A 72089-nucleotide genomic window follows, 5' to 3' on the forward strand; every position below is an offset into this window, starting at 1 on the left:
TTTCTTATGTAAAACTTCCTAACAAAACATAACTTGCAATTGCTAACTCTTTTTTCTTCACAGGGAATATATTCTTCCGCAAGTAGAAACCCTTTTCACTACCCTTACCAATTGTGTATGTTTTTACTTCCCACTCCAAACCTCAAACTAAATGTACTTTTCTCTTTAGCTGAGAAAATATTTGTAAAACCCACATGCTCATACATGTGTTTAGGCACAAGGGGCCTCATTATGACCCTGGTGGCCAGCAGTAAGCTGGCGGTAACACCGCCAATAGACTGGTGGTGTTCCGCCAGCTATTATGACCCTGGCGCAATAGCCACGGCCATACCGCCGGCCCCTCCACTTTACTGCCAGGCTTTCACCTGGCCACAGTGGTAAACACCGCCATGGAAAGGCTGGCGGTAAGGGGGACGTGGGTTGCCCCTGGGGTCCCCTGCACTGCCCATGCACTTGGCATGGGCAGTGCAGGGGCCCCCAGGCATAGCCCTGTCACGCATTTCACTGCCCGAATTTCGGGCAGTGAAATGCGCGACGGGTGCTACTGCACCCGCTGCACATCAGCATTGCCACCGGCTCTATTACGAGCTGCAGCAATGTTGATGTGACTTTTCCGCTTGGCCAGCGCACGGTAACACTGTTACCGTCCGCTGGCCCAGCGGAAAAGTTGTGATAGGGAGCCAGAAATACCACCAACACTGGCGGTATTCTGGCACCCGCAGCCTCGGCGGTCTTTGGAAAAGACCGTCGATGTTGTAATGAGGGCCAAACTTTTTAGGACATATCTGCTCTAGATTTCTCCTTCCCCACCAACTCCTTACCCCAGGTAACAAATTTATTGATACATATAATTAAATCATGATGGTGTAATATTATGTGCAAGTAACACAAATATGAGCCCAAATTGCCATTTTTAAAAATGCAAAAGTGAACCTGTACTAAAAAACATAAAGCTATTTGTATATCTAAGTTGAACTAACAAGATAAAAAAAAATTAAACAGGCCCTTTATATTTACTCTTAAGTAGTTAACGAGACCTTGTCTTACAATTTTCAGGGTGCACTCAAAATATCTACGTAAAGTTGATTAATACTGCAAAAAAACAAATAAAAAATTGTTAAAACTTTAACTTTAAAATGTGGACCAAAAAGCAAGTGCTCACAAAAACATTGTTTAAAACATAGAACAGTTTAAAATTATATTAGATGAGTGCCCTTATTTTGACTGTGCAAGAGCATGGAACTGGAGTAGCAAAAAGTAGGTAGCAGTACAAGAGTGCTGTACGAAGCGATGTTTACATGAACACACTTAGTTGGGAGAAAAGTAGCAAACCAGCACAAGTTGAAGGGGTAATATTTGCAAAGTTGGAAAGGCAGACTCAAAATCAGTTCAATGCTCTGTATGTTGATGGTACCTGTCTTTCAATGCTGTACAACCTCTACTGAGCAGATGATGAATTGTGTGCATGCCGACTAAGAAGCTCTTCTTTTTGTTATAGTTCTGGGCAAACAAGGGGCATGACTGTAAGCAGGAAGCTAATTCATTTTTCGTTGCACCTCAGATAGCATTTATGCATTCATATGTAATACAAAAAAAGTATTTTATATTGGAACCTGCAATGGATTTTATCAGGGACAAAAAACCCACACTATTATGAATTACTTGTAAAGCTGTATAGTTCCATTATCTTAATAATGTCAGCATCAATATCATATTTTAGTTGATTATTGCTTCAGCTGTAACAACTGACCATCGTAGTCTAAAGTTAGTGTCTGTCTTCAAAAGATTAAACGTTCAATCAAACAGTGTTTGTTTATTATATTTACGACAACAGAGAGATCAATCTTTTTTTTAATAAAACTAGAGCATACATCATGAAACATTGTTTATATTGTTGACACATAAACCATCATTTCAGCATAATGTAATCCAATAAATATCTACAGGCAATAATCAAAAACATGTTTGCCATGTATCAGCATACACATAATTCATGCTTCTACTTACACTGACCAATCTAAATATCATTTAGACTTCCTGGAAGCTCAGAATTATTGCTATGTTTTCACCATAATTTTATGCTTTACTTTATGAATGGCACACCAATTCTGATCATTCTTGTGTGGTTGTAGTGAGATCTGTCACTCTTATGGTGGTCTTCCCCTAAACATTTTCCCTTTGCCCTCCACTTTTTGCTGAAATACATTTTTGTTCACTCTACGACTCTGTGCACTATACCTCTGCTAACCAGTGGTAAAGTGCTTGCACAGTGGTTAAGATACCCCTCCCACTGTTGCTGTGCCTACCCAACACATCACATGCCATGGGCGCTGCACCAGGAAAGCAGCATAGGAGGACAGCTGCTGCTCATCAAATGGGTCTGAGTGGGCTGTTCAAGCATTTCTAGGACCACTCTGACCTTGGATTGTGGATCTCATATTGTGGCCGACTCTGCCGAAGCTCATGTTCCCATTGTGGCGACTGCTGCAGATGCCAGTGCCATCTCTGTCTGGCTCCTCTGTACCTGGCTCGCTCATGGATATGTGCGGTGGTACAGCAGATTGGCAGGTGTGTTGTGCTGTTGTGCTGCTGTTGCAGTCATGGGGCCTCCCACAGCAGATGTGAATGAACGGGGGTCATGGCTATTGACTCAGCCGACTGGGCGTTTGGACCCTGGGCGAGATCAGAAGCAGGTTCTCAGGGAGCTGAGACAGACGCTCCTTTGGTACCATTGACCTCTTGAACTATTGTCCATCGTGGTGTGGCACGGCTGTGGGTGGAGACGGCAGCTCTCAGCAAGATCAGGGGAGGAGGAAAGTGACTGCTGCTGTTTGGCCAGATCTTATCTGAATATTACTCCAGGCTGCTATATTATTAAATTCCCACATTGTCATAATAGCATCCCCCTTACTCTATACCAGCCCCTACTTCCCACACTTGATTTCTTCTGTGAATGCCAGGAGTGACTTTAACAGGCCAAACCAGACTTAGAAGGCTATAATTTGTTAATAACTGGGCAATGGGTCATGGAGCTGCTGCCTAGCTTTCGGTCTTTCTGCCTAATTGCCCGACTTAACCACATGGTCCAGAGTTTCCTCCCCCAAGGTAAAGGCGGGGGCAAGAAGAGTTTGAGCGTCCCTGGGAGCCTTCTTGTCCATCTATCTACTTAGTCTGCAACTGGACATTACAGGGCCTGGTCTGACCTGGGCTCCTGAACCGTTGCCTGGGCACTTGCTCATGACTTGCTCAATACTGTTTACTTCTGCTCACTACTGTTGCTGCTGTTGCTCCCCTTGTCACTGCCTCTGCCATTGTCTCACCTACTCAAACTAGGGGGATCCCGTCCAAGGTATATTTGCTGGGTGAGACTGCCTGGTGTCTCCCTTTTAGCCCTGAAGCTAGGACTACAGTGCACATGAGGTGCTGCTACAAGCATGGAGGTGGGGGCGGGCTGAGACAAGTCACTTTAAGCGTTTTTCAAGTCAGGCCTTACTTTGTCCCAAGTCCCCCTGTCCTTTGAATGGAGTAATTAGAATTGCATCCAAGATCTTCATTGAGAGTCGCCAGCACAAATGGGAAAGAGAAAAGTGGAGGGAGGCATCGGCACTTCTACACCCCCAGTCACAACCACCTCAATTGATCAGATGATCCACAAGTTGTGAGTGTCATCAGTAATGATATTTACCTAACCGAAAGGAGGCTTTCCCTCAGCTCAGTCAACTCGACCGGCTGAACCAGTAATATATCTGCCCTCCCTTCCACAACTTTTGTTCTGCCTGACACTCCTGGTCACCTAGAATTACTTTCACCTGAACCAAGCTCTAGCCTTATTTTGCATGCTCAGGCGGTACATCTGCTCTTTAACCCACAACCACACATCACAGTTAAGGGCCCAAAGTGGGCACCTAAGAGTCAAACAGCAGAAGCAGCCATGCAGACAGATTGTATCCTTCCGCTTCTGGCCCCTGCACGCCAGCTAAGCAAACCAATGATGGAGGGCAAGGACGGAGACCCCATCCCTGATTGTGCCTGGGCAAAGAGACTGATAGAGGGCTGCTCCAAGAAAATGAAAATGATTGCCTACTGGTGGGTGTTGCATGCTTGAAGGGTATTGAGTGCTTGTTAGCAGACATCAAACAATCTCTGCTCCCAACTCTTGTCAGAGAGCTAGCAAGAGCAAGTTACAAAGTAATCCTTCCAAGGGTAACACAAGCCAGAGTCTTGCTTCAGGCTCCCTCCACTCGGATAACAACATTTCATACCCCAAGCAAAACATCTGTTCGCCATCTCCGCAGCCCAAATGTCAAGCTCAACCAGAGACACATTCTTTCCGAACTGATCATATTGCTCAGGAACCAGGGAGAATGGGCAATCGGAATAGTGTCCAAATGCCCCACAGCCAGTGATAAACCTGCCCCCCTGCATCCTGCCCCTACGTGGTTGTTTTATCAGGAGTTCCAAATCTGCGACTGGCCAAAAGGAATCCCAGGAGAAACTATACAACAAAAACTTGAACTGGCTGGGACAGCACAGAAACTTCCCACTTTCAATGGGCAATAATATTTTGTTGACAAGAAGGTTGGGAGGGATCGGCACAGGGCCAACAGGTCAGCAGGGTGATTGTGAATTTTAGGTCTCCCCTTCTAGTGCAGAGTTTACTCTTCTGTCATCTAAGCCACCAAAAAGTCAAGAGCAACATCACACTGCTACTTTATTTCTACAAACAAGTTCCACGTGACTGACAATATGGCAACTGGATTCAGCTAGGGGTGCCTAAGATATCAGCCTATACCCCTCACAGTGCCACTATCACAGATGCTGTTGGCCTACCTGGGATCTCGACATCTAATCACTTTGAAGCCCTGGCTGATATAGATTGACGTGATGATCAGGCCTGTGGGTCTCATTCCTAGACAATGAAAGCTCTTCCACCCTCTACAAGCTGATCTCCTGGATGTGGCAGGGCTACAGTCAAAGTTGGCCTGTCCAGAGTGGTGCTCATTCATTGATACCTATGATGTGTGAAACCTGGTTGCTCACACCTTAGCACAATGTAGGATACACCATAGATTCCCGGGAAGCTGTCACCTTCGGGAAAGGCAGACCATTGGGTGGCATCACAATTTGGATCAAAACTACCATATTATGCAAGGTAAAGGAAATCAAGTGTGCCTCAACTGATTTGTTGGATGTTAGTATGGTTCTTCCACATAATTCTGTTTGTAATTTCTATAATGTTTTTTTTTAGGTCAGTAAGTAACAAATCAGATGCAGAGGTAATTGAAGTACTGTCCTCGCACTTAGCAGCACTTCCAATTGAGGGTCTACAAATTGTGGGAGGCTGCCTCACATGTCAATATGAACCTCTTGATGCTAGTATGGACCAGTGCATAACTGAGCAATATCTTTTGTGGTCTATCCCAGAGCTAGCATCTCCTCCTGTAGAAAAATGGTCCCCATTGGCAATACAACTCAATGCATTCATGCTGAACCAAGACCCAAGAGCCTGTAATGGCAGATCAAATACTGACAGTGAGGGTAGCCATATGCCTAATCACCCGGAGAGTACAAGCCTCATAGATTACTTCCTGCTTGAAGTTTGGCTCCAGCAAAAATTATTTACATGGTTGTCATACCCCTGCAAGATAGTGACCATAATGCTCTGGTTCTAGATTTAAGTTCACTGGTTCCAGTTGCTCCAGCTAAGCACGAAGAGCCCTTTGATAGAATGCTAACCATGGCCACCTATAGGCATAGGGTTTAATGGAGCAGTTTGTCACAATCCAAGGAATCAGTTGAAGAACTAAAGAAATTACTTGCTGAGGGCAGGGGGGGCTGATGACACTACTAGAACTGCTGTTAGAGATGGGGGAGGTCCTGACCTCATTCCTTGATCCACTCTTTGGCACATTTTGGTCAACATTGGGGTCTCTCAGTACCTATTGCACATGATCAAGTTACTCCACAATAACAACTATGCACAAGTAAGATGTAGGCCAGCAGGCAAATGACAGATACATTCTGAGTTAACAGAGAGGCCAGGCAGGGCTGCTTACTTGCACCCACCTTATACATGCTGTTTATCAACTACCTGGTTAAGTTTGTGGACCACTGCAAATCAGGCGCCCCACGTCTTGCATATATCAGGGTTCCTACCCTGATGTTTGCGGATGGCACACTATTATTCTCTAAATCACCTATGGGGTTATAGAGAATCATTGACCACTTCAACCTCTTTTGTAAGTTAAGGGGCTTAGACATTAATATTGAGAAAACTAACTATAAGGTCTTTAACCCATGTCACCCTACTCTGCCCAATCCCCTGGAGCATGTACACTTGTTTATTTGGGTGTTCCCTATCAGAACATTTTGACTGGGAAACTCACATTGCAAAATGCAAACTTAAGCTAGAACAAACATCTGGAGCTATAGTGAAGATGCAAAGAGGCTCACAATTTCTCCCAATTACTCCGGCACTCCAAATTTATAATAGCCAGGCTCTGGGAACTGAATTGTATGGCGCAGAGCTATGGGGACATTGGAAGGATCCTTTTATGGTTGCAGTTGAAAGCTGCTTCATGCTCCAGTTGACTGGCCTTCCCATCAGCACACCACTGCTGCCCCTGAGGTTGGATCTGGAGCTAAGAAACCTTTCAGACAGGGCTAGTATAGGGTGAGTCTTGCATTGGAAAAGGCTCTGGCCATGCCAGAACGTTATGCTTATCAGTCAGGCTTAGCCGAGGTATTATGCATACCGGGAGCAGGTATTATAGCCTGGCTTAGGCACATAAAAACAACTCTTGCTTGGATTGGGCTGGAGAGAATGTGGGGAATGCCTGCAGAGGCCAGTTCTACCCCTTGGAAGACAATTAAGAGGTCCTATTGCAGAGCACAATGCAAGCCAGCCTGGTTTATGCCCCTTGACATTCAACTTTCTACTTATGAAAGATGGTTTTGAAGTGGAGAGGTTCCTGGAGGATATAGAACCAGTAAGTGCAAGGAGGTTCTATCTGCAATTCAGGTATGGAACGCTGCTGTTTCTTTCTTTAACATCGAGTTCTGGGCATGAACCCAGAGCAAGTAACACACAGTGCCCTTCTTGCACCAACTTGAAAGAGTCAGTGGAGCTCTTTTGCCCCCCTTACCAGAATATTAGGAAAAAATGATTCTACCACTCTGTCGTAATATAGGGGCTAGGGGCTACATGGAGGCCTAATGAATTTTTAAAAACCAGGACAAGCCAGTGTGTAGTATTTGTGGTCTCTCAATTCTTACTGGCGTGAGACAGTAAAGGGCTTTTTTTTATGTTCATAAAATTTAGAATTTATTTTGAAGCCTTTTATCTCTCAATGTAGTATTTTAGAACACAACTGATATTTTTGCCAATATATTCAATATGGTATCAAAATGTATGTATATTGACACTTATTGTAGTCATACCTTGGTTTTAGTAATTTTATATTCATTTTTTGTATGCACTTTGATGGCAATTTGCAGAATAAAGTCTTTGAAATCTGAATCTGCTTGTGCTGTCTCCTTCAAACATGGCAAAAGTAGCATACAGTTGATTGGCATATTTAATTTATGTATAGGTCGCTTGTAGAGTGGTATATCATACACCCTGGGCCTATAAATAAATTGTACTAGTTGGCCTGCAGTACTTATTGTGCCACCCACTTAGGTAGCCCTTTAAAACATGTGCCAGGTCTGCCATTGCAGCCTGAATGCAGTTTTAATTGCCAATTCGACTTGGTAATAAAACCCCCTTTCCAAGCGTTAAATTTCCCTTTCATTACATATTGGACAACCTTAAAGTAGGCCCTGAGTAGCCCATAGGGCAGGGTGCATCGTAATGAAAAGGCTGGAGATGTACTTTTAACATCTACATGTCCTGGTAGCGAAAAGCTCCTAAATAAATTTTTCACTACGGTAAGGCATACCTCTCCCATAGGATATCCTTGGGTTTTCTTATAAAATGTAATAAGTGCTAACGTTTGATTAGGAACAGGTGAACGTTTCATGTTTGGTGTCTGAAAAATTGTAATTAAAATCATCTTTAATCGTAAAATCTAATTTTAAGTTACTATTTTGAAAATGGCACTTTTAGAAAGTTAACAAACACAAATGATGGACCAAGCTACCCTGGCTTATGAAAGGAGATACCCTGAAATTGGTCCCAAGATGGTTGTTTCTGGTCCAGGAAAGACCTGGCTTGGTAGTTTGGGGTGGACTGTTCCCATGGGGAACAGGGCCAAGACTGATTTTCATATGGCTGGGTCCAAACTGGAAGGCATGGCAAGCAAAAAAACTGATGGATTATACCCAGATCTGTGACTTGGGGAGAATGTTTGATTTGTTCTGCATTCCGTCCATCATCTGTTGTTTTTGCATTTGTCACCCTAAGTGGGAAGGGTATGCCCAGACATAGGTCCCATGCTTGCTATGCCACAAGATTCAAGCTACCCTGGCTAATGAAGGGTGATACCCTGAAACCGGTCCCAGGATACCTCTTTCTGGTCCAGGGAGGACCTGGCCTGGCAGCTCATGCTAGACTGTTCCCACTGTGAACAGGGTCAAGACTGATTTGCATATGGCTGGATTCAAACTAAAATGGCATGGCAAGCAAAAAAAATGATGGATTAAACCCAGATCTGTGACTTGGGGTGAATGTTTGATTTGTTATGCATTCCGTCCATCATCTGTTGTTTTTGCCCTTGTATAAAGTCAGCATTTTCCTGACCTACCCATTTGGTGCCTGCAGCCTGTTCCTGGGTCACATGACCCATGTGTTTTCACTTTTTTGCTTTTCCTTTGTGTCAGAGTGGGCTGTTTGTCACAATGGGCATGCTGGGATGCACGGTTCATGATATCACTAAAGTATTCATAAGAGAATGCATGAAACTGAAGATGCAATTGTCAAGACTGTTCTTGTAGTAGAGGTTGCATTTGCCAAGACTGCTTCTTGTAAAGAGTCTGTCAGTAATCTTAGACCTTTTCAGTTTCCAGTATGCTTATGCTCATGAGGCCTTGTGGGGCTTATTTGAGAGACCCAGTACAACCGGCATGTGCTGATTATTGCAGCCGGAGAGCAGGGATCCGAGTTTCCGCTCACTGCAATGTAACAGAGCGAAACTACGTTGGAGTTGTCCACCTTTGACGAAATCGGTAGACCGCTTCAAATACTGATCGCATTAGACAGGTAAAAGAACAGACTTTGAATCCTTATAACGAAAGGCTTTTAGTGATTATGCTATGCTACAAAATTGAAACTTCTTGGACACGTTAGAAGCTTTCAGTTTGTGTCGAAGTTTTTACGCGCCTTCAATAACTGTTAATGTAATAAATGTTCAAAGGAATCCAAGACGATAGTAGCAGAAAAGAAGTGATAACAATACGTGCAAGAGAAGAAAACATTCATTTAGAATCTAGGATTATATATATATATGATTCACAGAGGTGGCTCAATTAGAAGTGGAGCAAACTATAGCAAGGAAACATTAGACAGTTTGATACATGTTTTAAAGAAGACTATTACTTAAAGCTATTTTTTCTGAGAAATCTATCAGAAGTTCTGAGAGATCGTGAATCCATATGATGCAGTTTTACTTGTTGTAAAGCATCTTATGAACATTAAGCATATTAACGCTGAAAGGTACAAGGATATTAGGAATATAGTAAATCACCTGAAGTTCATGATATAGAAGCTATCCAATCATATTTCTTGAGGATAAGTCTCCTTCTTACAGGTTGAGTATTTCAAAAGCATATTGATAGAGTTAGAGTAAGATTTCAACACAACTGTTTAATAATCTGTTTCCAGACCTCCCTCCCTGCAGTACCCTCCCTAAATCCTTCCCCCCCTGTCTGGCCATTCTAATCCTCTGAAGTAAAGAAACAGAGTTGGAATTGCCGAAATGTGGGTTCTTGGAGATACTGCTCCTGAGGAACAAAACAACTTACTTAATATCTGACAATTAATTCTTCACAGACCGCCAAACAGTAGAGGGATTAGGTGTGTCTGTAAGGGCCATCACTGACAGGATGGCAAGGCAGAGCTGGACACAGCTCACATGCAAATGAATAGGCTGTGTTGTGCCTTCACCCAAAGGACTTGTCACCACTGCATTTTTCAATCAGCTAGTTTGGATCCAGGGGAGGGAAAGCAAGAAACTTCAAGCACTTCAAAGGGAATTCTCTGTGAACTTATCCAACTTCAAAGAAGGCACCAGGTATAACAATAGGCCCCTCAGACCCACTCTTTTTGGTCCTGCAGAAGGACTCTCTGAGGACTTCTTGCTGCTCTGGCAGGCTGTGTACTCAATAAGACTGCTATGCTGCGCCTGGAAGAATTAAGTTGGCTGGCCTCCTGATTAGAACCTCAGGGACAGGAAAGGCTCCAACCATCTTGAACTCAGACCTGACCCCGGCCTGAGTGATTGCTACCCCCAAGTGGTTTATCTGCACTCCTGGGCACTTGTGGTGGTGTTAAATGTGCACAGATAGCCAAAGTGCAAAACTTGGGACCTAAAACATTTTGGCTAAAAACTGTTCTTGGAACCAAGAAGAAACCAGGAACAACTTGCTTGTCTATCCACCCAAGGTGCATTGCGGTCAACCTTACATTGTGACAGCTGTGGCTACGTTCTTCTCTGCAGCAGCAAATCTTGTTCAACAGTCCTTCACCAAAGGGGTATCTGTCCTCGTGGAACTCTTGTCGACTACAGCCTCAAGGTTCGTCTTGCTGGAGATTTTTGAATTCCAAAAATATGATTAAGTCTGAAAAGAGAAATTTTCACCCTGACTTCGTCCAGTGGCTCCCCAACAACAACTAATCCTCCTCGGATTTCGCCTGCACCCCTGCCTTGTTGAACTTATACATTCTCAGAAATTTTTTACTGACATTTCTTCCAAGTTCAAAGATAAGCGTGAACCGGACGCAATCCACTTATTGTTTCTGATTCGCGTTTTAGCATTTTAATACGTTACCCAGACTCGCATGACTAGATGTTAGCGGTTGTCGCAATTATATTTAAGGCACTAATTTTTGTGGTAAACTTTAAAAATTCTTAACTCTTTTGTCATATTGGTGTCAAATAATTTACTACAATGTAGTCTGTGTTTCTAAATTGGCGTGGGGTTTTTCTTGTGTTGTGTTTTCACTTTATTACTGTTTGTATGCTGTCTAAATACTTTACACATTGCCTTTAAGTTAAGCCTGACCGCTTTTGTGCCAAGCTCTCAGAGGGTTAAGCACAGGTTAATTTAGTGACTTCTGTGGTTCACCCTGACAGGGATTGTGACTGTTGCTTGAGCAAGGTGAACATCTCACTCAACCAACAACCCAATTTCTCACAGTAGTTGTCTATTAAATGGCTCACCACACAATGGGGGTTTGGTACAAAGTACAGATGAGTAAGAAGCTCTCTACTCGCATCTTCCCCCTCACTTTGATCATGACTAAACCAGACTTTCCCCCCGCTTATCAGGGTCCCAGTTATATGGTATGGTAGCAGGCAAACTGTAAAAGGATTGGTGACCTGTTTGATGAGTCTAGTCTTCTGACTTTTATCCAAATCCAACAACACTATGGTATCCCTGGAAATGCCTGTTGGTAGCATCTAACCATGGGTCACTGGCTTCCTAAACCTTCTACTAAGCTTCACGCGAGCAGTCCCCTGCTCCCATTTGAGAAATGGCTACTAACTAGAGGCTCCGACAAACACATCCTCTTGGACATATATGCTTTTCTTAACAATATACAAACCTCAACTGTATCTTTAGCACAGTGCCTGTGGGAGAGGGAATGTGAGCGCTCCTTTACACCTAAGGAGTGGTCAGATGTTCTCAAACGGGCTACCTCATTGGCTCAAAGCACTGCCACTACAGAGACACTACTGAAGGTAGTGCATTATTGGCACTACACTCTGGTAAGGGTGGCCCAGTGAAAGAGGGATGGAGATGTGTGCTGTTGGCGGGGATGCACTCAGGAGGGGACCCTGACACATCTCCTTTGGAGATGCCTGAAACTTCACCGCTACTGGTCTGATGTTTTAGACCCCATTGACAAAATGTACAACATAATGATCCCTAGGTTCCCGAGCTATATTCTCCTGGGCCTCCTGGATGTTTTAAACTACCCTTTGAAATCACCAAAGGGGCGGGTTATTATACTGACTATATGTGCAGCTAAGCAGGTTTTGTTTACACAGTGGGCACTGACACCATACCCACACACTTAGATTGGCTACATAGACTCTGGGACCTAATAGGCATGGAGAACTGATGGCCACAGCTCAACAAAGGCTGCCCCAATTTGATAAAACCTGGGATCCTTGTTTGTCCCACCTCTCACAAGATTTTGTGGAACTTACCTATTTATGGCCACTCCGTCTTACACTCACAGAGTCAGTGCCAGCTTGACTTTACATATTCCAGAAGAGTACTCCGACTAGACCAGCATTGCGCTTTACATAATAGCCACTGTAGAAACCTACTCAGCAAAATAGGTATTTATCCTTCACCTCTGTGTCTCTAACTTATGCTTTATATCCTCTCTATTGTCCCTCCCAGCCCAGAGGTTGTAGGTGAGAGTTTTGTACTGTGTTACAAATTCTGGTAAAATTAATAAAAATATTTCAACCTAAAATGGCTCACCATGTGCCATATAAATAGGCTGTAGCCCTATTATATGGACCGAAGTGTACATCTGTTGACCCATTCTTTTTGAAATTGGATCTGTTGAGACTATTATAATACATCATGTTCTGTTTGTTTATGTATTATTGAATTTATTGTCTATGTGTACATATTTATGTTTTTGGATATTGAGTTTTGTATCTAAGAGTTGGGATTTATGTTTTAGATAGAAGAGAGAACAACTTTATCATTCATGTTGAACTGTCCCAGCAAATAGGAGATATATCAGTTTTTCCATATAGATTTGATCATCTCTGATTACCTGAGTTGAATGTGCTCTAAGATGTGCTCTCCTTCATGTTAAACTGTCCCAACAAATAAAGGATTTATCAGTTTTCCCATAAAGATTTGATCATCTCTGATTGCATGAGTTGGTTTATGTTATGAATACATAGATGTTACAGGATTGAAATTCTGTGTATAATCATAGTTCAAAGTTCTTGCCATCTCTTGATTCTGAGGTCATAGTTTACTCTTGTTCCATGTTTAAAAAAAGGGGCTTTGCCCTCATTTCAAAAGAGGTCTCCACCTGATATCTCGGAGCCACATTTAGTCAAGAGTCTATTGATGAGTTACATTTCTATGAATGAGTAAATGCATAGTTTGTTCTAACCTTTACTTTTCAGGTCTCTCTCCCTGCTGTTCCCTACCCTAATTCCCTTCCCCCGACTGGCTTTTTCATAACACTGTGCTATAATGGCTTTCTGAGTTGGTGACGCCGGAAGGTGGGCCTTTTGTTCAGTGACATGCAGATACCGAGGAAAGGACACTGTGACAACAGGTGATTAAGCCAACTGAGACCCGTACCTAGCACTCTTGCTGTTAAAAATTGATTTAAGTCTTGGTTTTTCTGCTCTACAACTGTGTTTCCCTCAGGATGGCAGGGACACAGGGAATGGAACTAGACACCCATTGTTGCCATGGTGTTCCTGAATGTCCTGGAGGGAAAAGCAGGGCTCTGGTCTGAGTGGAATGCCACAACTGCATATGTCCTGATGAAGGCTTGCAAACCTTTAATAATAGTTAGAGCGTCTGCTGATCATTCTGGCCATAATCTGGGGTGGAGGGCACTTCATGGTAGACTCTTTTATTTGTTGATTGATGTCACAACAAGGGAAATACTGCTTGATCTGTTTGTTTGGACCTGGCCACCAGTAGAGTTTTTTCAATAAGGAAATAGAAGCCGCCACACCTGCACGGGCAGAAACAACCCCCTCATGCGTTGCTTTTATGAGATCTGACCTTTGTTCTTGATTGGGATCACATGATCACCCACTCCTGGTATGGTTGCAAATGCAACATTTGGGGCTCTTAGGTGGTAGGAATATTCTGCGGGGCATGCCTTTGTCTGGGGCTTGCCGTTAGCCAAAGCTTTCATAGCAGCCAGTGTTTCATCATCCAACCTCATACAAGAATGAGTAATCGCAGCAACAGAAGCCGTAGCTACTGTTGCCTTGGCTGCTTCATCAGCCATAGTGTTTCCTACAGCAAGTACTACTACATGTTGATGGCCCAGAGTATGCACTGCATGAGCATTTGGTAGTGTTTCCTTCAGGTCTGCTACCTTCCCCCACAGGAATCTGTGTTTCATGGTGTTCCCTTTTGAATCTCTGAACCCATTTTAGCACCAGTATTACATATATTACTAAAGGACTGGACACAAAATTACGAATCACACACAATCAGGGTTAGAAGTTCAGGATCCGTATGTTCCAGTGCCAATATTAGAGCCTTAAGCTCGCCCAGCTGTGCATTGCAATCCCCTAGTGTCTGCATGTATGGGTTTTGAGGGCAGAGTTTACCATCCCTCATGAATTGGATCACAGTCGCGCAAGCACCGGAGTATTGATGTTTAGTGCCTACTGATGGTTGCGCTGAACCATTTGTGTAGATGATCATTTGGTATTGATCAAGAGGCAAAATGTTTGCAGGTATTGGGTATTCACGTTCATATTGAAATAATTTTTGGGTTTGAAATTTTGGATCAAAAACATAATCAACATCAGTGCCAGTCAGAGAGGGGGCCCATTGAATGTATTGCTTTTGTGTTTGGAACATTTACTTTTGTAACAGCCTTTATGGTTGGTTTTGGGGACACAACAATAATGCATTTTCCTTGGGCCAGTGGTCTCTCTTTCATAACAGCCATCTGAACAGCAGTCAGAATTTTTTCAGTGGGCACAAAGTGTTGTTCAGCAGTGGATAACAAATGTGATTTGTATGCTATTTGAACGGTGTTACCTTCATTGAATGTTACATAGGCGAATACAGTGGCACCAGCAATTACTCTGATGACAAAGTTTATTTTGTAATCAAGTGTGTATAAGTGTTTTGCTTCAAGCATGTCTTGCGGCAATGCTCTAAGAATGTGTGTGTGTTTGAATGACCAGTATTTACCTGAAATGTCTGGACCTATCAAATCATAGAATATTTTAATGCTTTAGACATAACCTGGAATGTATGTTCTGTCAAAATTGAAAAAGCCGAACAATGATTGTAGCTTTTTAATTGTATTTGGTGGTTGTAACTGGGCGCACATTTCTAGGAAGCGGGGTGCCAGGCTACTTCCTTCACCTGATAATTCTATCCTAGAAACAGGACACTGAGAAAAGCAATTTTTGTTTTCTTGAAATTAAATATGTAGCCTAATTCGGCAAATCCTACAACCGTGCGGTCCACCCATCTTAGATGTTTGACCATCTGTTAGGTAGCTATTATCTACATAGGACAATGCCTCTGGGTTAATCTAGTGTAATATGGATGTTGCACATGCTGAGAACAGTCCATATACCCTTGTGGGAGTCAGCAACATTTTCTGTGAGAAACAAGTGCGCTAAAGGTGCTTAGATCCCTACTTTCAGGTGCAAAATTTTGGCAGAAACATCTGTTGGAAATATCTAAGGTTGCTTTGTATTTTTTGTGCACTATGGCCCTCATTAAGACCCTGGCGATCAGTGATAAAGTGAACAGGCTGGCGGTAACTACAGCCAAATTCTGACCATGGTGGAAAGATCTCCGAAAGACAGCCAATGTACCACACTGACCGCCAGGGCAGAAACAACAGGCACCACGGCGGTAGCTGCCTACAGCCAGGCAAAAGTTCCGCCCACTATTTTATGACAAGACAATCTGCCATCTTTTCCGGGGCAGTACCAACGGCATCAAAAGCCTGGTGGAAACACTGCACAGAAGTGAAAGGACTCACCATTGGAGACACAGTGAAGATCCACGCCACCATGGAACCAGAACTGCAAGTCTTCCCGATCATATTCTACGTCCTGCTCCACCACGAACACCAATGCCGGCGACGACAAAAAAAGAACACTGCCCAGTCCTCAGTTCGCCTGGGCCACATGGCGACAGGGCACAGTCCCATGCCCCACTTGCTACCTGCATCAATACCAAGAGAAAACTGCAGGGACATCAGTTGGCAAATAGGCAGGCACCTCGGTGGGGACACCTCAGCCGGAGGCGGAAACAAGACCACTGGTTCTGGAGGAGGAAACATGCCCTGTGCTTGGTCCTGGGGAGTGCAAGGCCACAGTCTCTGGAGTGGGTGAATACCCCACTGGTTCTGTGATGGCTGCACTGTGGTGGTGGTGGGAGGCTCCTGCTCAGCCCCTACACCCTGCGATGCCTGTTCTGTGATGGTGGTGGAGGTAGTGGGAGGCTCCCGCTCAGCCCCTGTACCCTGCGATGGCTGCACTGTGGTGGTGGAGGTGGTGGGAGGCTCCTGCTCAGCCCCTACACACTGCGATGCCTGCACTGTGATGGTGGTGGAGGTAGTGGGAGGCTCCCGCTCAGCCCCTGCACCCTGTGATGGCTGCACTGTGGTGGTAGTGGAGGTGGTGGGAGGCTCCCGCTCAGTCCTTTCACCCTGCGATGCCTGCACTGTGGTGGTGGTGGAGATAGTGGGAGGCTCCTGCTCAGCCCCTGCACCCTGCGATGCCTGCACTGCGGTTGTGGTGGAGGTAGTGGGAGGCTCCTGCTCAGCCCCTGCACTCACTGATGGCTGCACAAGCAAGGTTGGTGGTGGGGGCTCTGTGACAGCTGCTGGTGCAGGCTCCTTCCCTTTCCTGCTTTCTGGTGCAGGCTCCTTTCCCTTCTTGCTTGCTAGTGCAGGCTCCTTCCCCTTTCTGCTGGCTGGTGCAGGCTCCTTGCCCTTTCTGCTGGCTAGTGTAGGCTCCTTCCCCTTTATGCTGACTGGTGCAGGCTCCTTCCCCTTTCTGCTGGCTGGTGCAAGCTCCTTTCCCTTCAGGATTTGTGGCCTGGAATCCTTTCCACCACAAGTAGGTACAGATGGAAGTGGGCCCGTGGACTGTGTGGCTGAGGTGCTTGGCTGGGTTCTTGATTCCCTGGCCATACGTGCAGGATGGGGGAGGGGTAGGGAAGAGGTCAAGTGTGAAAAGGAAAAGCTTTACAGGCACATTGGGGCAGGAAGAGTGAGAAGTAATGGGAGTGGAGGATGAGGGAGTGGTTGTTGGAGGTGTTTGCTGGATTTGGGTGAGGGTCATGGGCTGTATGCTGTTTTGAGGTGGATGGCTGTTGGGTGTCTGAGTGCTTGTGTTTGTGTACCTTGGGGGGGGGACAGACAGAGTGGGAGAGGACACAGAGGACATGTGCATGGATGTTGTGGAGGTGTCTGCCAGTGAGGTGTGTGTTCTGCTTGGTGTGCTGATGATGTAGTGCATGCAGTTGTGAGTGTGGACGTAACTGGGTGGGAGGTGGAGGAGGAAGGGGGGGAGACAGTGGAAATAGTAGATGTTGGTGTGTCTGCAACTAGATGGTGTTTGTGTGATTGCCTGCAGGATTAAGTATGGTGCTTGTGTTTGCCTGTGACACTCTTGGGTGTTGTCATGTGTGCATGCTTGTCTGGCTGTGTGCTTGGGTTGGCTTGGGGTTGAGGAGAATGGGATTGGGAAGTGGAAGTTGGAGGGGGCACGGTTGAAACAAGTACAATGGCTGCCATCAGAGAGGAGGCCAGAGCCTGAATTGATCTCTGTTGGGCTGCCAATCCAGTGTGAATGCCCTCCAGGAATGCATAAGATTGTTGCATCTGGGCTGCCAGCCCCTGGATGGCATTTACAATGGTTGACTGCCCTACAGAGATGGATCTGAGGAGATCAATAGCCTCCTTAATGAGGGCAGCAGGGCTCACTGGGGCAGGGCCTGAGGGGCCTGGGGTGGAGGAGATGCCCACCCTCCAGGGTGAGCGGGCACAGGCAACTCGCTGAGGGGCTGCTGGGAGAGCGGTGCTGGTACGGGGGTGGCGGCTGTACCTGTAGCTGGGGTGGTCACAGAGGTGTCCACCACCACCAGGGAGCTCCCATCGGAGGAGGTATCTGAGTCTGTATTGTCCCCTCCAGTCTCCGCCGTGGTGCTCCCCTCGTCCTCCGTCCCACTGGTGCACTCAGCGTCGGTGGACTCTGCTCCTGGGTCCTGTGGGATGCAGCTCCCTCTGGTGCCTCTACTCCTCCGCCAGATGATGCTAATGCACATGAAGACAGGATGACAAAACAAGAAAAGAGGGGAGAGAGAGACAAAGGATACACTGGGTCAGTGACTGCACAAACACCACCGTTGGCATACACAGCACTCTCACACACAGGAAACAGGCCTAAGTACCAAAGCATTGCACTACCAGTGATTTTGCTAGCCACCAAAGCATGAGGAGGAGCACCCACCGCCAACGACAGCACACCCGGGACCCATGCAGCTCTGCCCAGTAGTGGATGCTAACAAGCTAGGTAGCTATCATTTTCCAATCAGACCCCTAGCCACCAGAGGACCTACGTTGCTATGTCTGGCCTGGCCTAGGGGCAACCAAGGACACACAGCCACCACCCGGATACCACCCCATCAGGCATAAGCTGTAATGATAGCCACTGTACTCACTCCCTTGTGGCTGCTGTGTTGTCCTCAAGTGCCCATCCAGTTCTGGATAGGCCACTACCAGTATGCAGGCCATCAGGGAGGTCAGGATTCAACGGGCACCCCTTCCTCGTTGGGAGACCATCCCAAGTTGGGCCTCCAAGGTATTCCCTGCCCAGCGTCTCAGGTCCTCCCACCCTTTGTGTCAGTGGGTGCTCCGCCTGCTATAAACCTAAGGAGGCAAGACAGACAGGAGAACACCATTAGACAAACAGTCCAGCCTGTCAAACACATGGCCCACCATACCCCTTTCCATCACCATTGGCACATACATAGCCCAGCTCACAACATGTATACCATCAACAGATAATTCCCCCTTACACAATGCCTTCACAAACCTCCATGCATCGTGCCCACAGTGTACTCACCTGTTGGTCTGAAGGCCCATACAGCAGTCCGTACTGGGGTAGGACCCCATCCACCAACTCCTCCAAAATGAAAGCTGGGGCCCTTTAGGTTCCAGACACAGGTCACAGCAGCACATGCAGTGTAGGTCCTCTCCTATGAAAGGTAAGGTAACAAGTGAGGGTTATGATAAAAAATGACGGTTACGTCCATGGTGATGCAAACTGTCACCGCTGGCGTACATCACCACTGGCCACTGTAACTCACAGGGCCCAATATTAACCAATGAGGAGTTGCATGGCGGTTCCCGACCGCCTCCCGCCACGCCGCACAACGTCAGTGGAATTACCTCACTTCCACCTGTCCCTCCACACAGGACAGGCAGATGCAATTTCTGGGGGGGGGGGGCAGCCCTATGGAATAATGCTGCGTCACAGGAGAAATAGGCACATACTGGACAAATCACACTGACCCATTACATGTTCACAGAATGCAAACTACTGTTGTGGCTCAATTGTTCAGTTTGTGACTCTTTTGTCCCATAGATTCTTACCGCTGTGGATGAAAAGGAGATGGAGACATATCCCTGTGTACAGACCCCTGGTGGACTTGGCTACATTGGAGGACAGGCACATAATACTCACCTATAGACTGGAAAGGGCCACAATCACTGAACTGTGTGCCCAATTGGAGCTTGATCTGATATCTGCTATCCGTCACCCCACTGGGGTCCCCCATCTTGTGCAAGTGCTATCAGTACTCCATTTCCTGGCAACTGGTTCTTTCCAAGTGACTGTGGGCTTGACAGCAGGAATGTCACAGCCAATGTTCTCAATAGTGCTGAGAAGATTGTTGTCTGCCCTGATAAAACACATGTGCAGCTACATTGTATTCCCCCAGGTTGAGGATTTGGCCTCTGTGAAGGCCGAGTTTTATGCAATGGGACATATCCCCAATATAATTGGGGCGATTGATGGAACACATATTGCATTTGTCCCCCCCGCCAGAATCAAAAGGTGTTCAGGAATCATAAGAGTTTCCACTCCATGAATGTGCAGATGGTGTGCTTGGTGGACCAGTACATCTGTGCTAAGTATGCTTAGCACAGATCACATCAATGCTAAGTATCCTGGGTCGGTGCATGATGCCTTTGTCTTAAGAAATAGCAGCATCCCAAATGTGACGTCCCAACTATAGAGGCACAGGGTGTGGCTTATAGGTGAGCCTTGGCTCCCACCCAGTATATGTTGGTGTATGGGTATGGTGTGGGCCATATAGGATAGTGTGTGGCTAAATGTTGTCCCTCAATAATTGCAGATGACTCTGGTTACCCAAACCTATCATGGCTGCTGAACCCTGTTAGGAATGCCAGGGGAAGGGTAGAAGAACGTTCTTATGAGGCTCATGGGTGAACCAGAAGGATAACAAGAGAACCTTTGGCCTCCTGAAGGCTAGGTTTTGGTGCCCCCATCTAACAGGTGGATCCCTGTGCTACTCACCCAAGAAGGTCTGCCAGATAGTGGTGGCATGCTGCTTGTTGCACAACCTGGCCCTCAGACAACATGTCCCTTTTCTGTAGGAGGAGGAGACTGGAGATGCCCTGTGGCAGCAGTGGACCCTGTGAACAGTGATGATGAGGACAACAGAACATCTGTGATCCGTCAGTACTTCCAATGACACACAGGTAAGACAGTGTAACTTTACATTTCAATGACTTTGGTTGTAATCTGTGTGGCATTGGCATGCTGGTGATTCCCAATTCAATGCCCACTTACTTTTCCCGCTGGCTATTCATTTTGCAGGTGTTGGTGATTCGACAAATACTCCTGGTGTGATCACTACAGCCAGCTACAGGTCATTAATTCTATGATCATTCTATGCACAGTTCGTTTGCAATGGTTGTACCTGTTTCAAACAATACATACTTGATATACATTACATATTCAAAATCGATTTTTGTCAAAGAGTGTTGATTGAAGTGCTAACATATAGGGGGAAAGTGCAATGGGATGGGGTGATGATGGAGGAAAGTCCAGGGTATTGTTCCAGTCTGTTTGTAGCACAGGTGCATTGTCCAAGGGGACATAAGAAGGGGAGCGATGGCAGTTTAAGGTGGACAGGGTGACTGAGTGGGACACAAAGGGGACAATCAGGAGAGTCTAATTTCCTGGTGGGGGTCTTGGCAAGTGTCTCTGGCTTCTGTCTGGATCACAGGGAATGTTTGCGGGTGGTTCATCACCTGCAGGGGGAGGGGTGCTGGTGGCCTGTGAGTCCTGTGGCGGGGCCTCCCGACCACTAGCGGCAGCGGAAATGGATGGCTGTTCAGATGACTGGCTAGTGGCAGGGGCTCCGCTGTTGTGAGATTGCCTCCCTCATAATGTTGGCCATGTCTGCCAGCACCCCTGATATGGAGATCAGGGTGTTGTTGATGGCCTGCATGTCCTCCCTGATGCCCTGGTACTGTCCCTCCTGCAGCCGCCTGTTCTCCTGCACATTGTCCAGGTTCTGGCCCATCGTATCCCGGGAATGTTGGTAGGCTCCCAGGAACTCGGAGAGTGCCTCCTGGAGAGTTGGTTTCCTGGGCCTGTCCTCCCCCTGGCGCACAGCACTCCTACCAGTTTACCTGTTGGCCTGTGACTCTGTCCCCTGAACGGTGTGCTCACTGCCACTGACCCCAGGTTCCTGATTGTCTTGTGTGCGAGTGGTGGCCTAAGGTCCCTGTGCAGGTGGACACACTGCTGATTGACGTGTCCTGCGGACAGAGGTGTGGGTAGGCTGGGTGGGTGCTGTGATTGTGTTTCCTGAAGGGGAAGGCTCTGTGGTGGTGTGTGATTGGGCTTGGTTAAAGCGCTGTCCAGTGGTCCCTGATGGGCCAGGTACGTCGTCCAGATCCTGCAGTCCAGAGTTACTGTCATCACTGTGGGCCTCTTCAGATGGGGGACTGGATAGTGCTGGAACCTCCTCTCCAGTGACATTGGCTAGGGTACCTGTGGGGATGTAAATTATGTGTTGTGGTTTATGTGTATGACATATTGTACATCTCTGGCTTCCCCTCTATGGTTGTTTTTGCCCTGCCAGTTTTCTCTTTTGTATGTTAGTGTATGGTGGGATTGTTAGTTCTCTATGCTTTGCATTCTTTAGTGATGGGTGTCCATGCAAGGCTGTGAGGGGTGTTCATGCATTGATACAGCATGCAGGGCTTGGCATTGGGATTAGTGAGATGTGATGGTGGAGTGTGTGGGATGGACTGGAGTGATGGGAGTGAGGGTGAGGGTATGTGATGGCATACAGGTAGGGGGTGATAATTGTAGAGAGTTGACTTACCAGTGTCCAGTCCTTCTTGACTCCGGCCAGGCCCTCAGGATGCAGTATTGCCAAGACTTGCTCCTCCCATGCTGTGAGTTGTGGGGGAGGAGGTGGGGGTCCACTGCCAGTCCTCTGAATAGCGAGCTGGTGTCTTGCTGCTATGGAACGTACCTTCCCCCGTAGGTCGTTCCACCTCTTCCTGGTGTCATCCCTTGTTCTGGGGTGCTGTCCCACGCTGTTGACCCTGTCCACGATTCTCCACCATAGCTCCATCTTCCTTGCAATGGATATTTGCTGCACCTGTGCTCCAAACAGATGTGGCTCTACCCTTATAATTTCCTCCACCATGACCCTTACTCCTCCTCTGTGAAACAGGGATTTCTTTGTGGTGCTATGGGTGTTATGTGAGGTATGTTGGTGAGGGTGTGTTGGGTAATGTGTTGGGGTGTGTGATGTGGAGTGTGTGAGTGGTGTATGGGTGTGAGTAGTGTGTGGCTCTAGTTGTCTCAGTAGGCTTGGTGTCTCTCTGATGGCAATGATTTGTAATTGTAAAGCGTTGTGGGTAATGGGTGTGTGTGTTTTATAGTAGTGTGGGTGCGTCGGTGTGGTGTGTGTATTGGTGTCAGGTGTGTGTTGTTTGAATTGGTCAATGTGGAGTTGTTTTGTCTGTAGGTGTCCATTGTGAGTGCGGCGGTGTGTACCACCAATGGTTTACTGCCCTTGAATTTCCGCCGTTGTGATTCGTGTATGTGGCTGAATTCTGTCAGATTGGTGTGTGTGTCATAATATGGTGAACGGATATCCGCCGTGTTAAGTTGGCGGCCGTCAGCGTGGCGGTAAGTGGGATTTACCGCCAGAGTCATAATAAGGGCCTGTATTTTTAAAAAGTGATGTGCTGTGTGCATTCTGTATGGCAAATGTGCATGTATGACTATTTAAATGTCTGTAGTCTAAGACTATACTATATGAATGGTCCAGCTTAACTATGGTGAACAAAGGGTTGTTCATTGGTGACATGCAGGGTTCTATTACACCCTGGTGCTCAAGTTGGGTGACTATTTCTCTCACTGGTGCTTTAGCCTCATGTTTAGTGGGGTGTTGAGGTTGTGATGTGGATCTATTTGGTGTGGCATGGTAGGGGGAGTCTTTATCTTATACTACATGATTGTGATAAAGGACTGGCGCTTGTGCCAATGCCCAGTCTATGGCATAAGCCTCTCTTAATTCTTCAGGAACATGGACTGAGTAAGGTGGCAAAATGACATCTTCCCCTAGTGGAAGGTTACGGACAAATTCTGGTGCCCAAACTTTTTCTGTCAAGAGGACAACATAACTTGATGTTATTCTTCCCCAAAATATCACTTTAACTGTACGCTTTATGTCTCCCTCTATTTGAAGTTTCACTTTGAAATCCCTGTCCGGGGGTGAGGGGGAGATGCACCTGTCTGCAGTTTTGACTTCTACAAAGTCATCAGTTGCTGTCACATCCAGAAGCTCTTGAAGATTCCGGCGAACTATTGTGATTTCTGCCGCGCTGTAGAGCAGAGTCAATGCCCACTTCCTGTTCTTCAATAAGTTCTAATTTTGTGTTGCATTTTTAGCTGAAATTGCTGCCAATTTTTTCTTTTTAAATTGTGCTTTCTTTTCGCATAGTTTCTCTTCCATTTTTATGAAAGCTTCAGATGAGTGCTGTGAATCTTTTCTCAGTTTTAAGTACTTGTTTCATTGTTCTGAACACCCTTCTGTCTCACTGCATTTATTCAGTGAGTCCTGAAAGGAACGAGATTGGCGTGTATAAGTATATTTATATCTATCAAGACTTTTTAAAGTTTCCCTATTTCTAAAATGATAGCATTTGTCAGCGGTCTCAAAACGTGGAGATTCTCCTCTTGGTCTTACAGTGTCTTTATTTTGTTTTTCTTTATCCCACTATTTTTTAGAACCCTCCGCTGCATGCATGGTAGAATCCTTATCGGATTTACCTTGTAGTTGTGGTCTACCAGGTCTAGCTCTCAGACTATCCCAACCTATACTAGAATAGGCCTCAGCAATAATTTTTGGCAGCTCACGTTCTTGATCCTGTGCAGGAACAACCCAGAGCTGCTGGTGTACTGCCAATGCTACTGCTTCCCCTTTAAGGTTACTTAATATTATCGAGTATATTGTGGCGAAATTGCCCATTAATTGCATCCCTAAGTCTAGGGCGGGGGCAGCCACGTATTCATCTTGAATCTGCTTTAACTCTTCGGGAAGATTCACAAGTGTTGGTGTACTGTGTGCGGTAGCATAGAGTGCAGCAAACACTGCACCCCAAGTGGAACAGTGGTCCACTGAGGGAACCATCCCAAATGTCAGCACATTGTGAGAATTCTGTGTTTATCTTGGGGTCCCGTGTCGGGAAATACTGCCTCCAAAGAGCTTATTTTTGGTGCTAACCAAACATCATATTTGATGGCTACTTTACCCATGATTGAATGCACAGTAACAGGATTAATGCCCGCTGTGGCCACATATGGTTGTGCGGGGGCAGCCCTTGTTTGGACAATGTTTAAAGTCTGCATTACTAAATGTATTAAACATTTATATATTTCTACTAAATTAGTGTATAATCGACGTACTTCTGCTACCTACATTGTACCTGCATCAGGGTGTGGTGTATAGGTAGCCAATGCTGGCCATGTAGGACTGTCATTACTTAGAGGACCTAATCTAACATTCTGTGGAACTTGTTATAGGGCACCATCAAGCCAATTTAGGTATTCTCGATAAGATAGTGGTATTTCTAAATACGCATGCAGCCTATACTGTGCATGTGAATTTGCTGGAATGTAGTGGTGAAATGTAAGTGTGTTCCCATCTGCTGCTGGAAAGGTGACCCAAGAATAGAAAATTTCAGTTATGTATGCTGTGTGAGCCTCAATGATAAACTCTCCGCCCTCATCTGTGAAGCCATTATTACCTAGATGTGTTGTGAGGGGGAGTCTCATGTTTGCTGCAATTATGACCCTGTTTGGTGTGCCATATTTAAAAATGGAATGGAATTCTTAAGAGATAGAAAAAACAATTGGGGAAATCCTTTTAAGAGTTTAAGCTTGAACAACATACAACATCAAATAGGTACTGCCTATCTAGCTGAGAAGGATATTCCCTAATACCACAGACGTCTCTGAATAGGGAAATTAGGGTGCCTTTGCACGCAATGAGACAGAGATACTTGGGAGATACATAAAATTGGTGCCTAACTAACGTCGGCGGCTCCATGTCATAGGACTCTCGTTGCAACAACAAGACTGCTGATTTTGGGCATCAGCACCACTGAGCATGGGGGATTAAGTCTGATACCACACCGTGTGAAAGCTGTCAGCCAAACCCTTTCGACTAGCTAGCAGCGGCTCACTAGAACCCAAAAGTAAAGGTGATTTGTGGCAGCCTATCACATGACTCTCTAAGACTCCTCAGGGAAGTCGTGGTGGAACAGATCGTACCCCTTTCTCTCAGTTATACATCTCATACAGGCAAGGACTAACAGAAGCAGGATTTAGTTAAATATGTTTATTGAAGCAACTGCATTCTATGTAAAAAGGCATGAATTGCAATTATTAGGCTAATGAAACACAATACCATTAGAGTGGTGACTAGGAAAGTGAAACACAGGAAAAGTCCCACTATACTGTCACAATAGTGATTTTAAAATCCCTACCTGCATTACTAAGATTCTACATGAGAGCAACAGCAGTGTTAGCCCAAACCTGCACATCTAGTCCCCGGAAGGAACCATAATCCCTAACCTCAAACCCTGTTCTATAGGCAGAGAAGAGGTCTGTGGGTGTACTGGAAGTCATCCCACATAGATGAAGAGAAGATGCAGAGTTTCAGCAGAAACTGCAACGGCAAAGTGCAGCGTGAGATGGCAAGCTGACTGGAATGTCCCCTCTTAGTTGGTGGAGGCAGTGTGGTGTTTTATAATAAAACATCTGATGTTCCAAGAACTGCCCAGACGTGACAACACGTATTTTGCCTGTGTAGGGTAGACATCATACTCTTTGTACTGGCAATACCCGATAAACTATTGTGTGCAGCCTTTTGCTGAGCACAGAATGAAAATGCTATGTAAAGAAATTAATAACAAATTCTGCGTGAAAGGGCATCTGATAAAAAATAATAAAAGATCTTTACTAAAATGAATCTATGCTGAAATATTAAGAGGAATAAAATAAAATGTAACTAGGTGAAAGGGCACAGGCTGCAGGCTTAGAATTAAAATAATGTGCCGGTGTAAATGCTAAAATAACCCCACAACACTGCCTTTTACTGATTGCCTTATCTGGCCAATATTGGGAAGTGCACATTGACAAATCAGTATATAATTAACATTCTTTGTATTCCAATTGGTGTGCTTTCCCGATTTTATTTTGTTAGTGTTTCTATATATCTCAGTAAACCTACACACTGTACATTTGCCACAGCACAAACACCATATATACTGCTCAGTCCCCACATTTCATCTGTAGTGGACAGACCTGATTGGATTGGCAGAAAACTATATCAACTATATACCAGAACATTTCTTAGTCTTCTTTGCTGGCTATATGCAATTAAGGGGCTTTCCAAAATTCGATAATTTGCTAAATTAAGTAGCAGCCAATAATACAAGATTAGTCCAACTACACTTACAGGATTCTAAGAGTATACTAAAACGATAATCTCATCACCTTTCTTCTCCACATATAATTTTTGAGAGGGACTCCCAACCACAATATTGACCTCTTTCCTTATCATGCTTAACATATGTCTAGGATAATCTATCTCCAATACTTTTAAGTGGATACTGAGGACTGTCTGCAAGTGTCAGAAATTCTGGAATTAGGAACTACTGAGATTTATATTTATCATGCTTTTTATCAGAAAAAAAATAGAAGACTTGGTACAGATAGTGAATAGTGCAATGTAAGCTTCAGATTCCTTAAATGTGCAAAACTCTTAGGCATAACCTTTAGAGAACACAAGGAAATAGTTGTGTTTGATGTCACCGCCACACACAATCACACTGTGATTTTTGGTTTCACTTATATGTCAAAATGCGTATATAAATTCGGTGTTCAGGACCATAGTTATGAGTTCTTCTGTCATGACTTTCTGTCATGAGCATTGTATGCCATCATCTGATTATTGATCCCCACCTGAATCTATTGAAGAATGTCGATTTGCTTCTGGGATGATACTCCTGGTCCAGTTGAAGGTAGAAGAACTACTTCTGAGTATAGTTCTGGTAAGGCCAATCAGATGATTTCTATGATACTCCAGAAGGTGAAGCCTTCAAAAATCTTTTCTAGCATTGTTTCAGGAGGCAATGCTAGGAATGTTGGATGTGACATGGGAAAGAGCTCTTGTCAAAATAACCAGATAAAAGTCCAGTATTACCCTATATACATAACTCTTGCGAGGAACAGAGAAGTTTGGTCTAAATATTTGATGGAGGCCCTTAATTGATTCCACAACGGTGGAATTAGAAGCTGTTGCCAACCTTTATAATACTGATAAGCTTTCTACTGAAGCTCTGGAACAAGAAAACTGCTGCCTAGAAAGCTTATGGGCCCACTCAAACAGTGGGACTATCAGGATGTAAACTGCAGTTTATTGCTCAGTGGCCTCTTGTATCTCTGAAAGCCCATATCTTTTGGTCAATATCTTAATAAGAAAGAATCAGTATAGGTTGTCATCTGATTCCGTCCACTCACAGGCAGTTCCTATATACACCATTGCCAGGAAACTCTGCCTTAGACTGGAAGATATACTGTTCCAGACCACCAACATGGATAGTTGGAAGTGGGAAGCTACAGCACAACTCTCCTTTAGTGAACTGCATTCCAAGATGAACACCAAACACAGGCTCCGCTGGAAGATGGCCATTAAATATCAATTCCATTCCAGTATGTCCCTTTCTTAGACAAGACCCCTGTCTGGTAGGCAGTTCATGTACTACCATGATATAAAGAGCATCTGGTCACTGTCCCAGTATGCCAGACCTCCTCCAGCTTTTTCCTGTTGGTGATTTTGTTGGCTCCAGCTCCTTTTCTGCTTCAGTCCAGCCAGCTGTAACTCTATTCCAGTCCTGTACTTGCCCAGATCCAAAACCTCAGAGTTGCAGGAATTCTACTACATTTGGGACCCAACACTTTGGAACGTTTTGTGCCTTATGGCGTTTACCTCCTTGTGATGTCAAGCACTACCTTGTAGAGGACATGCTCTTTGTAGCGTTTGTGACACCCAGAACCGACAGTGTGGCTCATGGAAGGGCTTGCGCTTTCCTCAGAATCTTAAAAAAAAAAGAGGTGAAGCTCGACCCCTACATAAAGCCCTTTACACCATTTTGTTCTGGTTTTTGAAACTAGGGCAAGGGCGCCAACAAATACACGTTCTCCAAATATGCAAAGATCTCAGTGAGAAATGTATATAATTTAACATGTGGGCCTGTTGCTAAGCCTCCTCTGCTCGTTTGATTGAATCCATTGGAATACGGTAGCACCTAGGGGCAAGCACAGAGGTATGGGGAAGCTTAGACACCTAGAACAGCAGCAGAAGCAAAGTAGGGTCCAAAGACTTCACGTCAAGCCAGGTAAGGTGGAAATATATAGCAATCATAGGTAAAGTGAAAGTGAAAGATCTGAAAATATCTCCTTATTGATAAATGAGTTCGGATGTGTGTGGTACTGTGGATCGATGAGTGAGTGAATGCAAAAATGAGTAAATGGCTACGTGAATGGATGAATGAATACAAAGATGAGTGCCCGTTTACATGGCGGATTAGTGACCGATTGCAAGGACAGATGGATGTAAGCATTCAGACACTGTCATTTAAAGGCCAGACATCGTGGCTTTGCCTGTTTGTTAAATATCGAATCAGAAGAGCACGCACATGCATGCGTGTGTATTACTATAAATATATTTCTCTACATATATGCGTCTTCGTACATGCTATTCATTTTATTGCAGCATGACTGTCAACATTTGTACTTATTTAAAAGGACTGAAAAGTAACGTTTCTACAACAATAGTCTATCTCTGCATTTACATAGAAAACAGGATTACAAAATCTTATTATGCTACTGCTTTCAGAACCCCTAAATCACAGAGTTCTTTTGACCTTAAGTAATCTCCCTTCACAGATATTTATTATCACATCATTGAAGCTGAAGGATGTTGCGGGGCGGCCCCCTTACTCGCATATTATAACGGCTTGTCCTGGAATCCGTACCCGGGTGATAATGCGCAGCTTCTGCATCTCACCGCATTGCTGCCTTTGTTATGTTTTTGGGCTTGAGCGAGCATCCTCGTTGCCTGAGGTTCTGCCATGTGATGGATTCTGCGGTGGGGCTCTTTATGCATGTCTGTGTTTGTTGGGCTATTGTTTCAGGACGTTTCTCTGCTCGTGTGCGCTATTGACGCTGTGATATATTTCTCTCTGGTTTAACAGAAAGCACAGTGTGTCAAGGTTGAATAAGACAGGCAAGTTATCCTAATCCCCGGACTCTCAAAAATGGGCATCTGCCAGAGGTCCGAGACTTGTGAGCAGACCATCTACTTATATCAGGGAATCGCATCCTGTCACGACATGAGACCGTTTTGTGAAATTAGATGTCTCACATCACTTTTTTGTGTCAAATCGTACAAACTTTGCACGGAAAGGTTTGTGATGGGTTATGTCAGCACCTCAAGTAATTGATTTACTAATCACGTCATAAACTCTGTGAAACGATGTAAACAACCATCATCACGTTCCAGTACAGTACAGAGGCGAGCAACAAAAATGTGCGTGAAGTGCATTAACCCCTTCACTGCCAGGCCTTTTCCCCCTAAGGTGGCAGGCCTTTTTTTGGCTAATTGGGGCAGTTCGCGCTTAGGCCCTCATAACTTTTTGTCCACATAAGCTACCCACACTAAATTTGCGTCCTTTTTTCCAACATCCTAGGGATTCTAGGGGTACCCAGAGTTTGTGGGTTCCCCTGAAGGAGACCAAGAAATTAGCTAAAATACAGCGAAAATTTAGTTTTTTTTTAAAAAAAAGGGAAAAAAGGGCTTCAGAAGAAGGCTTGTGGTTTTGCCCCTGAAAATGGCATCAACAAAGGGTTTGCAGTGCTAAAATCTCCATCTTCCCAGCTGTCGGTGAAAAGGCAGATTTGAATCAGAAAACCCAATTTTTCAACACAATTTTGGCATTTTACTGGGACATACCCCATTTTTACTATTTTTTTGTGCTTTCAGCCTCCTTCCAGTTAGTGACAGAAATGGGTTTGATATCAATGCTGGATCCCGGAAAGCTAAACATTTCTGAAAAGTAGACAAAATTCTGAATTCAGCAAGGGGTAATTTGTGTAGATCCTATAAGGGTTTCCTACAGCACCAAGGGAAACCTACCAAACCTGTGCATTTTTTTTAAAAACTAGACACTTAGGGGAATCCAAGATGGGGTGACTGGTGGGGCTCTCACCAGGTCCTGTTACGCAGAATCCTTTGCAAACCTCAAAATTTGGCCAAAAAAACACTTTTTCCTCTCATTTCTGTGACCGAAAGTTCTGGAATCTGAGAGGAGCCACACATTTCCTTCAACCCAGGGTTACCCCAAGTCTCCCAATAAAAATGGTATCTCAGTTGCGTGGTTAGGCCTAGCGTCCGCGGCATGAAATGCCCAAAAACACAACGTGGACACATCACATTTTCCCAAAGAAAACAGAGCTGTTATTTTCAAAGTGCCTCACTGTGAATTTAGGCCTCTAGCTCAGACGGCACATAGGGAAACCTACCAAACCTGTGCATTTTTTATAACTAGACACACTTTGGAGAATCCAAGATGGGGTGACTTGTGGGGCTCTCACCATCTTCAGCTACCCATAATCCTTTGCAAACCTCAACATTTGGCTGAAAAAACACTTTTTCCTCACATTTAGGAGACAGAAAGTTCCGGAATCTGTGAGGAGCCACAAATTTCCTTCCACCCAGTGTTCCCCCAAGTCTCCTGTTATAAATGACACCTCACTTGTGTGGGTAGGCCTAGTGCCCGCGACAAGAATTGCCCCAAAACACAACGTGGACACATCACATTTTCCCAAAGAAAACAGAGCTGTTTTTTGCAAAGTGCCTACCTGTGGATTTTGGCCTCTAGCTCAGCCAGCACCTAGGGAAACCTACCAAACCTCTGCATTTTTAAAAACTAAACACTTAGAGGAATCCAAGATGGGGTGACTGGTGGGGCTCTCACCAGGTCCTGTTACGCAGAATCCTTTGCAAACCTCAAAATTTGGCCAAATAAACTCTTTTTCCTCTCATTTCTGTGACCAAAAGTTCTGGAATCTGAGAGGAGCCACAAATTTCCTCCACCCAGTGTTCCCGCAAGTCTCCCAATAAAAATGTTATCTCACTTGTGTGGGTAGGCCTAGCGTTCTCGACAGGAAATGCCCCAAAACACAACATGGACACATCACATTTTCCCAAAGAAAACAGAGCTGTTTTTTTGCAAAGTGCCTAGCTGTGAATGTTGGCGTCTAGCTCAGCCGGCACCTAGGGAAACCTACCAAACCTGTGCATTTTAGAAAACTTGACACCAAGGGGAATCCACGATGAGGTCATTTGTGGGGCTCTCACCATGTTCTGTTACCCAGAATCCTTTGTAAACCTCAACATTTGGCTAAAAAACACTTTTTCCTCACATTTAGGAGACAGAAAGTTCCGGAATCTGTGAGGAGCCACAAATTTCCTTCCACCCAGTGTTCCCCTAAGTCTCCTGTTATAAATGATACCTCACTTGTGTGGGTACGCCTAGTGCCCGCGCTAAGAATTGCCCCAAAATACAACGTGGACACATCACATTTTCCCAAAGAAAACAGAGCTGTTTTTTGCAAAGTGGCTACCTGTGGATTTTGGCCTCTAGCTCAGCCAGCACCTTGGGAAACATACCAAACCTGTGCATTTTTAAAAACTAGACACTTAGAGGAATCCAAGATGGGGTGACTGGTGGGGCTCTCACCAGGTCCTGTTACGCAGAATCCTTTGCAAACCTCAAAATGTGGCCAAAAAAACACTTTTTCCTCTCATTTCTGTGACCGAAAGTTCTGGAATCTGAGAGGAGCCACAAATTTCCTTCCACCCAGTGTTCCCCCAAGTCTCCCGATAAAAATAATACCTCACTTGTGTGGGTAGGCCTAGTGCCCGCGACAGGAAATGCCTAAAAACACAATGTGGACACATCACATTTTCCCAAAGAAAACAGAGCTGTTTTTTGCAAAGTGCCTACCTGTGGATTTTGGCCTCTAGCTCAGCCGGCACCTAGGGAAACCTACCAAACCTGTGCATTTTAGAAAACTTGACACCAAGGGGAATCCAAGATGAGGTAATTTGTGGGGCTCTCACCATGTTCTGTTACCCAGAATCCTTTGTAAACCTCAACATTTGGCTAAAAAACACTTTTTCCTCACATTTCGGTGACAGAAAGTTTTGGAATCTGAGAGTAGCCCCAAATTTCCTTCCACCCAGTGTTCCCCCAAGTCTCCCGATAAAAATAATACCTCACTTGTGTGGGTAGGCCTAGTGCCCGCGACAGGAAATGCCCTAAAACACAACGTGGACATATCACATTTTCCCAAAGAAAACAGAGCTGTTTTTTGCAAAGTGCCTCCCTGTGTATTTTGGCCTCTAGCTCAGCCGGCACCTAGGGAAACCTTCCAAACCTGTGCATTTTTTAAAACTAGACGCCTAGGGATATCCAAGATGGGGTGACTTGTGGGGCTCTCACCAGGTTCTGTTACCCAGAATCCTTTGCAAACCTCAAACTTTGGCTAAAAAACATTTTTTCCTCAGATTTCAGTAACAGAAAGTTCTGGAATCTGAGAGGAGCCACAAATTTCCTTCACCCAGTGTTCCCCCAAGTCTCCCGATAAAAATGATACCTGACTTGTGTAGGTAGGCCTAGTGTCCGCAACAGGAAATGCCCCAAAACACAACGTGGACACATCACATTTTCCCAAAGAAAAAAGAACTGTTTTTTGCAAAGTGCCTACCTGTGGATTTTGGCATCTAGCTCAGCCAGCACCTAGGGAAAACTACCAAACCTGTGCATTTTTAAAAACTAGACACTTAGGGGAATCCAAGATGGGGTGACTGGTGGGGCTCTCACCAGGTTCGGTTGCGCAGAATCCTTTGCAAACCTCAAAATTTGGCCAAAAAAACACTTTTTCCTCTCATTTCTGTGACCGAAAGTTCTGGATTTTGAGAGGAGTCTCAAATTTCCTTCAACCCAGGGTTCCCCCAAGTCTCTCCATAAAAATGGTATCTCACTTGTGTGGGTAGGCCTAGCGTCCGCGGCAGGAAATGCCCAAAAATACAACGTGACACATCACATTTTCCCAAAGAAAACAGAGCTGTTATTTTCAAAGTGCCTCGCTGTGAATTTTGTCCTCTAGCTCAGACGGCACCTAGGGAAACCTACCAAACCTGTGCATTTTTTAAAACTAGACACACTTTGGGGAATCCAAGATGGGGTGACTTGTGGGGCTCTCACCATGTTCAGCTACCCAGAATCCTTTGCAAACTTCAAAAATTGGCTGAAAAAACACTTTTTCCTCACATTTAGGAGACAGAAAGTTCCGGAATCTGTGAGGAGTCACAAATTTCCTTCCACCCAGTGTTCCCCCAAGTCTCCCGATATAAGTGATACCTCACTTGTGTGGGTAGGCCTAGTGCCCGCTACAGGAAATGCCCTAAAACACAACGTGGACACATCACATTTTCCCAAAGAAAACAGAGTTGTTTTTTGAACAGTGCCTACCTGTGGATTTTGGCCTCTAGCTCAGCCAGCACCTAGGGAAACCTTCCAAACCTCTGCATTTTTAAAAACTAGACACCTAGGGGAATACAAGATGGGGTGACTTGTGGGGCTCTCACCAGGTTCTGTTACCCAGAATCATTTGCAAACCTCAAACTTTTGCTAAAAAAAAAATTTCCTCACATTTCGGTAACAGAAAGTTCTGGAATCTGAGAGTAGCCACAAATTTCCTTCACCCAGTGTTCCTTCCACCCAGTGTTCCCCCAAGTCTTCCGATAAAAATTATACCTGACTTGTGTAGGTAGGCCTAGTGCCCGCAACAGGAAATGCCCCAAAACACAACGTGGACACATCACATTTTCCCAAAGAAAACAGAGCTGTTTTTTGCAAAGTGCCTACCTGTGGATTTTGGCATCTAGCTCAGCCAGCACCTAGGGAAAACTACCCAACCTGTGCATTTTTAAAAACTAGACACTTAGGGGAATCCAAGATGGGGTGACTGGTGGGGCTCTCACCAGGTTCGGTTGCGCAGAATCCTTTGCAAACCTCAAAATTTGGCCAAAAAAACACTTTTTCCTCTCATTTCTGTGACCAAAAGTTCTGGAATCTGAGAGGAGTCACAAATGTCCTTCAACCCAGGGTTCCCCCAAGTCTCCCAATAAAAATGGTATCTCACTTGTGTGGGTAGGCCTAGCGTCCGCGGCAGGAAATGCCCAAAAATACAACGTGGACACATCACATTTTCCCAAAGAAAACAGAGCTGTTATTTTCAAAGTGCCTCGCTGTGAATTTTGTCCTCTAGCTCAGACGGCACCTAGGGAAGCCTACCAAACCTGTGCATTTTTTATAACTAGACACACTTTGGGGAATCCAAGATGGGGTGACTTGTGGGGCTCTCAGCATGTTCAGCTACCCAGAATCCTTTGCAAACTTTAAAATTTGGCTGAAAAAACACTTTTTCCTCACATTTAGGAGACAGAAAGTTTCGGAATCTGTGAGGAGTCACAAATTTCCTTCCACCCAGTGTTCCCCCAAGTCTCCCGATATAAGTGATACCTCACTTGTGGGTAGGCCTAGTGCCCGCGACAAGAAATGCCCCAAAAGACAACGTGGACACATCACATTTTCCCAAAGAAAACAGAGCTGTTTTTTGAAAAGTGCCTACCTGTGGATTTTGGCCTCTAGCTCAGCCAGCACCTGGGGAAAACTTCCCAACCTGTGCATTTTTAAAAACTAGACACTTAGGGGAATCCAAGATGGGGTGACTGGTGGGGCTCTCACCAGGTTCGGTTGCGCAGAATCCTTTGCAAACCTCAAAATTTGGCCAAAAAACCACATTTTCCTCTCATTTCTGTGACCAAAAGTTCTGGAATCTGAGAGGAGTCACAAATGTCCTTCAACCCAGGGTTCCCCCAAGTCTCCCAATAAAAATGGTATCTCACTTGTGTGGGTAGGCCTAGCGTCCGCGGCAGGAAATGCCCAAAAATACAACGTGGACACATCACATTTTCCCAAAGAAAACAGAGCTGTTATTTTCAAAGTGCCTCACTGTGAATTTTGTCCTCTAGCTCAGACGGCACCTAGGGAAACCTACCAAACCTGTGCATTTTTTATAACTAGACACACTTTGGGGAATCCAAGATGGGGTGACTTGTGGGGCTCTCAGCATGTTCAGCTACCCAGAATCCTTTGCAAACTTAAAAATTTGGCTGAAAAAACACTTTTTCCTCACATTTAGGAGACAGAAAGTTCCGGAATCTGTGAGGAGTCACAAATTTCCTTCCACCCAGTGTTCCCCCAAGTCTCCTGATATAAGTGATACCTCACTTGTGTGGGTAGGCCTAGCGTCCGTGACAGGAAATGCCCCAAAACACAACGTGGACAATCACATTTTCCCAAAGAAAACAGAGCTGTTTTTTTGCAAAGTGCCTAGCTGTGAATTTTGGCATCTAGCTCAGCCGGCGCCTAGGGAAACCTACCAAACATGTGCATTTTAGAAAACTTGACACCAAGGGGAATCCAAGATGAGGCCATTTGTGGGGCTCTCACCATGTTCTGTCACCCAGAATCCTTTGTAAACCTCAAAATTTGGCTAAAAAACCTTTTTCCTCACATATCGGTGACAGAAAGGTTTGGAATCTGAGAGGAGCCCCAAATTTCCTTCCACCAAGTGTTCCCCCAAGTCTCCTGATAAAAACAATACCTCACTTGTGTGGGTAGGACTAGTGCCCGCGACAGGAAATGCCCTAAAACACAACGTGGACACATCACATTTTCCCTAAGAAAACAGACCTGTTTTTTGCAAAGTGCCTCCCTGTGTATTTTGGCCTCTAGCTCAGCTGGCACCTAGGGAAACCTACCAAACCTGTGCATTTGTGAAAACTAGACACCTAGTGGAATCCAAGATGGGGTGACTTGTGGAGCTCTCACCAGGTTCTGTTACCCAGAATCCTTTGCAAACCTCAAAATTTGGCTAAAAAAACACTTTTTCCTCACATTTCGGTGGGAGAAAGTTCTGGAACCCGAGAGGAGCCACACATTTTCTCTCTTCCAGTGTTCCCCCAAGTCTCCCAATAAAAGTGATACCTAACTTGTGTGGGGGCCCAGAAAAAGGCCAAAAACCTTTACAGATTGAGGGTGTTGGAAAATGAGTTATTGGTAAGGGCAGGTAAGTACCTACACTTAGCAATAGGCCACTAACCTCCACTTAGGTCCAGTTAGGTCTCAGTAAATTAAACCCAGCTCAACCTTTGGTAGCTTGGCAAAGACCGACAAGGCTTAACTTAGGAGACAAAGCGTAAAGCATTCAAATATCACAAAACAGTAATTAAGTAAAACACAGGAAACAATTTAAAAATCCAAAACCAATTTATAAATATAGATTATCTTTTTATCTTTAAAATGACACAAAAATGACTAAAATCCGATAAGGGGATCCGGGGATATGAATTTTTAAAGAATTATTGGTTTCTAGCGCCTAGAAACAAAAAGCGCCAATCTGGTCGCACCTCGACCGGGGCAAAGTCAAAGTTTAAGGCAGACCGTGATGGAGCCCGGCCCGGCTACAGCCCGCGGGAGGCCTCGGTCAAAAGTTTACCTTCGGACTTAGTCGTTTTTCTGAAGATTTTCTACGAACCTGCCAGTCCAATCCGACCTCCTGGAACTCTTCTCCGGATACACGTCGCGGGAGCCCTCGGTGGAGGTTTTTACCTTCTGACTTAGTCGTTTTTTTCGAGGTGAAAATCCTTCGACCGGGGCAAACCTGGATCTTGATCCGACGTCCTTGGAGCCCTCCTCAGATACGCTGGCTGGGAAGTCCCGGTCAACTTCCTACTTTCGGACTTAGGGGGTCATTCCGACCCTGGCGGTCGGTGTTAAAGCGGCGGCCAACCCGCCAACAGGCAGGCGGTAATAAAAAGGGGATTCTGACCCTGGCGGGAACCGCCAACACAGGCCGCCACTTTAACACTCCGACCGCCACGGCGGGACAAACAAACAGCGCGGCGGTCACCGCCAACAGACAGGTGGCAGACAATGTACCGCCCACACTATCAAGACCCACCAATCCGCCACCTTTTCCGGGGCGGGCGCCCCGCCGATAAAAACGCGGCGGAAACAGACTACGAACGGGAAAACGCTCACCTATACACACTCCACGAGGAATCTGGACAGCATGGAACCCGAATTAAACATCCTACCAGCCATTGTCTTCCTGCACCTCTACCAGGAGCACGAACGCCGGCGCAGAAGACAATGGTGAGTACTGCACCTACGACACAGGGGAGGGGGGAGGAGAAAAGGTTACGGGCACACACACACGCGACACACCCACCCCCACCTTCACCCCCCAATCCCTACACACCAATGCAGAGCAACAAGTCAGAGTGACACCCCCAAACCCCCCGGAATAATGCAAAGACAAAATAAAATGTTCATTAAAATTTAAGTATATTAAAGCATATTTGAACCTAAGTGAAATATGAAATTTATCAAATAAATATATTACAACATGAACAATATATACATAGTCCAAAAGTCCGGCACATATTGGCTACATTCCATTGTTTGTGGGCCAATGTGCATAAACACATGGGCAAAGCCCACACACGAGACCCGATTCCATTGGAGAGAACACTGCTGGGGCATCAGATAATAAAAAAACAGGCACCTCAGGGGGAAGGGAAGGGGGGGCACCTCAGCCACATGAGTCCACGACGCCAGATCGACGAGGGGCCTCCATGCCCACTGTACCATCCTGGGGAGTGCAAAGCCACAGTCTCTCAAGTCTCTACAGTGGGTGGATTGCCCATTGTACCATCCTGGGGAGTGCAAAGCCACAGTTTTCCAAGTCTCTACAGTGGGTGGATTGCCCACTGTACCATCCAGGGGAGTGCAAAGCCACAGTCCATCAGGTGGATTACAGACTCCACTGGTTATGGAGGAGGCATGTTGGCCAGAGTGCTTCGTGAAGCCCTGCCCGACACCGATCCGGCCCTGCCAGTGGGCCAGCGGTGCGTGAGATGAAGGGCCCAGCGGAGCGGTGCTTGAGATGAAGGGCCCAGCGGAGCGGTGCTTGACATGAAGGGCCCAGCGAAGCGGTGTAGAGACGGCGGTGCCCAGCGGAGCGGTGCTTGAGATGAAGGGCCCAGCGGAGCGGTGCTTGAGATGAAGGGCCCAGCGGAGCGGTGCTTGAGATGAAGGGCCCAGCGGAGCGGTGCAGAGACGGCGGTGCCCAGCGGAGCGGTGCTTGAGATGAAGGGCCCAGCGGAGCGGTGCTTGAGATGAAGGGCCCAGCGGAGCGGTGCTTGACATGAAGGGCCCAGCGGAGCGGAGCAGAGACGGCGGTGCCCAGCGGAGCGGTGCTTGAGATGAAGGGCCCAGCGGAGCGGTGCTTGAGATGAAGGGCCCAGCGGAGCGGTGTTTGAGATGAAGGGCCCAGCGGAGCGGTGCAGAGACGGCGGTGCCCAGCGGAGCGGTGCTTGAGATGAAGGGCCCAGCGGAGCGGTGCTTGAGATGAAGGGCCAAGCGGAGCGGTGCTAGTCACGACGGGGCCCTGTTCAGCGGTGCACCTCACGGCGGGGCCCTGTTCAGCAGTGCTCCTCACGGCTGGGCCCTGTTCAGCGGTGCACCTCACGGCGGGGCCCTGTTCAGCGGTGCACCTCACGGCGGGGCCCTGTTCAGCGGTGCTCCTCACGGCGTGGCCCTGTTCAGCGGTGCTCGTCACGGCGGGGCCCTGTTCAGCGGTGCTTGTCACGGTGGGGCCCTGTTCAGTGGTGCTTGTCACAGCGGGCCCTGTTCAGCGGTGCACCTCACGGCGGGGCCCTGTTCAGCGGTGCTCCTCACGGCGGGGCCCTGTTCAGCGGTGCTCGTCACGGCGGGGCCCTGTTCAGCGGTGCTTGTCACGGTGGGGCCCTGTTCAGTGGTGCTTGTCACAGCGGGCCCTGTTCAGCGGTGCACCTCACGGCGGGGCCCTGTTCAGCGGTGCTCCTCACGGCGGGGCCCTGTTCAGCGGTGCTTGTCTCGGCGGGGCCCTGTTTAGCGGTGCACCTCACGGCGGGGCCCTGTTCAGCGGTGCTCCTCACGGCGGGGCCCTGTTCAGCGGTGCACCTCACAGCGGGGCCCTGTTCAGCGGTGCTCCTCACGGCGGGGCCCTGTTCAGCGGTGCTTGTCTCGGCGGGGCCCTGTTCAGCGGTGCACCTCACGGCGGGGCCCTGTTCAGCGGTGCTCCTCACGGCGGGGCCCTGTTCAGCGGTGCTTGTCTCGGCGGGGCCCTGTTCAGCGGTGCACCTCACGGCGGGGCCCTGTTCAGCGGTGCTCCTCACGGCGGGGCCCTGTTCAGCGGTGCTTGTCTCTGCGGGGTCCTGTTCAGCGGTGGTTGTCTCGGCGGGGCCCTGTTCAGCGGTGCCTCTCACGGCGGGGCCCTGTTCAGCGGTGCTTGTCTCGGCGGGGCCCTGTTCAGCGGTGCTTGTCTTGTGTTCCTAGGGAACCAGATCTGGCCAATAATTCCCGCTCAGTCGCCATCCGACCTTTCGCTTGCGGGGCCCTCCTGTGCTGGAGTCCTGGGCCCGTGGTTGTCCTCCGTCACACCCCAAATGGGGCTGTTGGGGCCCTCCTGGGCAGCTCGCCTGCTGCCGGACTTGTCCGCCCTGCTGCCCTTGCCCTCCTTGGTAGAAACTCTGGGGCCCTTGCCTCCCTTTGTGGATGGGCCAGGTGACGGTGCAAGGGTGGTGTCCTTGGGGGCAGCCGTCTCAGGTCTGTTGTGCCGGCCCTTCCCTTTTTTGTTTTTTTTCCCAGGGGGTGGGCTGGCTGTCCCCTTGCTGCTGGCCGATGTCCCTGCCCTAGGAGCTGGTGGACTCCAATAGTCCTGAACGATGGTCCTAGTAGGTGTAGGGCTTGTGGTGGCTGAGGTGCTGATTGGAGTCTTATGAGATGGAGGGGGTGGGTCAGTTGTTGGAAAGAGGTCAAGGTTGGAAAGGAAAATCAATTTAGTTGTAGTGGGTATGGGAGTGGAGGAAGAGGATGTGGTTGTAGGAGAGTGAAGTCTGGTGTCTCTGGGTGCAGGTGCTTGTGCTGGAGGCTGTCGTGAGGTGGATGGCTGTTGGGTGGGTGGCTGCCTGCGTTTGTGTGGTTTGGAAGAGGGGGTGACAGACACACTGGGAGAGGACACAGGGGACGTGTAAATGGCAATGGGGGTGGTGACTGCACGTGTGCGGACTGTTCTGGTGGGTGTGGTGGTGATGGACGTACTGGCTGATGGTGGTGTGCATGCAGGTGTGAGTGGAGACGTCACAGGGAGGGATGAGGGAGACGAGGAGGAGGGGGACACAGAGGAGGCAGTGGCTGTTGGCAGGTCTGCATGTGGATGTTGCTTGGGTGAATGCTTGTGTGATCTGTGGTGCTTATGTCTGGATGAGCTGCCCTTGGGTGTTGAGGTGTGTGCAGGCTGGTCTGTAGGTGTGTCTGGGATAGGCAGAGGAACAGGGGAGTGGGACTGGGTTGAGGAAGTTGGAGGGGGGAGGTTAGACACAGGGACAATTGCTGCCGTCAGTGCTGAGGCCAGAGCGTTGAACGATCGCTGATGGGCAGCCTGACCCGAATGAATGCCCTCCAGGTATGCATTGCTCCGATGCACCTCCCTTTCTACCCCCTGGATGGCATTCAAAAGGGTAGACTGCCCAACAATGAGCATCTGGAGGAGGTCAATGATCTCCGCACTGAGGGCAGCAGGGGTAACTGGGGCAGGACCTGAGGTGCCAGGGGCGAAGGAGATGCCCGGCTTCCTGGCCAAGCGGGCACGGGGCGAAAGCTGAGGGGCTGCTGGGAGGGCGGAGCTGGTGCGCTGGGTGGCGGCTGTACCTGTTGTTGCGGTGGGCACGGATGTTGCCGCCACCACAAGGGAGCTCCCTTCCGAGGACGTGTCAGTGTCGCTGACGTCTCCACGGGTCCCCGTTGTGGAGCTCCACTCGCCCTCCGTCTCACTGGTGTACTCGGAGTCGGTTGCATGGCCCTCCGGGGCCATGTGAGATGCAGCTCCCTAGTGCGCCGATGCCACTTCTCCTCCACCTGATGATGCTAATGTACACATGAACAGGAAAACCAAAAAAAGGGGGGGGAGAAGAAAGAAAGACATGTTGAGTGCATGCATTGGCGGCACCGTTGGCGGAGAGGACAGACACAGAAGCCCCCTGCACTACGCCGCGCACTCGGGGTACACTACTCAATTATTGTGACTTGGCCTACAAGTCTATGGATGACAAATGCACACATAGGTGAGGCCGGACCATGGATAGCTGTACTTAGCACCCTACAGAGGTGGGGGGCGGGGGCACAGGGCCATGCCAAACGGAGGGGCCTAGCCTACAGAAACCGCCCTGGCCTAGAGATAGCCACAGCCCTCCTCCCCCACCCAGACACCTCCACTGTGCGCTAATATAGCAGAATGTGCTGATACTCACCCCCTTGTGTCTGCTGTGATGTCCTCACGCGCCCATCCAAATCGGGGTAGGCCACCGCCAGGATCCGGGACATCAGGGGGGTCAATTGCCATGTGGCACCCCTCCTAGGTTAGGAGGCCATCCCCAGCAGAGCCTCCGCGGTCTTTCTGCTCCCGCGGCGGATGTCCTCCCAACTCTTGCGGCAGTGGGTGCCCCGTCTGTTGTGGAACCCCAGGGCCCGGACGTCCTTGGCGATGGCACGCCAAATGTCGATCTTCTGATGGGTGCTGACCTATGTGACATGTACAGGGTGGAAAAAGAAATATCATCACTTTTCTGCTTGGTCAATGTGAGTGGCCCCCCCTCCCCAACCTTGCCATGTGGCACATGCCCTCAACTGTCGTGCGTTGCACTCCTCATTCGCTCCCCTCCCCACCATCTTACATCCACCCCACTCAACACAGGCATAGCCCATACTACGTGCTCCCTGTGTACTCACCTGTTGGTCTGGAGGAACGTAGAGTAGCGCATACTGGGGGAGGACCCCATCAACAAGTTTCTCCAATTCCTCAGAAGTGAAGGCAGGGGCCCTTTCCCCAGTCGCAGCAGCCATTGTATCTTCCAGACCGAGGTCACAGCAGCACTTGCAGTATAGGTCCTCTCCTGTGGATGATCAGGTCTCGAGTGATTAAGCAGTTAGAAAATGGCGGTCACGCCCGCGGCGGTGCGTACCGCGGCGGTGCGTACCGCGACCGCCGGCGCACATCGTCATTGGCTCCTGAGACCCATAGGGTTCAATGTTAACCAATGCTGCTTTGCGCCGCGGTCTTCGACCGCCTACCGCCACGGTGTGCCACACCAGCGCATTGACCTCACATCCCATTGTCACACTTCACAGGTCAGGCAGCCGCCATTTCAAGGGCCCACATGGCTTAATTTCTACTGCGTCACACAGGCCTAGGCCTTGCATTGCCACTCATACAAGCCATTCAATGCATAGCGAATCGTGTACTGTGCAAGCTGTGGTTACGTACCTGTGGGTTGCTTGACTCTGTGCTCCATGTTGTCCTTCCTAGGCACCGTCCGCTGGGAATCCTCCCGTGTACATACCGCTGGTGGACCTGTCGACAATGGAAGAAAGACATGTCATACTGACATACAGACTTGACCGAGCCACTATACAGGAACTGTGTGCCCAGCTGGAGCCAGACCTGATGTCCCCCATTCGCCAACCCACAGGGATTCCCCCTCTGGTGCAGGTTCTGTCAGTACTCCATTTTTTGGCAAGTGGATCATTCCAAACAACAGTGGCCATATCATCTGGGATGTCTCAGCCTATGTTTTCTAAGGTTTTGTCCAGTGTTGTCTGCCCTGATGAAATACATGCGGAGCTACATTGTTTTCCCTGAGGTGGGCGATTTGGCTACAGTGAAGGGTGATTTCTATGCCCTTGGACATATCCCCAACATCATTGGTGCCATTGATGGGACCCATGTGGCTTTGGTTCCCCCCAGTGGAAGTGAGCAGGTGTACAGGAACAGAAAAAGTTATCATTCGATGAATGTCCAGGTGGTCTGTTTGGCTGACCAGTACATCTCCCATGTAAATGCCAAGTTCCCTGGGTCAGTGCATGACGCGTGCATCATGCAAAATAGCAGCATCCCTTATGTGATGGAACAGCTACAGAGACACCGTGTGTGGCTAATAGGTGACTCTGGTTACCCCAACCTGTTGTGGCTACTTACCCCAGTGAGGAATCCCAGGACAAGGGCAGAGGAACGCTACAATGAGGCCCATGGGCGAACTAGGAGGATTATAGAAAGAACCTTCGGCCTCCTGAAGGCCAGGTTTAGGTGCCTGCATATGACAGGTGGATCCCTAATGTACTCACAAAAGAAGGTGTGCCATATCATCGTGGCCTGCTGTATGCTTCACAACCTGGCTTTGCGACGCCAGGTGCCTTCCTGCAGGAGGATGGTCCAGATGGTGGTGTTGGAGCAGCTGTGGAGCCTGTGGAGAGTGAAGAGGAGGAAGACGACGGGGACGACACAGACAACAGGGACACAGTGATACAACAGTATTTTCAGTAGCACACAGGTACGAATCAACCACGCCATTTTACATTTACTTAAAGTCTCCTGCCTCTCTACTATCTGAGTTCCCCCCCAGTTCCTGTTAACTGAGTTGTGACTTTCCCTTCCGTTTTCAGAGCTGTGGGCCCCACTGCGTGACCTCTGCTTTGTTTGCCCATGGACTACAGCTGTGTGACAGTGGTATGTTGTCATCACAATTTAACTGAACATTTTTGCACCGTTATGTCTAATACATTTGTTCAAAATACAAGCAGACTCCAGATTTTTTAAGTGCAATAAGTGATTTAATTAAAGTGCTACATTTAGGAACATGATTGTAAATCGGTGATGGGTGATGGTGGAGTAATGTCCATGGCAGAGTCCAGTTCTCAGTCTCACAGGTGCATTGTCCATATGCCTGTGGAAGGATGGAGCAGGGGCAGTTCAAGGTTGGACAGGGTGACAATGTGGGACAGTGGGATGACATCAGGGGGTATTGTTTGCTGGCGGGGGTCTTGGCATCCTACTCTGTCTTCTTGTGAGATCTCAGGTTCCGCTTGCGGGGTGGTTCTTCTTCTGCAGGAGGTGGGGTTCTGGTGGCCTGTCGTTGTGTGGGGGCCTCCTGTCCACTAGCGTCGGCAGAGGTGGTAGGCTGTTCCTGGTCCAGGCTAGTGACAGGGACCCTTTGTGGTGCCACATGGTCCCGCAATGTGGTGACTATCTGGTTAAGGGCCACGACGATGGTCCCCATTGCGGAACTAATGTTCCTCAGTTCCTCTCTGAACCCCATGAACTGTTCCTCCTGCAGTACCTGGATCTCCTGGAACCTGGCCAGTACCGTAGCCATCGTCTCCTGGGAGTGGTGGTATGCTCCCATGATGGAGGAGAGGGCCTCTTGGAGAGTCGGTTCCCTGGGCCTGTCCCCCCCCTGTCGCACAGCAGCCCTCCCAGTTCCCCTGTTTCCCTGGGCCTCTGTCCCCTGGACGGTGTGCCCACTACCACTGCCCCCAGGTCCCTGTTGTTGTTGGGGTGGTGGGTCAACCTGGGTGTCCTGTAGTGGTGGACACACCGCTGATTGACGTGTCCTGGAGACAGAGGCATGGGCCCGCTGGGTGGGAGCTGTGCTGGTGTTCCCAGAGGGGGTTAGGTCAGGTGTAGCCTGTGGCTGTCTGTGGGGAACCGACTGTCCCGAGGTCCCCGATGGGCCGGGCTGGTCATCTGGGTCCAGGGAGACAGAGCTCCTGTCGTCACTGGGGGCCTCTTCTGGGGGTGGGATGGACATCTTTGGACCCTCCTCGGCGGTGTGGTGGCATTCGGGTCCTGCAGGGGTATAAGAGTATGGTTATTGCTTCTGTGTGTGGCATTTCGTGTAATGGGTGGGTGGCCGTGTACCCCAGTGCTGGCATTCCCTTGTGGGGGCTTTTGTGACGGTGGCTTGTGGGGGTGATGGGTGTGTGCAGTGGGCATGCTTTGGGGATGGGTGTCCATGCTTTGGGGATGCATGCAGGGCTAGGTATTGGGATGGGTGGGATGTGATGGTGAGGCATTTGCAAGGAGTTGGTGTGATGGGGGTGGGGGTGAGGGTGGGGGTATGATTTGGCATGCAGCTGGGGTGGGGGGAATGAAGTAGTGGAGATTTGCCTTACCAGAGTCCATTCCTCCGCCTACTCCTGCGAGGCCCTCAGGATGCAGGATGTGCAAGACTTCCTCCTCCCATGCTGTGAATTCTGGGGGAGTAGGTGGGGGTCCGCCACCAGTCCGCTGTACCGCGATGTTGTGCCTTGATACAATGGAACGCACCTTCCCCCGTAGGTCGTTCCACCGCTTCCTGATGTCGTCCCGATTGCGTGGATGCTGTCCCACAGCGTTGACCCTGTTCACTATTCTGCTCCATAGCTCCATCTTCCTGGCAATGGTGGTGGGCTGCACCTGTGCCCCGAAGAGCTGGGGCTCTACACGAACTATTTCCTCCACCATGACCCTGAGTTCTGCGTCAGAGAACCTGGGGTGTCTTTGGGGTGCCATGGGGTGTTGTGGATGAGGTGAGGGGTGGTGTATGTGTTGTAGAGTGTGGTGAGTGTGGTGGTGTATGGTGTTTTGTGCGTGGAAATTGTGTGGGTGATGTTGTGATTTGCCTCTGTGTGATGGTCTACTCTATGCTGTGCTGTCTCTCTCTGTCCTTCTGTCGCAATTGTGGTCATAAGGGTTTGTGGGTGATGTGGGTGTGTGTTTTATATTTAATTGGGTGTGTGGGAGTGGTGTGTGTATGTGTCTTAGGTGTGTATAATTTGATTTGTCCAATGTGGTAGTGTTTTGTAAAGGAGTGTGTATTTTGAGCGCGGCGGTGTGTACCACCAATGGAATACCGCGGTTGAAAGACCGCTGCAGGGATTTGTGGGTCTGAATGGTATGGGCGTATTTCTGTTGGCGTGACGGTGGAGGTTTGGTCATCGCCAGTTTCCCGCTGACCTTTGGTGTGGCGGACATTTGTTGGTGTCGGGTTTTTGGCGGTTTGCCAGTTGCGGGTCAGAGTGACCGTGGCGGTTTACCGCGGCGGTGTTATGGCGGTCTTCTGACCGGCGGTAAGCACCTTTTACCACCGAGGTAGGAATGACCCCCTTAGTCTCTTTTTGGGAGATTTTCTTCACCGGGACGAACCTGCAAGTCAGGCCGGGTTGCGGTTGAGGCAAGCCGGCTAAAGTTGCATGAAGGGTCGGTCCCTCTATGGAGCTTTTTTCTCCAAACTTCTCAAAACTTCTGGATCTTCTTCCAGATGTTCCTTTAAGGTTCTTTTGAGGTCCACAGCTCACCCTAAGGTTCCAGAAGCTCTGGATGATCCTATGGGGTGTGGACTACAACCCCCAGAATGCTCCTGGCGCAAACTCCTTTTTGGCCACTGGACAGTGGTCAGCTGGTTGGTTTCTTCAGGAGCTGGTGCAGGGGACTCTGGTTAGCAATTTTTCACCTGTAGCAAACAGGGAGTCCCTCCTTGAACCATTTGAAGCCAGGCAAAGTCTTTCTTGTGGTGAAGCCCAAGTGTGCAGCTGGTGCAGTCCTTCAGAGTGCAGGGTCCAGGTGCAGGCCAGGGGTCCAGCAAGACAGTCCTTCTTCTCCTGTGGTTCTTCCTTGTTGGAATCTGATGGGGATCTGGGGTGTGGGTGCAGGTCTGCCAGTTTTATCCCTGCTCCTGGATGAAAAACAGGGGGGGTCCTGGTTCTCCAATCAGGTGCAGGGTCCTTCACCCTGTGATGACCACTTCCTGGTAAGTGTGGCAAAAATCAATCCCAGGGAGCAACATTCCTCAAAAATCCGTCATGGCTGAAAGTGATTTTTGGAGGTTACATCTGGCTGAGCCCACCCACTGGTGTGGCTAAAAATCCTAAACACACCCCTCTCCTGCCCTCTCCTAATCTAATCAAGGGGGCACCTAATTGTCTGGGTTTGCAGGATGTGTTGCTGGGTTGCTCCAAATGTCCTTCTCTGCCTTTGAAGACCAGTTTGGCAGCCCTCCCCCTTCCTGCCTCACCATCTGCTGAGGGGAGATCTCCTCCCACAGGCACATCTCTTTGTGTGAAGCCAGGCCACTCCACACCTCATCAAGGCAGCCTGGCTAGGCTGCCAGAGGCTGGCCAATCAGAGCACAGCAGCAAAAGCACTGCAGGGCTGAAGTTGGCAACTTTTCAGGTAAAGTTTAAAACTCTTTACTTGAACAAGTTATATTAAATCCCACAACTGGAAGTTGTGGGATTTATTATAACAATTAATTTGATACCAAACTCTTTGTATCTGTTACTTAGGGAACTTTTAAAATTAAAATAAAGTCTCCCCATTCTAGCCTATGGAGGCCATTCAGTACAATGAGGGAAAAACGAATTTGGATGTTTTAGCTCCCCAGGCCTTATAAAACTATTTTTATAAGGTCCCTGCTTATAGTTACATGACACCCAGCCCTTGGGGCACACAGGGCACACCTTAGGGGTGACGTATATGTAAAAATAAGGCAGTTTAAGACTTTGAAACTACTTTTAATTCCCAAGTCGAATTTGCATGTAACTTTAATTTAAAAGCAGCCAGCAAGGCAGGCCTGCCTATAGAATGACACTGGGCACCTCAGCAGTGCACCTATGGGGACACTACCTATGCTGGGGTCCCTAAACCTCCCTGCCCTACCATATACTAGGGACTTATAGGTAGGTTTAGTTTGCCAGTTATAATTAGCCTAATTTCCATATCCACATTACACAGAGCACTGGCCCTGGGACTGGTAAGCAGTACCCAGGGCACAGCCAATAGTAAGTAACCACCAGTACCTGTCCCAAAAGTTTGGGGTGACCAGGGCAAAAAGGAGGACTTTCCTACATAGGGGATAACACAGCGAGTTGATAAGCACATTTTTTTATTTTTTACATCTTTAGGCTGACTCTGCGTTGGGGACCCCCACAAGTGAGGTATCATTTTACTTGGGAGACTGAGGGGAACGCTGGGGAGTAGGAAATCTGTGTCGGAGCGGTGATCCTACAAAGAAAAGTCAGGAAAATATGCTTTTTTTAAGCAATTTTTGAGGTTTGCAGAGGGTAAGAAAATGTTGGGGGTTCCACACAAGCCACACCTCCCTGGACTCCTTGGTGTGTCTAGTTTAAAAAAATGTCTGGGTTTGGTAGGTTTCCCTAGATTAGGGCTGCACCCGGGACCAAAAACATAGGTGTCCCCTCCCCCAAACAGAGGTAGTTTTGTAATATATCATTTTGATGTGTCCATGTACTTCTGTGATATTCCAAACAATAAAATTGTGATAAGACTTAGGTTATGTTATAAAGACCCTGACCCACCAACCAAGTTGCTGGCATGCTTCATCATTGGGGTCCCACCTTAGACACCTAGCGTGTCACAGGTGTGCTGCGACACCTGATTACAGCGGAGCAAGTTTTTTCATTTTTACCACACATACTGGTTGGATTTGGCACGAGGGTGAGTAATGGTTCCGTAGATCACATTTTATTAACAAGACATTTGACAAAAATGAAATGCACTGTTAATAACTGAAAGGCCAAAAAACTGAGCCAATGACTCACAGCTCGTGAGCTGTAAAGCCGCGTCGAGGCACCAACCGTTTTACAGTCCATTCACACACCTTTCATACATGACATGCACCAGACCATTCACGCCGCCAGCCACGGGCCCAGCACATTACATCACTCGCATCGACAGACAGCGCCACTCAAGGGCCCATCACTAACATACGCCCACATGGCCAAGTGCCACGCACACCGGCAGCCAAGCGCCACCCCACACACATCGCCAGCCAAGCACCACCCCACGCACAACGCCAGCCAAACACCACCCCACGCACACCACCAGCCAAACCCCACTCCATGCACATTGCCAGCCAAGCGCCACTCCACACACACTGCCAGCCAAGCGCCACCCCACCCCACGCACACCGCCAGCCAAGTGCCACCCAATGCACACTGCCAGCCAAGCGCCACCCCACGCACACCGCCAGCCAAATGCCACCCCGCGCACACTGCCAGCCAAGCACCACTCCACACACACCGCCAGCCAAGCACCACTCCACACACACTGCCAGTCAAGCTCCACTCCACGTACACTGCCAGCCAAGCGCCACTCCACACACACCGCCAGCCAAGCGCCACTCCACACACACCACCAGCCAAGCGCCACCCCACGCACACTGCCATCTCTTTTTTTTTGTTTATAAACAACATTGTTATAAACAATTATTCAATAAGTACAAAATACAAACGCAAAAGCTCTTACTGAAAGCATGACAGAAATGTGAAACTGAACATCTGAAAATATAAAACAGGCATTGTACGCTCACGGTATTTCCCAAAACTTTTTTTGGGGTGTGGTAACTCCTGAAACAGTCGGCCACACACAGCCCAGGCTTTGAAGGTCAATTGGGGCAGTACATCCGGCTCTCCCTCCGGACACCTCTTTGGGCACATACTCTACATTTCTTAGTGGGCAAGTCTTGTTTGGGAGTGGGAGGAGTGTGATCTGGAAAGTGGCGATCTTTCAATCTAGCCACATCTTCCACCACTGCTACTCTAGGAACTCTTGCCTGTTCCACCACAATAAGGCTCTCTACCACTGACTCCTGAAATTTAAAAAATGTCATCCTTGACTCAGATGAACAATCCTTGAACACAATAAATGCATTAAAAGTTGCCAAATGAAATAAATGTAGGGCCAATGTTTTGTACCACACATAAGACTTATGAAAAGCAGTGTAAGGTTTCAACCTCTGATCTACTCTATCAACACCACCCATGTGATTATTGTAGTCCAAAATGTATGCAGGTTTGCACACTTCAGCAGCCTGACCGCAAACAGAAACAGGGGAAGTACTCTCATCATGGATGGTAGATAGCATGTACACATCCCTCCTGTCTGAAAGTTTCAGAGCTAGCAGCTCATTATTCCGCAAGGCACTGCACTGTCCCCTCTCAAGTTTTTACAGACAAGCTCCCTTGGATAGCCTTTCTAGTTAGAACGGATTGTGCCACAAGCAACAGTGATCACTCTAAACAACTCCTTGAACAACTGCACTTCAGTATAGAAATTATCTATGTACAAATGGTGACCTTTGTTAAACAGTTGTCTACCAAGTTCCCACACAATTTTCTCGCTAACTCCAAAAGTGGGGGGACAACCAGGGGGGTCAATACTGGAATCCCTACCAGTGTAGACCCGGAAAGTATACAGGTATCCTGTATTACTTTCTGACAGCATATACAATTTAATTACATACTGTGCCCTCTTACTAGGAATGTATTGCTTAAAAACCAAACGCCCCTTGAACAGGACCAAAGACTCGTCCACACTTATCTTTTTGCCTGGAACATAACCTCTGAAAACCGATCCAATGGGAAACCCTTCAGCCCTAGGCTGCTGCACTCTTGGCACATCAATGTCCTCCTCTAAAACAGGCCCTTCATCTGCACCGAGAGTGGCTTCCTAATCAGAAGAATCCTCTCGGACAGAAAACTCACTGCTAGAATCTCTCACTTCCTCCTCTGCCTCAGATGCAGAGTCAGTTTCATAATCATGGTCAAAAGACAACTCAAAAAGCATGCCAACAACCTGCTGAGCGGTCACTCTGTGGCTAGCTATGATCCTTTCTAACAACAAATGGATTGCCAACAACAACCAGCTCTGTCTAAAATAAGTAATAAACAAAGTGTAGCTTTATCACAAAGAGTTATGTAATAAACAACTATACCACTCACTTGCCTGAAAAAGCTAGACTCACCAGCAACTACTCTGCACAAACACAGCAATCACCACAATGATATTCCACTAAAAAGAAAAAAGAAAAAAGAAAATTAGACATCTGACAACACAAATATAATTGTGCACAAATCTAAGGACAATTCCACACACAATCCTGCCTTTAGTACACCACCTACAAACATGTCATTCATGCATGTCAAAAATACTCGTTTGGAGTAAATTGCTTTTACGTACCTAAAACATGCAACTATGCAAACCGCAGGACAACTACTGCCAAAACCACAAGGATCCACAACAAAGGAAGCAAAAGCTTTGAACTAGAACAAAATGAAGAAATAAACTATTATAATCACAAATACAAATACTTCGCCAGTTGACAAACACCCCGCCACCAAGAACTTAGAAATTGTCCCGGGTGCCTAAGTGGCTTCTGCCCCCCTTGGGGGCAGATGGGCCTAAAAAAAATAGTCCGATCTGCCCTAAAGGGGGGCAAAAATGGCCATCAGTAATGTGCCCCACTTTGGGGGGCGACCCTTGCCAAACGGGCCACCCACCCACACAAAACACACACACACACACACACGAGATCCCTGGTGCTTAAGTGGATTCTGCCCCCATTGGGGGAAGATGGGCCTAAAAAAAATAGGCTGATCTGCCCCCAAGGGGGACAGAAATGGCCAGCAGTTCTGTACCCCCTTTGTGGGGGGCGACCCTTGCCAAAGGGGGCACCCCCAGCACAAAATAACTAAGGGGAACAATAAAAACCCAAAATTCCCCCACGTCTTGGTGGCTTCTGCCCCCCTTGGGGGCAGGTAGGCCTAAAAAAATAGGCCGATCTGCCCCCAAGAGGAGCAGAAATGGTCATCAGTTATGTGCCCCCCTTTGGGGGTCGACCCTTACCAAAGGGGCTGCCCCCCCACACAAAACACACACACACAATATCCCTGGTGCCTAAGTGGATTCTGCCCCCTTGGGGGCAGACGGGCATAAAAAAATAGGCTGATCTGCCCCCACGGGGGACAGAAATGACCAACAGCTCTTTGCCACCTTTGCGGGTGACCCTTGCCAAAGGGGGCGCCCCGGCACAAAAAACAAAAGGAAACATAAAAAAAAAATCCCTGGCATATTGGTGGTTTCTGCCCTCCTTGGGGGCAGATGGGCCTAAAAGAAATAGGCCCATCGGCCCCCGGGGTGGCAGAAATGGCCAACACTAATTTCACCCCTTTGGGGGGGGGACCCTTGCCCAAGGGGTGCCTCAAGACACAAAACACACACACAGCACACAATCCCTGCGGCCTAGTGGGTTTCGACCCCCCGGGGGCGAGATCGGCCAAAAACATGGCCGATCTAGCCCCAAGGGGGACTGAAACATATAAAGAAATATTGCCCCTGGGGCGGCGACCCTTGCCTAAGGGGTCGCTGCCCAAAAATGTTATAAAAATTAACTCCCTGGTTCCGAGTGGGTTTCGACCTTCTGTGGGGATCGGCCAAAAAAACAGCCGATCTGCCCCCAGGGGTGGGCCGAAACATGGATTTTGCTCCCAGGGGTCGCTCCCCAAAATAAACACACACAAAATCCCTGGTGCCTAGTGGTGGATTCCTGCTCCACGATCGTGGCCTCGTCCGCAATCGTGAGCAGGAATCCATTGAAAACAGGCACAGGGGGAAAGGAAAAACTCTTTCCTTTCCCCCGTGTCTGTTTTTCCCCCAAAACAACCAAAAAGAGAAGGACTCACCTTTCAGAGGTCCTCTCTCTCCACGTGCTGGGGCAAATGGCTTCCAGCGTTTCCTCGGAAGCTTCTGATGATGTTGGCGCGCTGTGAGCGATTCCCCTTCCATCCCCTACTGGGGTGTGTGGGAAGGAGGCCCCCGGGGAGAGCGCTAGCACTCCCTCTATGGGCCGGGTGCAGGATGAGCTGGTCTCATCCCAGGCACAGGACAACCATGTGGCTGGACGAGACCAGCTCGTCCCAGGCAAGGGAGTGGTTAAATTGAAACAACATGGTAGACAGCGCACACCTTTCACAAAAAGGTAACGTATGCAGTGACACTGTCTGAAAAGAAACAGCAAACATGCAACTTACATAGAAAACAGATTTGTTTTCCTACATATAGGGATTCTTGGAGAAAGGGGCAGACACAGGTTATTTATTTGGAATGCTCATTGTCCATGCGCACAATAAAGACTCTAGTGCTCATTACGAGTATGGTGGTTTGGGATTGCCAGACTTGCGGTGGCAGTCGGCCTGCTGGCAAAGCAGCGGTCCGGCCTCCACATTATGACTGTGGCAGAGCCGCCACGGTCCAACTGCCTGCACCATCAGGTTTCTGTCGGTCGCCATCTGCCAGGGCAGTGCTGCATGCAGCGCTGCCCTGGGGATTACAAGTCCACTCTCCGCTGGCTTTTGCATTGTGCTTCCACCACCAAGGTACTGGGAGCCTCATGGGTGCCTCCACTGCTTACCAAACTCAAAATGAGGCCCTCTATTTCTGCATTCCAGTACACGGCGTATGCCCCATGGCTCTTGTAAGAAGAGTTGAGCACAGCTCAGCTTCAGGGCTTTCGGCAAGGTGCCAGCTACGTCAGGGGTAGTGAGGGAAGTTTTGCCTTTAAAAAAGAGAGCCAGCCTGGTCAGGGAAGGTGGGGCTGGAAACACACCTACACATCTGCCATAATTACCTGCTAAACTGAGAAGACACATGAAGGTCCTGAAGCCCAGTGCTAGCCAGCACTGGCTTGGCAGTTTCCAGCATTGGGACAGCATGCAGACCACTATATCTACTGCCATCCGCGGCTGCGTACAACTCCCAAGATTTAAACTTAACGCAGAACTCAGTAAACAGGAGAGCACTCTACCTCTGAGGTGCTTCTATCTTCCATTTTATAGGTAGCAGTGCTTTAACTAGGTCTAACGTGGAAATCAAACCCAAAACTTGTGACACCTATATAAAGAACAAGGGTGTAATTTAAAGAAGCTTAGTGTGACCAGTTAACCACTTGTCGCCTAGTCATAGAAAACATTACTTTAATGAAAATGTCGAGGTGCAGGTACTCACTCTTCTAAGTACCTGTTTGCTCTTGAGGAGTGTCAGTGCTCTCCCATTAAATGTATTGCAGAAGTGATGGGAAGTGCAGGTACTCTCCCCTTCAAATGAAAGAAGTGCAGGTACTTAGTACCAGGACAGTACCTGTCCATATAAAGCACTGATAGAAACAAAGGAAGGAGATGAACATGTAAAACAAAAAGGTACTGTAACAGCAGGTTGAATATATGTCAACACCATTAAAGAGGAGGGCAGAGGTGGCATAAAGTCCCAGGCCCAGTTCTTTTTTACAGCCCTCTATTTTTGCTGCAAAAATAATGTTTAGCATTTTAAAGCTAGCCTTCTTTTTTTATTGATGATATAGCTATACATTACATAGTGCCAGATGCTTAAGCTGCTGTGTATTCCCTGGAAGCTACTTTTTTAAATACTTAGACGAAAGTGTTTCTGCCACCTGGTATCAATTGAAAAAGTTCCATTTAGGTTACCACCTGAAGTTCTGAATCCGAGCTGCAAAATGTCAGGCAGAGTGATATAATATGTGATGTCATAATCAGTGCATCATGAGAGCACGAGTTGTACTTAAGATCACTTACTTATAAATTTCTGTGTTTTTTTATTTTTTAAATATTAGATTTTATATTATTGCAAGACCTATATATAACTATTTTACCCTGTGCTTTTTTCAGTGAATTTGTTTGGTTTCAATGTAAAGTAAGATCTTATTACCATAGTTAAGTATACTTCAGCTGCGTGTGGCTGTGCGCAGTGGATGGATTGGTCTTAGAGCCCAAGCTCCCAGGGCACCCATCCCTTCTCACTACAAGAAGTTAGCAGAAGGGCCTGTCAAGTGGTCAGTCCCTGCAGCCAGCACCCCGCAGGCGGCCAACCCCATAGACACCCACCACACATTTCTACTTCCAGTCCTGTGGTACTCCTGTGATACCACAAGTCCTGCTGAAGTATGGTGAGAGTGACAGTATGTGAAAAAATATATTTAGAGTGGGGGGGTTCTCTAAATCCTCCTCTAGTATCCCTTCCCTGCCCCACTGGACTTATTTTTTTTTTTACTCAAGACAAGGGGACTGAGTCCCTGAGTCCTCAAAATGTCATCCGTAAAATTCATTTGATGTTGCAGCCTGTCAAGCAAATTGCACAACCATGCCCAAATATCACTAATTTTTTAAACTTCATTTCTAAAAAACAGCTTTCACCAAACCACAAAGCACATTTTCTGAATAAAGATCCAGCTTACTGCCAAATGTGGTGTAATTCGGTTCAGTATTTTTATGTATTGCTGTCTAAAACTCCTATGGGGAAATTGCACAGGAAAAATGTGATTTAGGACCCTGCCTTTTTTTCAGTCCCCCCTGAAAATTTTCCCCATAACTTTTCAGAAGGAGCTGAGGTGGAGGAACGTTTAGTGAAGATTCATTCATCAGTACCAAAAAGCATTCTTCCTATTGAAGCTCTGACCTACGTACAACTACAAAATGGCATCTGCCACTGTGTAAAAAAGTACCCTACAGCACTAGTAACACTCTTAATCTGCTCACCTCAAGTGTCTTTGTCCCTTTCTAGTTCAGTGTGAATGGCTGTGTGCTAATCCCATGGTTTAATCTCTCCTAGAAAAACAAACATTTGAGATGAGCAAATTCAAAAAATCGCTGGTGTTGTAGGGTGCTCCACATAAAGGATCTACTTTCCACCTAAACTTGGGAACTACCCAGAGTTCCTGTGTTGCATAATTTATTCAGTACTCTAAGCCTGAAAAGGTATTGTCTTTATACATGTTAACTGAAAAAAAACAAATGTTAAATTAATATTACAGTTCGGTGAAATGTTCGGTAACAACCTAATGCTTTAAACTCTGAAAAACACAGAAATTCACCAGTTACACTTATAATTGACTCATGCCTTCAGGTAACTATAACTCACGTCCATGCAATGCACATTTTTCTCATTCATTATTTAATTGCAAATGTCTCAGTGATACTATCAATGATGGCAGAGAAGATGTCATCAGTGATGTAATATGTAGGGTCATTAGCAATGCATGGCGAGGGCGCAAGTTTAGGTACCTTAGGGCGTGAATCATAGTTACTTGAGATAACTGTAACTATAACTGCTGAATTTCTATGGTTTTGAGCATGTGAAATGTAAACGTAACCATAAAGGCCTCTGTAGCCTATGTATTTCTTAAGGAATTTCTATGTCATTTAAATGTTATTTTACGAACTATAACATCCCTGTTACCTTTGTTTTTTCAGTGAATGTAATATTTAATTACAATTTGTTACCACCTCTTGCAGCCAGCTGTACTCGTGGCCCTGTCGCCAATCCCCAAATGCAGCCAATTCAGATGGGGGTAGGCATCCCTCGTGGCCTGCCACCTTTTTGGAGTGGAAGGGGTACATGACCCACCTCACCAGGCCATATTTGGCCCCAGGGACCCATCTCCATCAGTTAAATTATGGGAGAGAGGTACGCAGCCCCCATCCCTTGGCCAATATTGGCTCCAGGGACCTCATCTCCCGGGGCTTGGACAGTATGTAAAGGGGAAGGGACCTGCAGCCCCGCCTTCCCAGTCCAAAATTGGCCTCAGGGACCCCATGCCTCTGGGCCTGCCAAGTAAATGGTGGGTGCCCTGGAGCCCACCCTGGGCACACATCACACACTTCCCCAGGCTGATTTTGGCTTCAGGGACCCCCATCTCCTGGGTCCCGGCCTTACTATTAAGGGGAGGGGAGCATGCAGCCCCCTTCCCCAGGCTAATATTGGCTGTGGGGACCGCACCCCCGGTGCCTGGCCACACACTAAATATATATTACCCAACGGCCATCGCCACTGGGTACTTACAGTCAAGATTGTGTTTCCATAGGGAATGGAATTTTGTGTTGTGTTTGGCCCTGTTTGACAAATCTCCACAAAACTTTCCCAAAAGCTGCTACTTTTTTACTAGTTTGCGTATGGAAAGTTTCAGGGTGATCCGTCAAGTGGGGCCAAGGAAAAGGGGGGGGGGGGTCCCAAAATGTGTGTTTCTCATTCATTTTTTCATAGGAACTTTAGACACAGTCATAACACAAACCACCCTGCGGCCAGCTCCCCCGTCATGAGCGGCAGTGGTTGGGTTGAAGTAAAGTAACTAAAATGACTTATTGTTAAAAAAAATTGAAATTCACTGAAAAAACAAAGGTTACGAGGAAGTTATAGTTAGGGAATAGAATTTTTAAAAAACATAGAAATGTTCTTAAAAACCAAAGGTTACAGGGACGTTATAGTTAGGTTCTGAATTTACTCGCACAAAACCATATAAATTCAGCAGTTTTAGTTATCTCAAGTAACTATAACTAGAGCCCTAAGGTAACTATAACTCACTCCCTCGTCATGCACTGCTAATTACCCAACATATTACATCACTCGTAACATCTTTTCATAACATAATTTATATCAGTGTAGCATTTGCAGTAAAGTTAAAGAGGACAAAACTGTGCATGGCAGGGATGCGAGGTACAGTTACCTTAGTGCATGAGTTATAGTTACTTGAGATAACTATAACTGCTGAATTTCTGTGGTTTTGTGCGGGTAAATCAGCAAGCTGTGCAAGCAGTGCTTTTTTCGGCAGAGCATACTTTAATCAGCAAATTGTACAAACAGCACGACTCATTTCAGCCGCAAAACAGCCTTGATCACATGACCGTGAACATGTGGTAGAGCAACTCATTTTGTGCAATATTTAACAACAGACTAATGTGTAAAATAAAGCAAAATACCCCATCATGAAATATATATGCATTAAATAGCCGTACTGCAAAACAGTTAAAATGAACATAATCGACATATTATGAAATACATTTGTGCAAAATGCTTAAATATATCATTTACAGTCACTAACCCAAACATAAATGAATAGCATAGAAGGAAAGTTCCGTACTGACCGGCCAGGTGGAAACGGCAGTCCAAAGGGGAGTCACACAGAAAATAGACAATGGATGAGTAAACATGAAAAGTGCCATATACAAAAGCGGTATATCCAGCAACATTCAATCGGTCACTCAAATATGATGCACACTATCCAAACAGAATCATGCTTTGCAGTGCTGGTTCATGTCAGCCGACAAGTCATATTCCAATATGCAAATAAATTATATACTCAGTTAAATGACCCAAGCCATAATAGAAATGCAGTAAACAAAAGCTCACAATCCAAATATGAGAATAATGATACATGCTCACAATCCAAATATGAGAATAATGATACATGCTCAAAATCCAAATATGAGAATAATGATACATACAAATATGAAAATTGTAAATATAAAAAAAATGCAAAGTACAGAACAGATCTAGCCTGTGAATCATAAATCAAAGTGTCCCAAATATCTTACCCAATAGACAATCAGGAAAAGGAAAAGGAAAAAGCCCTAATGGGCAAAACAGTGGTTATATTTAGCTAACCAAAAATTAAAAATAATAACCAAATCCAGAATGTAAACCTATACACAATGGGTCTCAATGACAATAGTCACATGAAAAAGTTTGTATCTGTGAGATGAAGTGCACCCTTATGTGTCCAAAAAGAAAAGGTAGGACAATCCCAAAGAACCGCTCTGTTTCAGCACACGGGGATCCCCTTCCATTCCTTCTGTAATGAAAGAGAAGAAAGCATATGTACAAGTTTAAAACAAAGAGTATAGTTATTGGGAAGCTGCAGAAACACAAAGCAAATGTTAGAAATTATAAGGCAAAAGTTAGAAATCACAGTTTGCCTACATGTACTTTGAGTTCTTCGATGTTCAAACCCCTGGGACTCTTAGTGTCAAGATCTATATTGTGTCTTGATTCTTTTCTGCGCAGAACTAGCACCCTATTCCCCTGTTTGATTGAAAGGAACATGTCCAATAGCAAAATACGTCAGCTTATTTCTGTCCCCAAAGTGTACTTCATTGAAATGCCTTGCAACCTAATATTGCGGATCACAATTGTCTATGGCACACGTATGTCCCAGTATGCGTTTTTTGACAGCATATATAGTGCTGCCAACATACCTTCTGTTGCAGGGACATTTCACTACGTAAATCACAAATTGTAAGCTGCATGTGAGAAATTATGTTATTTTCTTTTTTCCTGTACCATATAGGGGACCTCATACTCTTCTCTACTTTTGCTGTTTCTGCAGGCCTTCCAGCGACCACATGGAAAGAAGCCCTCTAGCATCTGTTTGCCCTTGTTACTGTGATGTCACTTTGTACAAGGCGATCTCTGAGTGAGCGGCCTTTGGGAAATGTCATTCTAGGAACATCACTGATAAGGTAACCTATGCTAGAATCACATTTAAGGATGTCTTAGATTTTTATGAGGAGCTTCTGTACTTCCTGTGACCCACTATTATAGGTATTAATCATGTGTATAGGAATTTAAGAGTCTACATTTTCTTTAGTCTCTGCATCATCAAAAAGGAGCTTATTGCAATCCTTTTCAGCAACTCTCTTGACCACTATGTTTAAAACGCACTGGAGATATCCATTGTCCCTGAACTTAGATATCATAATCTTTTCTTCTTTGAGATATGTTGGTGTTACAATTTCTTTTGGCTCTCAGGATGCTCCATTTGATGGCATTGGGATTGTCACTTAGAGCATGCAATAGACTAGTACATGCTGTTGGTTTTCTGTAGAGGCTGGTATGAATCTTCTTATCTTTGATTTCTACCTGTATGTCCAAGTATTCAGTTTTCTCCCTGCTGATGTTATAAGTAAACTCCAGATTCACATTTTTGGAACTGAGCTTGTCCACAAAAGTAAGGGCAGATTTCTCATTGCCCGTCCAGATAATAAACAAGTTGTTTATATATCTCAGCCACAGGACGGTATTGGCCATATTCTCTGAGGTGTTGGAGTCATTGGACACTTGTTGCTCCCACCAGCCCAGAAAGGTGTTAGCAAAACTTGGGGTCAAGCAAGTGCCCATCACAATCCTGAGGCACTATCTGTAGAAAGTACCATAAAATAAAAATAAAAATCAGACACTATTTGAACCGGTCAGAATCATTTCTGCATGGGCAAAGTATTTTATGGACCGAGCTCTCAGAAAGTGTTTGCATACTGCCATACCTTTGTCATGTTCTATAATCATACACAGTGAACTTATGTGTAATGGCATCAGTAGGAAGCCATCTTCCACCCCTTCTAGTCTACCTAGGACAAGTTTGGTATCTTGTACAGAAAATGCTAAACTGGTTACAACATTTCTTAAGAAAATGTTCACATACTTGGAAACATTTTCTGCTACACTGCCACATGAGGATACAGCCAGGTGGGTTGGTACTATTGTATATTTTTTGGGTAAAAACAAGGAGTTTTGGGTACTCTTTTTTGAGAAATCAATACTCTTCCCATTCTAAGAAACCCATATCTCTCAATGTCTCAAGTTTGTCCCACAGCTTTTTCACACTCATTCTGCAAATCTCTTTGTTGATTTACTCATAACATCTATTGTCCATGAGCTGTTGTATAGCTTCCTTTATTTTGCAACTCTCTAGATAAAGTAAAAATATTCCCACCTTTGTCCACCGGCTGGATGATGATATATTCATCATCTGCTAGTGAATTAATAACTTTCAGTTGCTCTTTAGAAAGGTTCTACCTTTTAGTACTTTTTCTCATAACCTGAAGAACAATTATCATTTTGTCATGAAAGGTGTCAATAGAGTAATGAGACATTTGCAGAAGAAATGTGGATTGTTAAGAAAAATTACTGGTGCAAGAATAATCACATACAATACCTCAGTCATCAAGGAATGACATATATATATATAAACAAAATCCCATAAAGCTCCAACGGAAGTCCCATGCTGTGGAGGGCAGAGCGCATTGGACGGCGGAGCAAGGCGCCCCTGTAAAATGAAGCACCGATCCTCCTCACGGAAACACTCACTCAGGGTCGTGCTGTAGCGAATCATTTTAATGGCACAACAATGGCAAACAACTAACGCGTTTCACTAATTACATGTTGGCTTTTTAATGACGGGTTGAGCCATTATACTCACAGTAACCATCATTACACTTTTAACCATACCCACGGACACCCTTATTAAAGGTAGAATTTACTGGTAGTCCGCTAGGTATTTTTTATCCTATTTGGATTCCTCATCTGTCCATTAGTACTTATTTAAGATCTCCCTCCAGCATAGACCCACTGAGAGAGGTTGAGTCTGACTTTGTGGCACTGTCCTACCACAGTGGGTAGAGATCGTCAGTGACGAAGCATAACACTATTAGATGTGCGGACCACCTCTTCCATAAAGGGGGGACCCCCTAGCTAGCTAATCCAACTCAAATATTCTTGAACGGGGCTACATTTAGAACATGCCAGGATCTTTCCTTTTCTTTCCCCCCACACCTTGTGTGTTTGACGACGTCCCTAGGTATCAGACATTTGCTCCAAGTCTGTGGAAGCAGGAGGTTACTGATCGCATCCTTGTCATCTCTCTATGTGTGTATATTGATACCTAGGACAAAGACCGACAACATTTTCATAATGATGATTATCTTGTAAAAAACCTTGAGTTGAAATTCTATTTGGAGAAGTATCTTCCTGCTGTGGGATATGGGTAACTTACACTGTGACTTAGTTTAATGGAACTGTTTAATACTTCCAGAGATGGACTGGAATACTCATGTTACAATGAGTGTGAGTAACCCCTCTGCCAAACTCTAAATAAGGCCATGAGACTTGTTCTTAAAAGAGTGCAGAGATAAACACTTATGCTAAGCCCAGTGGTTGGGCTAATGAAATCATTATTGGTAAACCAATTAGGCCTGTGCAGGAAGGTTCGTGTTTTTTAACACGCTATATTAACAAAGAATTTCTGTTACAATGCAACTCTTTTTTCTACATTGTAAACAATAAATATTTCGAATAAATAACTGCCCTTGTTTTATAGTGTATTTCACTTTATGTATTTCTTGCCTTTCATTGAAAATTCCTCTTTTGATTCTCTCTTCCCCTCTCTTCCTCTCCATTTGACTATCTACTCTACAGTTGGCAATATCTGCACCCGCGATTGATTTATTAGTTACAATTCCGCTTTCTCTCCCGTTTGTAGTTTAACTGTCTCTCCGTGCTGATGCTTTATTGGCTGGACTTACAGATTCACACGAATTGCCAATGACATGCACTTTATTTATGCTCACAGAGTTTATTTCTGTCATCAACTTTTATTGTACTTCTTTTCCAAACTATAGCTGTCTGAGAGCATTTGGGATTTTACGGGTGGACTCGCTGTGACAGAACAATGTAGATATATGTATAGCTCACACAATTACAACATGTTTTTATTTTTCTTGTAATATTTGCACGAAAAAGCATGAAACGTGTATATTGTGCAGCTCTTAATTAACCTGACAAATCGGATGAAAAATTATATAGTATACTCGATGGATTTAGCTAACTGTAGCCGTTGTGTGCATGTGACTGTAAATGAATGTTACATATTTAGAACAAAGGAGTTTTCAACTGTTTCTGTAAAGAACACTTTGGAGGGTACAATTGCATTTGCCCTGGCAAACCAGGTTGACCAGGGAAACCGAGAGTCAATCACTTGAGGTTTCTCCACTGCAGCCTCACCGTAGCCCAAGTACAGGGTTTTGAACCAGTTGCATATGAAATGAGGATAACATAATAAGCACCTTAGTAATGCATGTTGATATATAGCACCGCTCCTCTGCCATTTCGAAAAAGAAAAGGCATAACGCATTTCAGGACTCACTTCTTTCGGAAAGAGTATTTGGTTACAATAGACTTCTATGTACGGATGAAATATAATGTGCACATGCATGCGCGACAACAATATATCTTGAGCATTTGTAGGAAAATATGACTTAACTAGGAGGTGGGCCTACCGTGTGACATTTCACCCCTTATCCACAAAGGAATGCGCTCTCATATATGCACCCCCGTGGCTCGCAGTCCCTCTTCAGTGTTAGGAACATATTCAAGGGAAAGCAGAGTTCGCAGATGTCATTTTTGACTCCTGTCTGCTATGAGGGAAACCTGCACACAATTCCGATGCACTGGCACTCATTTTATAGTGTGAGTGCATTGCAATGAACTTCTCCAGGCAATGTGGTCGGAGGTCAGAGGATCTGTTTACGTCAGCAGGTGCCCATCCCACTCTTGCTTGTCCCGTGTGTCAGCCTATTTGTGTAAGTAACGGATGCCTGCTGGTTACCTATGTATGGATGGGTGGGTAGGTTTCACAGCTCTTGCTCTGTTTGCTGTAATGTTGCAGTTTTGTTATAGCAATTTCCAGTATTGCTATTGTTCAATGACCCGCAGCGATGATTGTATCATGAAAAGGAGCATGTGCATTGTGTGAACTAAACCTTTTTAATTGGGCATATGAATATAAAGGAGGTATGTTCAATTAGTCTGTAGTTAGAGGAGCACAAGACAAGATCAAAAACACCATATTTCTAGCAGCTCAAACCTGCATTATCTGCAATCCTAAAAGGAAAGCTGATGACCTTAATCACTACCCTGGCCTGTACTCCAAATTTCCTTACAACTTGCCATCCTTCTTAACAGGAATCCACATATGTTCTCTCAGGCTAATTTCCAAACTAATTGTGGCTTCGTTACTATGTGAGATTGACAGAACGTCCTCTCATCCATTCTAACCCCTATGCACCCCTCGTTGGTATCCAAATAAAGAGCAAACTAAACTATGCTAACAAGGCCTTTGTTAGCCTACCCAATAACTATCTTAAGAGACTGCAAAACAACAAGAAAACTGCCTCATAGTGCCCGGAAAAGGGGCATTGTATTGCTCTTCCTTTTCAAAGTCCACTGACCTCTAGCCAAGCCAAGAACCCAATTCAGGATGCTTTCTTGCTCCTTGAAAAACCTAAACTACTTAGTTACATAGTAAGCACCTGTTTGCACCCACCAGAGCCTAAGACCAGCCTACAAGATCCTGCTTAATATTCCTACCACCTAGCCAAGCAAATCTGTCCTGTGGAACATCAACACCCAAACTAGCCTAATCTGCTTCTGAAGGACTCTATAACTCTTTATCTTCACGCAGTCTATATGAGATCAGGATAGGATTGATAATGTCCCCTCACTTCCCTCTTTATTCTGCTTCCTGTGCAGTCTCCTGTGTAATGTGTCACTCGCTGAGCTGCTGGTAAACAACAAAAGTTATTGATGTGTTCCTTTGAAGTCACCTACATAAACAGGTATACCATCTGGTTACAGTACCACATGCTCATGGTACATAACATTTTTAAGCTCGAACAGTGTGGTTGATTATGATTCAACATGTTAACATGGGTATAAAAACATTACATGACTCCACCTCTTCCTAGACTAATTTGTCTGCTGCACGTGAAAATCACAGACCAAAGTATTCAACAAATAGTGCATTGATTGCTCAATTGAAGTAGGGAGATAGTTGGGATACAGTACACACTGAATAAATTACACACAAGCATCACACTTGTACTGTAATAGGTATGCTAACAAGGAAATTATGTGTAGTAGGGTTCTCTGTCAAACTCTGTAGTCTCCAGATAAACCCCCAATATCTGCTCTCAGCTGTCCTTGTGACCTGCACTCCCCTCTTTACTCCATACCATTCCTTAGCTTTCCATAAACACCTGCCCTCAGCATTTATGGCCCTTCAGATCCTTTGTCAGTGCACAAACCTGTGTCTTGTTTACTTTCCTAATGTGCGCTAATGGGTTGGACCAGGGGCAGTGTAGTTCCCATTGGACTTTGGTGCTTCCCGTTGGACCCGTCTCTACTTGATTACATTTCATATATTAAATTTAAGTTGTAAGCATTTCTAATAAAAACTACAAACAAGGACTGAAGTGTATAGTTTACTCCAAGAATATCAGTACAGAAATTCATAAGGTAGACCATCAATCAATTAATTATATAAGCATATAAATCATTTAAAAATATAGGAACAACTCAGTAAAGTTCTACTGAGAATCCAGCATAGATTTGCCTTCTCAGAAAGTTAAAAGGTGAGCCACTAACTTAGAGAAATCACATCCTTTTAGAAGATTGTAGACAAAGAGCTTCATAAGTTGACTACGCAAATACGTGGTTCACAGGGCATGCACCAACATTCCAAGATTCTCTCATCATCCTATTACTTTAGACTCGGACATTCCAAGTCTATTTGGGTGACATTACTCGTTACATCAAATGTTATTCTGTTAGGTTGTCCTCGAATAGGGACATCTAGGTCAGTGCGACTGGAAAGGTCTTAGTATTTTCATTGCAAAGCCTACAATATTTTTTATTTCAGTGAAAATAATACCAGCTAAAATGATCACGTGATGTGCTACGATGTCACATCCAAGATGGAAGAAACCACAAAGTGGTCCTGAGTTACCATAAGTTTGGTTTCTCACATGTTAAACACTACAATTTAGGGAAAACAGATCCCACACCTTCTGGAAATCTGCCTGCAGCTGTCCCCCATTTCTGCATTCGTCCCACCCCATCTGTACTCGGATGTCTGCCAAATACTGCCATCAGCTGCTAGGCGTCAAACTGCACGCACAATTACTGCTCTGCAGGGAGAGCCCCTCTGAATGTGAAGGTAAAAAGAAATGCAAAAAATATTTATTGGTTGCTTTGTCGCGTAGGCTCTCTTTATTCTAATGAGACTACTGGATTTTGAGCAGCAAGATCGTCCACGGTGTGGGAGACAGTCTGACCCATTGTGGGTGACACCTGTCACTCTAAATCCGGGTTTTGCTCCGGCTAACTAGCAGTGCCTCCTCTCTCCCGAAAGGTAAAGATGATTGGGGAACAGAGCGCATGACATGTCATACTTCTCAGGGAAGTCGTGGTCACTCAGGTCGCATCCGGTTCTCTCATTCACAATTCGGTCTCATACATAAATGACAATGAAAGCAGTATAGGTTTTAAAGACTGGTTTAATAAAACAACTGCATTTTAGATAGCAAAGCGTGAGCTCCAATAACCAGAAGGACACAACATGACAATATTAAAATGGTGAAAATGAGAGTGAAGCATAAGAATAACGCTATCATATTGCCACTAGAATCGATGGACTATTTTCTATCTGAATCATAATTTCAGCACAGCATATTAAGCTCTAATCCTGCCTTTCAGGTTCCCCCGGGAGGACATCGACCCCTATCCTATACCTGAGCAAAGGCCCGTAGTCTGCGTTAGCATCTGCAGCAAAGCATTCAGCATACAGTTGTGGTTCCCTGCCTGGAATCTCCCTCTTGATGTCTAATAGGACTAGGAAGTGTTTTTATAATAACACAGCTAATATATAATCACTATATCATTCATTGATAGTTTGAACACATACAGTATTTGAATAATATCCGTGGGATCATATATATCCAACATTTCTTTGTCCCAAACAATCCCATCAGGAATTGGCACTGCGGAGATGTTCACAAAGGATAAATCTCTTTGGACTTTGTGTGACGAAAAATGTGGTTTCAAAACCTCCTCCACCTGTTCAACTGTTGATCTTTCAGGAAGAAAATTACCAGGTGTTAGACCTGACAGCCTTAGGGTGATCACCCCTAACTTTTTGCCTGCCTCCCTCCACTTTTTAGACACTGTTTTTGCTGGCATTTAGACTCTGCACACTTTACTTCTGCTAACCAGTGCTAAAGTGCATATGCTCTCTCCATTTAAACATGGTAACATTGGATCATACCCAATTGGACTATTTGATTTACCTATAGGTCCCTAGTAGAGTGCACTATGTGTGCCCAGGGCCTGTAAATTGAATGCTACTAGTGGGCCTGCAGCAATGGTTGTGCCACCCACTTTAGTAGCCCCTTTACCTTGCCTCAGGCCTGCCATTGCAAGGACTGTGTGTGCAGTTTCACTGTCACTTCAACTTGGCATTTAAAAGTACTTGCCAAGCCTAAAACTCCCCTTTTTCTACATATAAGTCACCCCTAATGTGTGCCCTAGGTATCCCCTAGAGCAGGGTGCTGTGTGGGTAAAAGGCAGGACATGTACCTGTGTAGTTTACATGTCCTGGTAGTGTAAAACTCCTAAATTTGTTTTTACACTACTGTGAGGCATGCTCCCTTCATAGGCTAATATTGGGGCTGCCCTCATACATTGTTGAAGTGGTAGCTGCTGATCTGAAAAGAGTAGGAAGGTCATATTTAGTATGGCCAGAATGATAATACAAAATCCTGCTGACTGGTGAAGTTGGATTTAATATTACTGTTTTAGAAATGCCACTTTTAGAAAGTGAGCATTTCTCTGCACTTAAATCTTTCTGTGCCTTACAGTCCATGTCTGGCTGGGTTTAGTTGACAGCTCCTTGTGCATTCACTCAGACACACCCCAAACAGAGGGTACTCAGCCTCACTTGCATACATCTGCATTTTGAATGGATCTTCCTGGGCTGGTGGAGGGCCTGCTCTCACAAAAAGGGCTGCCAAACCCCCTACTGGGAGCCTAGCAGACAGGATTGAACTGAAAGGGGACCTGGTACACTTCTAAGCCACTCTTTGAAGTCTCCCCCACTTCAAAGGCAGATTTGGGTATTAAACAGGGCCTCTGCCCTACCACCTCAGACACTTGCTGGAGAAGAAACCTGAACTAGAACCTGCATCCTGCCCAGAAGAACTGCCTGGCTGCCAAAAGGACTCACCTGACTGTTTTCTACAGAGGACTGCTGCCTTGCTGTTGCCTTGCTGCCTTGCTGAACTCTTGCCTTGCTGCAGAAGTGCTCTCCAAGGGCTTGGCTAGAGCTTGCCTCCTGTTCCCTGAAGTCTCAGGACCAAAAAGACTTCTTTCTTTTAACTGGACTCCTTGTCCGGCGAAAAATTCGATGCACAGCTTGCTCCGCAGTGAAAAATTCACCGCACACCGACCCGGGATGACGCCACTCGACTTCGCAAGGAAAAGATTGACGCGGCACCTGCGGTGCGACCGGAACTTCGACGCACGGCCTGCCTGGACAACGCCGCCTGACTTCCAGAGAGGAAATTGACACGCCGCCTGCCGTGAGGGAGAAAATTCCACGCGCAGCCCACCGGAACGACACGCAGCCGGACAACAAGCCCTGGATTCCACGCACAGACCCCGGGGCATTTGAAAACCCTGCAACCAACAGAGGAGACTGTCCGCACGCCGGAAATCAACGCAGCATTTTCCACGCATCTCCTCCTCTGCGGCCCTCTGCAGAGATTTTTCACTCCAAACCAGGTACTTTTTGTATTTGAAAGAGACTTTGTTTGCTTTTCAAAGACTTAAGACACTTCAGATTATTTTCAGTGATATCTCTACAATTTCTTATTGCATCTTTTATCGTTTTGACCTGCAAATATCCAGATAAATATTATATATTTTTCCAAACAATGTGTGGTGTATTTTTGTGGTGCTGTATTGTGTTATTGTATGATTTATAGCACAACTACTTCACACATTGCCTTCTAAGTTAAGCCTGACTGCTCAGTGCCAAGCTACCAGAGGGTGGGCATAGGATAATTTGGATTGTGCGTGACTTACCCTGACTAGAGTGAGGGTCCTTGCTTGGACAGGGGGTAACCTGACTGCCAACCAAAGACCCCATTTCTAAAACCATGTATTAATAAGAAAAAGGTAACAACAAAACCAATCCAAAGTAGAAAGGCTTGGACAGTCAGAAAAAGCCATATATAGTTCCATGGAAAAATGAAATCCGTTTCTTTATGCCAGGTTGTTAGCTTACGTGTACTTGACCAATCAGCTGTCGGAGAGGCGAATGAGTCTGAGAAATCATTGTTGAAGTCGGCAAAATAACCAGAGGCAGTTCGTGCAAATGGCCCAGCCGTTGTCAGTGGTGGAGTTGGTGTTTCCTGCGGTGGCACACTATAGACAGCACCATCCGTTTGGCTTGTTGTCGAATTGACTTGGTCGAATGTTTCTTAGTTAGTTGACGTTAGTGGAACTAATGCAAGATGATCTTCCACCCTCCCCAAGCTCAGAGAGGTATCGGTGTTGGTATGAACAACTTGTAGTGGAACTTCTTCGCCAGTAGTGAGAGGGATTCGGGAACTACTGGATGTTCCTCTTGGTCGGCTGTGCAGGATCGGCCACATGGTATAGTTTGACATTGTAAATAGAGACAAAACGATTTTCTTCTGCACCTGCCAATGGTGGTAGAAAAACAGTTCTGGTACTGTGTATCCCTAGTACAGGGACTGGTGCTCGATACGAAGGGCCAAATTCCTTTTTCACTGCAACTTTTTCACGTACAAGATCCCCAACTCTGGGAATCGAGCAGGTAGATGTTACTGGCACATCCTTAATTCCTGTGGAGGTGGCACTTTTGGAAGAATTATCATCACAGAACTGTTTCAATTCCTGGAAGACAGTGACACGTTCATTTATGTCAAAAGGTGTTCCTGCTGCCTCCACGCCAGGACCATCAAGATCCAGAACATACATTTGAGCTCCGAACAGGCACTGATCTGAAGTACGACCCCCGAGGGACCTTCTAGGCAGGTTATTTAGTGCTCTCTGGACTCCATACAGGTGATTAAGCCAACTACGACCCGTACCTAAGACTCTGGCTGTTAAGGATTGCTTTAAATCGTGGTTTAATCGCTCCACAACACTATTTCCCTCAGGATGAAATGGAGACAAGTACTGGAGTTGGACCCCCAACGAAGCCATGGTGTCCCTGAATGCCCTTGAGGCAAAAGCAGGGCCCTGGTCCGAATGGAAGGCCGCCACTGCATATGTTCCAATAAAGACTCGCAAATCTTTAATAACAGTCCGAGCGTCAGCCGAGCGTTGCGGCCATATCCATACAAATCTGAATCATGAATCAACAGCGACTAGTATATATTTGTATGCACTATCAGGTGTTAAGGGACCACAGTGGTCCAAGTACACACACTGTAATGGTTTGTTTGAAATTAAGAGGGATGTCTGCGGCGGGCGCTTGGCAGTAGAAACTTTGATTTGTTGACAGATGTCACAACAAAGGACATATTGCTTAGTTTCTTTATAGAGACCTGGCCACCAGTAACGGGCCTTTAAGATTGAAATAGTAGCCGCCACACCAGCATGTGCAGAAGCTACCCCCTCATGCGCTGCTTTAATCAATTGTGGTCTTACATCCTTGTTAGGGATATCTTGTACGCCTACGCCTGGTATCTTAACTTCAGCGTTCAGCATACTTCCCATATGATAATGATATTTGTTAGGAAATCCTTTAGGATGGGGCGTACCATCAGCCGTAGCTTTCACGGCAGCCCAAATGTCTCCGTCTGGTTTGGAACTCGAGCGAGTCACTGCAGCTACAGTGGCTACTGCCACTGCTGACTTTGCGGCTTCATCAGCCAGTGTATTTCCAGCAACATGTATTCCAACGCGCTGGTGTCCAAGTGTGTGTACAACGTGGACATTTGGTAGCGTCTCTTTCAGGTCTGCTACCTTTCCCCACAGAAGTCTGTGTTTAATGGTGTTGCCTATAGAATCTCTGAAGTCGTTCTGGCGCCAGTAATGCAGGTATTCATTAAAGGACTGGACACAGTAATATGAATCACAAACAGTCAGCGCAGGCTGTGCCAGATCTGTGTGTTCCAGTGCCATCAGCAGAGCTTTTAGCTCAACCAATTGTGCTGTACAATCCGATAGGGGCTGTGTAAAGGTATGTAGAGGACAAAATGTATCCCCTTCCATATGGCCACTTACGCCTGCGCAAGCAGCAGAATATTGATGTTTAGTTCCAATTGCAGGTTGTACAGAGCCATCGGTGTACATGACTCTATGATACTAATCAATAGGCAAGGTATTTGCTGGAACTGGGTATTCTACTTCATATTGTAGGAATTCCTGAGTTTGTAACTTTGGGTCGAAAATGTAGTCTACATCAGTGGCTGTCAAAGACGTAGCCCATTGTATCCAATGTGGATGTAGTGCTTTTGCGTTCGGAACGCTAGCTTTTGTAACAGCCTCTAGGGCTGGGATTGGAGAAACGACAACAATGCGTTTACCTTGGGCAAGAGGTCTTTCTTTAATGACAGCCATCTGTACAGCAGTGAGAATTTTCTCTGTGGGAGCAAAGCCTTGTTCAGCTGCTGAATACAAATGTGATTTGTATGCAATCGGGACTGTCTCACCTTCATTAAATGTCACATAGGTGAAACCGATGGCCCCAGCTATTACCCTGATGACCAAATGTGTTTTGTTGTCCCTTGTGTGTAAATGTTGTGCTTCAAGCATGTCTGTCTGCAATTCTCTAAGAATTCATGTATGTTCAGTTGTCCAGAATTTACTTGAAAAATCGGGACGTATTAGATCATATAAAGGTTTTATGCGCGTAGCGTAATCTGGAATGCAGGTTCTGCCAAAATTTAAGAAACCCAATAATGATTGGAGTTTTTTTAATCGTATTCAGTGGTTGTAACTGTGCGCACTTTTCTAAGAATTGTGGCGCTAGGCTCTTCCCTTCACTTGACAGCTCATATCCTAGAAACAGGACGCTGAGGAAGGCTATTTTTGTTTTTTTTTAAATTAAATTTGTAGCCAAATTCCTCAAACCCTCCAACAATGTGGGCTACCCGTCTTAAATGTTGTAGTAATTCATCATCCGTGAGATATATATCATCTACATAGGACAATGCTTCAGGGTCGATCTCGTGTAAAATGGCAGTGACACAA

The sequence above is a fragment of the Pleurodeles waltl genome, chromosome 2_1 (assembly GCF_031143425.1).
Source record: "Pleurodeles waltl isolate 20211129_DDA chromosome 2_1, aPleWal1.hap1.20221129, whole genome shotgun sequence".
Classification (NCBI taxonomy): domain Eukaryota; kingdom Metazoa; phylum Chordata; class Amphibia; order Caudata; family Salamandridae; genus Pleurodeles; species Pleurodeles waltl.